The sequence below is a fragment of the Capsicum annuum genome, chromosome 8 (genome assembly GCF_002878395.1).
Source record: "Capsicum annuum cultivar UCD-10X-F1 chromosome 8, UCD10Xv1.1, whole genome shotgun sequence".
Classification (NCBI taxonomy): domain Eukaryota; kingdom Viridiplantae; phylum Streptophyta; class Magnoliopsida; order Solanales; family Solanaceae; genus Capsicum; species Capsicum annuum.
Genome location: NC_061118.1, coordinates 135,897,628 through 135,969,716, shown reverse-complemented (window position 1 = coordinate 135,969,716; position 72,089 = coordinate 135,897,628). Strand labels below are relative to the sequence as shown.

General features: G+C 34.0%; 2 protein-coding genes across 2 annotated transcripts; both read right to left on the bottom strand.

The window, feature by feature from the left end:
• Positions 1-10,757: 10,757 nt before the first annotated feature.
• On the bottom strand, positions 10,758-20,082 carry LOC107839122 (coiled-coil domain-containing protein 25). The gene is made up of 6 exons (XM_016682487.2): positions 19,525-20,082; positions 14,997-15,124; positions 13,049-13,152; positions 12,820-12,907; positions 11,826-11,887; positions 10,758-11,208 (listed from the first exon to the last, which is right to left on the bottom strand). The coding sequence occupies exons 1-6, from the start codon at positions 19,635-19,637 to the stop codon at positions 11,056-11,058; spliced, it is 648 nt and encodes a 215-aa protein (XP_016537973.1). The 5' UTR covers positions 19,638-20,082; the 3' UTR covers positions 10,758-11,055.
• Positions 20,083-42,384: 22,302 nt separating this feature from the next.
• On the bottom strand, positions 42,385-48,392 carry LOC107839121 (sulfite exporter TauE/SafE family protein 3). Its single transcript, XM_016682486.2, has 12 exons — positions 47,846-48,392; positions 46,678-46,837; positions 45,854-46,054; positions 45,704-45,768; positions 45,420-45,453; positions 45,237-45,310; positions 45,075-45,161; positions 44,889-44,939; positions 44,575-44,796; positions 43,264-43,357; positions 43,035-43,175; positions 42,385-42,891 (listed from the first exon to the last, which is right to left on the bottom strand). Exons 1-12 carry the CDS (start codon positions 48,053-48,055, stop codon positions 42,806-42,808), a joined length of 1,425 nt encoding a protein of 474 aa, XP_016537972.1. The 5' UTR covers positions 48,056-48,392; the 3' UTR covers positions 42,385-42,805.
• Positions 48,393-72,089: the final 23,697 nt, after the last annotated feature.

Genomic DNA, 72,089 nt, shown 5'->3' with positions numbered 1-72,089 from the left:
GATTTTCGCAGTGGTCTAATAATATCTAATCCTCAAGCATTGAATGTCCAGGATGTTATAGTTAGGTATAACACTTCAAAAAGTTAATGCATGAAATTCGCATGGAATTGACATGCTTTTCATCTTCTATCATAGTCGAAGCAATCTTTCACCATCATTAGCCAATAATACCCTATTCTTTTAATATGAAAATAAAGCTTGGTCCCAACTGATGAAATCCACAAACTCTCGAGTGTGCTTCTTGCAAAACTTAGACTGCTTCTTCCTCTCCCAAACACCACAAAAGCACTTTTTTAAATGATCTTCTGTACAGTGTGTCTTTGTAGTAAAGAAAGTGAGGTGCACAACGACGGATGCCAGTCCTTCTTCTTGGATCCTTTGAAAGTATTCCATAACATAAGTAGTCAATGATGGGTTATCGCCAATATTCCTTTACAACTTTAGATACGGCACCGAGGTGCTCAAACTTATTTTGGTATGTCTTCATCCTCACTCAGCGGTGGTACTACCTATTCTTGGTGGATAGTAACTCATGTCTGATTCGAAAGAGTTAGGGTTAAGGCAAAAGTAGCTAGCACATCAACTTGTTTATTTTCTTTCCTTGGCACATGCTGGAGGATTACTTCTCCAAGCCATCCTGTCAACTTCTGAGCATAATCATGATATGGGCGTAACTCTAGCTTTCTAACTTCATAGCTTCCCAAAAGTTGCTTGATCACCAATTGGGAGTCACCAAAGACTTATAATTTTAGTTGTTGATGTTGATAGCCATCTCAAGTCCGAGTATTAGCGCTTGACATTCAACAACATTATTGGAGCAACGATTTGTCAAGATAAAAGAATATGGGATGACCACTCCTTATGGAGTGACAAATACTACACCAGCACCAACTCCATGTCATTGTGTGACACCGTCTAAGTACATCTTTCGTGGGGATCTAACTTCAACAACCATTGTATCTTCATCAGGTAGGTCATAGATCAGTTTCCAATCATCGAGTATTGGGTGGTCTCCCAAGAAGTCCGTCAATGCTTGTCTGTTTATGACCTTTTGGGGGATGTACACAATCTCAAACTATTGAAATTGAAGGTACCACCTTGCAAGTCGATCATTAAGGACTGGTTTCGACATTACAAACTTGGTGGGATTTGCCCTAGATATAAGAAGAACGACATGAGCTTGAAAGTAGTGTTTTATTTTTTGGATTGAGAAAGCCAATGTCAAACATAAATTTTCAATTGGAGAATACTTCAGCTCATTTGGTGTCATCTTCTACTTTGCTAGAAAAAAAAATTCCTTTCCTTCACTATTTTCCTGAGATAATAGTGCTCCAACTGATCTTTCTTGTGCTGCGATATAGAGTATCAATAGTTTCCCGAGTATGGGTGCTGCAATAACTGAAGGCTTTATCAAGTATGATTTGATACTCTCAAAGGCCATGCTACAAGCTTGGTCCTATTCGAAAGAGGAATCCTTCTTCATGAGATGGCTAAATGGTTGAAATTTTCCATCCAGTTTTGAGATAAATCTCCTTAAATATGCTAGCCTTTCTTGAAGGATTTTTAACTCGTGAATATTTCAAGGCTCGGGCATCTTCAAAATTGCATCGACCTTAGACTGATCAATTAAAATTCCTCGGTGTCATACAATGAAGCCAAGAAACTTTCCAGGAGTAACTCCAAAGGCACATTTCAATGTATTCATCCTAAGTTGATATCTTCTGAGCAACTCGAATATCATTCTTAGGTCTTTTAAATGGTCATCTCTTTTTCTTGCCATGAGGTCATCCGCATAGCATTCAATATTTTTATGGAGTAGGCTATCAAAGATGTTTTTCATATCCCTTTAATAATTAGCGGCAGCGTTCTTCAAACCAAAAGGCATCACCTTATAGCAATAAATATCTTTGCGCATATGAAAAATAGTGAGCTCTTCATCCTTTTGCGTCATAAGAATTTGGTTGTAGCCAGATAAACCATCCATAAAGGATATTGCCTCACAAATAATCGTGGCATCGCTCATCAACTCTAGTATGGGAATTGGAAAATCATCCTTAGGACAGGCGTTTGTTGAGATCCCAAAAGTCAACACAAACTCAAACTTGGACATTCTTTTTCTATACTGGAATAATACTTGTAAGCCATGTGGGGTATTTGACTTTGCTAATAAAGTCATCTTTAATGAGTTTGTTAACCTAATTTTTGATAAACAGAACCAACTCTAGCCTAAAATGCCTTTGGGCTTGCTTAATAGGAATAGCACCATTCTTGACTGCCAACTGATAAACTGGTACATTTGGATCTACGCTAGGCATTTTCTTATAACTCCAAGTGAAGAAATTCCTATATTCTTTGAGTATGTCCATATAAGCGATTTCATGCTCTATTTTTGGAAACACACTCAGTTAAGTTGGTCTTGGGTCTTTATCGATTCTAAGATTAACTTTCTTCAAGGGATTTATTATAGCCTTCACTTCTTCTTCAAGTTGCGAATGGAGAATTTCCATCATCTTCCTCCTCTTAAGGATCATCGCCGTTGATGGATATGTGGTAACACCAGAAAGTATCTTCCATCTCTTCATCAAACTTCATTTAAGATGAGACATCATTCTTATTCTGGGTTGTAACATGATATGAGGAGCCAACAGTTTGTTCATCTTTCTCACGCTTCTTGGTATAAACAACAGTATGCACCTTTGGTTTCAATACCTTCTTACATGAAACCACTAGTTCTATATATCACCTCATTCTAGAAGGAATCAAACTTTGAAAATCTTTCTGGATCTTAGATGAAAAATGTCTTGTTGTGTTTAGAAAACTTCTCCGGTGCTTGTTGATTTTCTTGGTATTTAGTGGACCCAACCTCTCAAAAATAGAAGCTCTTACAATTGGTTCTCCCAATAGATCAAAAATAGAAAGTCTTTTGTTGGATGCAGTATACTCCTCTTCTATAGTATTGTAGTTACTAACCGCCCTTCTTATGGAGATGCAAATTAGAGGTAATTGCGTGTACCCTAGGCCTTCACGTGCCTGCCTAGTTGTACCTTCTAATGGAAGTTTATCTAACCTCGATGGCTAATTATAATTATATCCAACCTTTACAAATAGTTTATATGCATTTGGATCGAATCCCTCTTTTGTATGCTTCGTAGGGAGTGTAATCTCTTGTAGAGGATTTTGAGCCACAAATTCTCCCAGTATCCTTGAGGATGGTTTTATTGTGTCAATCCACTTGATAGTTAGAGTCAGGCCTCCTATCACATTATCTTGGGCATCAAATGAATGATTCTTTTTATTTTTTACCTTTGGCACGTAGCAGAGAACAGGAGTTCTCTTTTTTTTGTAGATGCGATGCTTTCTTTATTCGAAGTGGGGAGAGGCTTCTTAGTGGCGGTTTTTTTAACAGTCACCACGACCTTCTTAGCTGCAATATCATATTGGTCTTGGTGCCATCATCAACTTTTTTCTCATCCACAACATAATTCTTCAAGTAGAATTTTGCATCGGTAAGGTGTGACTTAGCTTCAGTGAATGGCTTAGCTTCAGTGAATGGCTTATCATCGGCAACTATCTTTGTTTCCACTCTGCCTTTGAGGTACTTTAAGCACTGATAGTAAGAGGATGATATAATTTTGTTGTTGTGTACCTAAGGCCTACCAAGCAATATACTATATAAATTTTTGGTATCGATCACATGCATCAATGCATTTGAATGAAAATCATCCATATGAATCCCTAACTTGAGAGATCTCATTGCCCTCTGCCCTCTTGGTTGAAGCCTTGGATCATCAAACGACTTTTGGCTAGTTCATCAGTAGCGATGCCAAGTTTCTTCACTGTGCGAATAGGCAGGATGTTGACTCTGTATCCCTCATCTATCAAGATTCTATTTATCTTCTTTCCTAGAACTTGACCCATTATATACAAGGGACGATTGTGTAGGGTTTCTCCTAGTAGAAGATCATTATTTGTAAATGTGATTTCTGTATCACATATATGTACTTTTTGGCTAAGAGGTCCAGTAGGCTTTTTAGAAGATGAAGGAACTTCCATGGGTAGATTTTTACCCTTTGCCCCTCTCTGCCAGTAACAAAACAAACTGCCTCAAGGTTAACTTGAGCCATTTTTTCACGAAACCAACTTGTTAAGTACTCTTCTAAAGTCACAGATGTCATGGTTTTTTATTGGTTGGATGACACTTTTTGTAGACTCATTTTTTTATGTCCGCACCCTGTCACTAGAGTCCAACCTCCATCATCACCTTCATCAACTGAAGACTTTTCATGCTCTAATAGTTTCTCTTTATACTCTTTAAAGCATATTTAGACCGGATTAAGTGAGCTAAAAGTGATAGAGATTTGATGAGAATTGGCCTTCTCATCATCGAAGAAGATCTTCTTCTTATTTTCCAATTGCATAACTTTGTCCTTGAAGACAAAACACTTCTCTAGAGGGTGACCCACAAGCCTATGGTACTTGCAATAATTTGGATCATTAGTCCTTCCAGCCTCGTTGGGCTGCTTCATTTCTAGTAGATCAATAAGCTTATGTTTAAGGAGTTCATTGAAAATCTCAGCAATATCAAAATTAAGGAAGGGGTATTCCTTTTCTTGCATCTCGTTTAAAGTTAACTTCTGATTTGGACGTGCTGGAGAAGTCGTCTTTATGCTTTGCTTCTTTCTCACCTTTGTAGTGTAACAAGAGAGATGTTGACATTCATGGATTCCTTATTGTCATTTTTTGGGACAAACTTTCCCCATTTCTTGGGTTCCTACTTATCTTTTCCCCTTCAGGGGTCATGGATAGACATTACTCCCTTTCTAGTAGAAGACATACTTAAATCCATGTCATGAGCAGGAATAGCTAACTCTTTAAAGGATTTTGGCTTAATTCCTTGCAAGATATATAAATGCTCCCAGTGTATTCCTTGGACACACATCTCTATTGCAAAAGTTTCATTGATCCTATCTTTGCAGTTTAGGCTCGCATTTCTCCATCGAGATAAATTCAATGACTGGATCATACTTTATTTGTCGAGTATTTATGAGCTCTACCATGCTCACTGTACACCTTGTGCTATAAAAATAATTCAGGAACTCATGCTTTAATTGCTCCCAACTATCGATGGAGTTAGGCACAAGGTCTGTATACCAATCAAAGGCGTTTCCCTTTAGCAGCCGAATAAATTATTTGACAAGATAGTCACCGTAAGTTACATCATTATTACATATCTCAAAAAAATGTGTGACATATTGTTTTGGGTTTTCTTTGCCCTCAAATTATTAAAATTTGGGGGGATGATAGTCGTCGGGCACTTTGAGGCTATCATTTATTGTGATGTAGGGCTTAGCGTATGTCAATGAAGACTTAGTGACAACATCATACTTGTCTTTAAGGGTCCCTTCAATGAACTCTTTCAACTAATCAGTCGGGATCATTTCCTCAGAAGAAACTTGTACATCTTTAGCTGGTGGTGTTTGTTTTCCAGGATGTTCTATCTCGTGAACTTCTAGAGCCTTCCCAGGTGCACGGCTAGACTCTCCATCTATTAAGTCGTCCATCCTATCAGAGAACTTATCAATTTGAGCGTCTCGAGTTTGCACATATTTAGTAAGACCTTTAATTGCCCTCGTTAGGTTTGCAAGTTGCTCCTCCACAGATGATCATCAGTCACCATTGCTTAAATAATTACTGGAGACGTTCGAGAGTAACATGAATTGTCACATAAGTTGATCTTCAAAGTGATCAACTTATGCGGTGTAAGTGGAGACGATGCATTGGTTGAACAACCATCGTTCTTTGTACCAGAGTGCTCAACTAGAGCTAGAGTCTTCTTAAGTGTTTCTACCATATTGTTTCCTTCTTCCGAAGCACTTGCATGGGACTTCACTCCTTTTGGGATTGAAGATCCAAAAATTAAAGTTGGCACGGATGACACTTGATGTGTTTATTGTCCTAGCATGCTGGCCTTACTCCTCGCGACGGCTCCAAAGCTTCCAAAAGTAACATCAAGGATGTTTTCTACTTCAACAGAGAATTTGGAATCAGAAGCCTTAAAGGTAGTTGATTGAGAATTGACCTTTTTGGAAGTCACTTCGATGCTCTTAAACTTTGATGTTGGAAAAGTTGATATGAGAGGTAGAGATTGTCCCACTGGGCGTGCTAGATTTTGTTGGACAGTAAAATTCTAGACCGAGAAAATAAATAATCTGAGTGAGAAAAATATTGCAACAAACGTTTTATTGATTTCAATATGTGTGTGTTACAATCTCTATGAATCCTCTAATTCGCCTTCAAATATAAATTCAAGGACTTCGAGCTTGATCTTGAATTTGAGCTTGATTTGCGGATTTAATAGATTTGATCTTGAAATGTACCTAAATTCAAGGGCTTTTGGGTTTGTTCTTGAATCTTGTGGTCTTGATCTTGAATATTGATGAACTGGATTTGAATGCTTAAGCTTTGTAGAGAAATTGCGGCATTTGACCAACGAGCTTTCGCTTACTTCTTATTAGAGTTGTTGTCTTTTTTCTGAATTATGATACCCCTATTTATAGTTGTAGGAAGTAAAGAGTCATGTTGAATATGAATTTCTTTTCACCAATCAGATTCAAGTGAGATGTCTCCTTTTATGAGTTTTTAATTTCACTAGGTCTGTTGCATCATTTTGACATATGGCATGGTCCTATTGGCTCCTTCACTTGACTTGGCATGCCATATCATTTGACATGTGGCACTCATACTCATTTGAGCCTCTAGAATATGATAATATCTTGGACTTAGCAAAGTGGGCTCAACATTTGTAGCCCAGATCAATGGGCTAGCCCGATAAAAATTAGACTTTAATTAAAGGAGAAATGATAAAAATAACACCTAAAACTAAAATAATTCCATGAAAATAGCACCTAAAATTTAAAAACCGGTAAATAGCCACTCACATACGCTTAACTACATATAACTAGAAATGCGCCCAAATCAAAATATAACTTTACCTTTGTTTCTTTCCTTTTCATTCACAATTTCCTTTTCATTCAAACTCCTAATTCTCTGTTTCATTACCTTTTCTGATACTCATCTTTACCTTTTTCATTCCACAAACTTTTGTATAAATCTCTAAGAATTTGCATTCAATTAGCTTTGTATAGTTTTTCACCAATAAATGATAAATCATCCTCAATAAATTTATAAACAGATAAAGGATCGTCTTTCACCACTTTCTTGCTTGGTTTTCCATTCGATAGACCCAATTTTTCCCACCATTTTTAACAAAAATCTCAAAATCAAATAGAGGATTTAGAAGCAAGGTAAAGATTTTTAGGTAGGTTATACAGTAGAAAAGTGTAACAAAAGAAGATTTGTTGATATCAAACTACGGAGTAAAATATACTCTCCGTTTCTATCTTTTTTTATAATTGTTATTTGTCTTAGCTGGGCGGTTAATAGAAAATAGCTATTGTATATGCTTGCACATACTGTATCACTGTGGTATAAAAGTGTATCAATCTAGTATAAAAGAGTATCAATTGGATATATGCTACTGTATATGCTTACACATACTATATCTATGTGGTATAAAAGTGTATCAATCTAGTATAAAAGAGTATCAATTGGATATATGAACACTATATATGCATGCATAGACTCCCCTTCTATCTTGTTATAAAAGTGTATCAATGTGGTATAAACTATAACTTGGTTTACCGAGTTGATCAGAAACTTTATGTTTTTTCTTTGACGATACACCATCATCTTCACCATTTTTTTCTCGAATACGCTTCTTTTTTTTCTTCGCAGTAACAACTACACATTCATCGACCTTCTCCTTCCCTTTTGAAAGATTCTTTTCTTGATCTTTACATGCACCAAAAAGTCTCTGACTTTGTAATAGAGTCATCCTCGGAGAAGAACATGGACTTTCCGACATGGCTTTTCTCTTACCTTGAGACCCCATTCTATCACATTTTTTCTTCTTCAAGTTTGAAGGACTAGGACATTGCTTCAAGTGCAACCACATATGTGATGATTCTGTAAAATCATCATCATTAACAATAAATTTGGGGTTAAAATTGACCCCTTTACCAGCTAATTTTAACTTTCCTTTACTTCCTATTTTTTATTTCATGTCCAGAGTTTTGAATGCTACAATGCAAGAAACAGCAAATCAATTTCTGATGTTACTCGCAAAACACAAATTTATCAATGCATAATAGAGGGAAAAAGATGAAGATTTGGGAAAGTGATTTAAGAGTAGTTGCTGAAAGAGCATTTAATACTCTTTATTGTGCAAGGATATTAAGAGCATTTAATACTCTTTATTGTGTAAGGATATTAGTTTTGGGTCAAATGGCAAAAACGGGAAATAAATTGAGCCGACTGGCTCCAATTGTCTAAAGTTTAAAATTGCTGGTCTTTTCTTTTCAAAATAGTCGACCCATATCATTTTCCCTTAATTTAATTAAATTCATACATGTTTTGACTTAAATAATTAATTCAATTATATTAATCCATAATATTAATTTAGGATTAATATATTTTGAATTAATTTAAATTTCGTACGAATTTTAATTTAATAAAACTTTATTGCCCAGTACAACTGCAACTATAAAAACAGCCCTTAAGACGCCATGCAGAGAAGAACATAAAAGTTCTTGGAAGTTGTTAGAATGAATATGTTGTTGTATTCCAAATTCCAATCCCTAAATAATTGGAATTCTCCAACTTCGCACCTTGTTGAATTTTAAAGTTTGTACTTTATAGTTTATACCAGTCCAATTTTCGATTTCCACTTTTTGGATTATTAAAAACTTAGCATGCAGAGACTATAAAAATAACATCCATAGGTATCACTAAATTATAAGACATCTTCAGATATTGTCGTCTTTCTTTCTCCTCATTGGCCTTCTCTTCATATCTCTCCAATAAAAATTAAATATGTCAATCGTGGGTGGTTGTTGTGATGACACATGAAAGAATGGTGCAGTGGGTTTGAAAAAGTATTATAGGAGAGAAAATAATATTTCAAGCACTCAAATATGTTTTCCAAAAGAGGTTTTTCCTACTTCTGTTTGGAAGTCAGTTTCTTGCTTTTAAGAAACTTATTTTCTTAGGAAAATAATTTTTAAAATATCTTAATCAACCAAACATGAAAAAAAATTGGAAAACCTTCGTACAAAACACACCCCTACAGTTTTTTGACCCATTTAGCAACTAAAACGAAGGTTCTCAAAGTGACAAAAGTTACCAGCACGTATTTGCTCAACGCTCATCCCCTTTTTTTTAAACTTGAGAATTTAACCCACCAGCATAATTACATAGTGACAAGTAGCAAGAGCAGGAGCAGTAGTGATAGTCACATTAGTGGTAGTTATATAATTATATTACATGACCAAAACAGGATGTACGCTGACTATTGCAAAAGAGTGATTCCGACAAGTCTTTCAGTCTACACATGCCGGAGGTTGATCAAAAAGTTGGAGGTGGACGCCATTGATACAAGCTAATTCCATTCCTATTGTAGCAAGTTTGTCAGCCATAAAGTTCTGCTCCCGATATATATAAGCTGGCGGATTATGCAGCATTATGATCAAGTGCGATATGAGTCTGAGCTGCATCCAGAGGCAGTTGCATGGTCATCATCTGACTCATTGGCAACACCCACATAATGGATTTATGGGGCTTGACCATGAGGCAGAGTGGGAATGAAAGGGAGACCCTGAGGAACCCTATGACGATGCTGATTGTAAGCTTGCATGCTTAGCCGCACTGCGTCGAGACAATTTGAACCGGCCGGCTCTCGTGGGTTATTCATCCTTATAAGTATTTCTTGGTTGTATATCATCACAGAAAAGCACACAGCATACCCTTGAAGACGCATCTCCAGCCACGAGTGAGGCTGAGACCCTACAGGTAGTGGCTGAGAGGTATAGGTCCTCTCAGATGGAAAGGGTGGTTGCGTGTTATTTGGATTCATTGGAGGGGCTGTGGATCAACAACATGAACAGTTGGTTGTTGACCCATTTGGTAGGGTAGACCGAAGTGGAAGTTGCGGTGGTGTTGAACCATCACATGAGCATTCAGATTGGAGGAGTATATAAGAAAGAGTAATAGATTGGGTGGATTGTCAAGGGAGTCGGTGATAAGGAGAGAGTTGGAGTTGCCGCCTATGTGTGATTGGGTGGATTGCTTGATGCTCATCCTACTTTCGATCCTCTCTTATTACCAGACCTCACTAAACTACTACCCATGGCAATTACCAGACCTCACTACACTACTACCATGAGGCCCAATAAAATCTCACAAGTACAGTCTAAGAAAGGTAACATGTACGGTTTAAGAAAGGTAATATGTACGCAAATCTAACCTTTTTCTTCAAAGAGGTATAACAGCTAATAAATTTTTTGAAAAAAAGAATTCAGACATTATGATAAACCTTTTTCAACAAATTCAGTCTTTAGACACCTCATCACCTATAACTAGGAACTAATAACAATCCCGTAGCACCAATGCAGGTTATGAACTGGGATTGCTCTTCAGAGGTGGAACACATGGAAGGGCAGCACAGAGAGAATGAATGTTGAGAACCTTAATAGTAAAAACTGGAAGCCAAATCTTTTTGACCATTCCAAGAATCAACTCTTGGGTTCCAAAACCCACCTTTTCCAAGATGTACCAAGAAAGAAACCACAACTGCAAGTTCAGTAATAAGAAGCTGAACTCAATATGTAATTCAAAATGAAAAAAGAAAATCAAGTGCTCCCTAATCATAAGAAGTTATCATCATTAAATTTAACACGGTTTTACAAAATAAGCTCCTTCAGATCTCAAACACATTCTCCTATACCGCTTATTAACAAACAGGTTCAGGCCTACAAAGATCAATATGATCATGTTTTAACAAGGACCATAACTGTTTCAAGAAACACAATATAAAAGACCACCTCACCCCCATGCCCCTGCCCCGTTCTTCCTTTTTCTCTGTGTTCTTGAGCAGCTTCTCATTTAGTATCTTCTAAACAAGACAGCAATTGAAACAATTAAATCCAGTTGATTTTGCATTCACATGAAGTCTTCCTCCAGCTCTTGCAGGGACTTGTTAGCTGATGCAACATCTTTGTTAGATGTCATCTTATCAGCAACCATCAAATTTTTGTAGCTCCTCATTTCGGCCTGTCTTTCCTTTTCAAGCCTATCCATATCCTCTCGTCGTTTCTAGTCATTCAAAATGGAAAACATATGAACTAAACATGTACTTCACAATGCATTAAGACATTCAAAGCTGGATAAAGAAGTTTTGACTGTAAGAGTAAGAAACTACAGCAGCAGGGAAAGCTACAACGTAAAGAAAACATGGCATTAAGTAAAGAAGATAGAACCTACCCTAAAGATGGAACAATTTTCTCAGAGTATCATCACTCTAGAAAAACCAGGAGAAGTAATTATAGACTATAAAGATGTGCAAAGATTGGGCATTATCATATCAATCATTGTAGAAAAATTAATCACCAGCAACCTAGTCTCGTCCTTCAATTGGATCCATTTTACATAATCTATATAGAACTAATCACCATCAGTTTTTTTTACCAAATCAAGTCCACACATTTAAAAAGAACCAGGTTACACATGTTCACAATAAGGTGCAGATTCCAGGATTGCAGGTCAGCCAGACTGGGAAAGGCCTTCTATTTCTGTAAATGTTTCCCCACAATACCTTTAATTTTCCCAGGAATATAATAAATACATTGTAACATGCCTTGTGCAGTAAGGACCCCATGATTCAACTTCGACAAGCACAATTGACCCTTTTTCCCGAAAAAAGATTATCTTACTTTTTCTCTAAGCTGCTGCTTCCTTTCTGCCCTTTCAGCTGCATTGACGGCCTCCCGCTCAGCTAAAAATACAAACAAGAGGGGTTTTATTACTCCTGAATTGTTGCACAAGATAAATATCTAGACTCTAATTTTAGAGAGAGGGGTAATTGGAGAAATACTACAGAGAAAATGAATTTCCATTAATAAGAAATAATGTGTTTACTGGTATCAAAAACAGATGATTATGTGCTTCCCCCTACATTCCACTTTAACATATAACTAGCAGGAACCTTAAAAGTTAAAACTTCAATAGATTGGATGGTATATTTGATGAGGACATCAGAAGTTTAACTACTAATACTTAATAAGTTTCAAATCTTAGTATTTGTGAAAATTGGGAAGGGTGATTAGACAAGACATCACTCTTTTCAGTTAACCAGGATATGAGAGCATGGAGGTAGAGAATTAGGGTGTATAATTAGTAGGTAATCGAGCGACCTCTCTCTTCCCAGTGGTAGGGCATGGTTCTAGCCTGGAGCACAATTCTACTCCCTTATCAGTAGTACTATTAATTTGCTTCATTACCGTATTCTTCAGTTTTCTTACTACTGTTGTTACTTTTGCTTTGGATTTCTTTACTAATTTGTTGTCAGTACTTCTCTTTCTACAATATTTTCACCATAGCTTATTTACTCTTGTTTCTATTTCAAACCTGTTCAGAAATACGATTTTCTAGAGAGAGGGGGGGTATTTCAGTTGGCCTTTCTACTCCACAAAGGTAGGGGTAAGGTCGGCATACACCCCACCCTCCCCAAACTCAACTTGCTGGACCACACCAGGTATGTTGTTGTTGTTAATATTAATTGTTGAAGTGCATCAGACATTAGGAAGTCCTCAGAAATGAAGACTTTTCATGCATACAAGTAGAACAAGGTAGTTATTGTTTTTTCCAGAAACAATTAGTAAGCATTTGTAGGCATAATAAAACTAATATTCAGAATGTGCAACTTACCTTTTAAGTCGGGCTTCCTTTCCACCTTTGTACGGTTTAATCTATTGACTATCTCATTTATTCGCTTCTCAACCCTCACAGTACGAACCTATGAAAGAATCATGACGTGTATTACCTTTCACATCCACAATCAAAACAAATAATCCACAACCACAGGAAAAAATCCAAATTTCAAAATCAGCACACAATAGTTAAAGCACAAACATGTTAAATGCATCAAAATGCTCACCATTTTTGGGTTGTGGAAACTAACTTGCCCAACATCCATTGAAGCAGTCTTCTTAAGGTTTTGCCAGGGAGTATAAACAATATCGACATTGTTTACCTTGTTTCCTGAGAAAAATGAAGTCAAATAGACCAAGATGGTGTCATTTAAATAAATTGAGAAAAGATAGAGAATAAAGAATAGTCACCCAACCTCGACAGATTCTTTAAACCTAGAGTATTGACTAAAATGAAATTTGGCATTCCATGTACAATCACGAGCTTATACACTGACAGTATCATCGCAACAGAATAAAAATTAAATAACACATTTGGTAGCTGTTCACCTTGACAGAAAAGCTTGACTAGGGTCTTCAAACCCCACACACTAGAAAAAGTGTCAATTGACCAAGCCAAACATGCCAAACTTTAAAATATACTTCTGATGCACATGAATAACCATGACATGTGACTCTTATTAAGGTAGACCTCCCATTGTGCAACTTTTATTTAAAAAAAAAAAAAAAAAGAGTAAAGAAATAGTATATGAGAAAAACTCCTTTATATAGTACTCCTAGGTTACTTGCAACACGATAAACTGTTATTTTCCGCTCTTTTTTTTATCAAGGTAGTAAATATTTCTCGAGGTAGTGAAACAACAAGAGTTATATATCCAACACTCAAGATGGAGAAACAACTAAAGTTATGTATCTAAATTGGAAAATGACTTGCCACTAAGGTTACAATGTGATGCTGGAGCAGCGTCGATAGGAAAGTAATGTATTGCAAAAAGGACATGAATCTGACAAGGTGCTGACTGAAAATGATAATTGTGTGACATTACCAAGATGCTGACTAGAGAGAACCACTGATTGTGATGCAGTGCTAATAAGACTAATTGTATGTGCCACTAGACAGCTGGATGGTGATTTTGACATTTCAACTGGCTGGTCAACAATACGTCGCTTGACTTGAGGATGACATGTCAGCAAACTAGATGCTGATACTAAATGTGGCATTAAGTTCACTAGACTATGACATGAAAAATGACTGCAAAAGATGGAATAGTAACTTGGAAAAAAAGAGAAAGAGAGGTAAATCCTAAAATGATTAAAAGAAAAAGATACAAGGCTATTGAAAAGAAGAAATGCTGCTGCTGGAACATTTACCAAAAATGGCAATACTAGAAAATTTATGGAAGAACTAGAGAAGTTAAAACATGGGTACGCAACCTTAGGCAAAAACTACTCAAGTCTTTTAACAAAATCATAGAAGTCCTGATATATTGTGAAAATAGAACTTATTGACTTATCACCTCTTTGATAAAGCTTTTGAAATCAGCCTATTTTGGAAAGTGCTTTTCAAAAAGTAGTTTTGGAGAGAAGCAGTTAGTGTTTGACTAATAAATTTAAAAAGCACTTTTGAGCAACAATTAATGACTGGCCAAGCTTTATAAAAGTACTTCTAAGTGCATTTTTTTCAGAAGTCTTTTTGGAGAAAAGATACTTTTATTAGCTTCTAATAAATAACTTCTGCTGCTACTTCCCAGAAGCACTTAGTTTCTCCCAAAAGATTGGCCTAACACCGTATTCTTTAAGATAAGAACTTTTGGCCTCCCAAAATCTTCGGCAAACAGGCTATTAATCTAGTAACAATGTATAAGAACTACTCATGTAAGAGTTTTAGGTCACACGTACAGTATATGTAAATCAATGGCATATACGAACATATGACTTCACTAGTCTTTTTAACATTAAACAAAGAATATAAGCATAAACCGCTTCACATGAAGAATGTCTTCAGTCTCCACCGAAAGAGGATTCTAGTTAGCCAAAAACCATGTCCTAAAAAAGATCTTAAGGCAGGTACAATGACACTTCTTTTCCTTTATATATTTAGTTTTGACGGGAAGGGTGTTGAGAAGTCATCAACCTATGAATAAGGTGCTACATTTTGGGGACATAAATAATTACCTTGGATAGAATTTGCCTTGACAAGTTGAGCACAATCTTCCAATACACCTTCAGGTATATCATCAAATGTTTGACCCTTGTTCAATCTCAAATAAACATGGGCTGATGACATTTTATCCACATGGAACCTACAGCATAGTAGACGTCGTCAAATCAAAATACTACAAATATAATATCATTTTTTTGAGAATAAAATATACACATGTTACTCATTAAGATTGTGCGCATATAGCACCACGTCTCAATAACAATCTATGTCAACGCGTGTTAACCATAAATGTGTCGAGAAGTTGGTCCCTGATGAAACAAAAGGTAGATATAATAGTCGAGGAGTTTGCTAAGTACATCCCGCGACTCGCCGGAACCAAGAACCCGGTACCAGGATGTCCCGTTCCAACGCCCACCCTTAGACTAATGTAAGAATATTTCCTCCCAGCCTTCTAAAAAACTGTGAAAGTACTCCCTCCGTCCCATCATCTTACTAAAAATTGTTGACCCATATTAGTTGTGCGCCTTACTAAATCAAGAAAGCATTAAGGTGCAGCGGAAAACTTATGAATGTTTTGTTATGATGGATAATAGACGGCAAAGAATGAGAAAATGATCATTAATGTTTTGATAAATTCCCCAAAAGGTAGTGTGTTTCTTGAATCTCATGACGCTAGTGACTCTACTACTGATTCAACTAAAATGTTCAACTTGTTTAAGAAGAATATATTGAAAATTGGAAGGGAAAATGCTGTACAAGTTGTTACCATCAAGTGAGGATGTAAAAGCGAGTGGCATGTTGAAGGGAGTGTTCCCGCACATTTTTTTGGACTCCATAGGTTGCACATCGTATCAATTTGATGTACAGAGACATTTTCAAGATAGCCCCATATTCTAAAGGTGAACAAGTGGTTCTAGTTTTTTTAAATCTTCAAGTTAATTTTTTATAAAATAACTATTTTTTTCCGACAATCTTTTCTAAGGTTGTTAAAGATACATTCTTACATTACACAGCAGCCGTTATGTTGAATATGATGAGTTGATACACAAAAAAGAAATTTGGTGAAACCGGCCAAGGCAAGATTCACAGCAGCTTTCTTGACTTGGCAGAGTTTCTATTTACAAAAGAAAAAATTTAGAACCTTGTTCATGTCAACTAAATGGAATGAGAGTAACCAAGGAACGGAAGCTATTGGGAAAGAAGTTGCAAGATCTATTATTCCTCCATACTTTTGGAATAACAGTGTTCAAGAACTAAAGTTGGTGACCCTTTGTACTTCGTTTGGTTGATTGGGAGAAAAACCCACTAATGGACTACATTTATGAAGCAATGGTTAGGGCCAAAGAAAGTTTTGCAAATTTTTTCGATAAAGATGTGGGTAAATATGATAAAGTGTTTGAAATCAGTGATAAAAGGTGCACGGGACATACTTGGAACCCCGGGTTTTTCTATATAAACATGATAAGAGGACTCTAGATAGAAAAGTGTGGGTAGGATACATGCATGTGTTGAGAGATTAGTCCCAGGTGTAGGTTTGCAAAACAAAATAGGGGAGTAGCTTGGTGTGTACATGAAAGGGGATGGCTACTTGGAATGGGTTTAGTCATTAGAGCCAGAACCTTAAGGTCACCATGTGAGTAGCAAGTTGTTTTAATCGTCTTTAAAGCTTTAACTTTTACGTTATTAACTTTTAAAAAAATCTTCTACAGTTGATTAGTGGATGCTCTTAGTTCATGAGTTCCAAACTCGCAACAATTTGCTATTATAGTTCAAAGTTTAGCTTGTCGCTCATCCGGATGCAAAAAAAATTAAATCATGTATGAATATGTGAGAAGCTATATTACATTATTACTAAACAAAATTGTATCTCATTTGTCCTAAGTACTCCTATTGATTACTTTCTACAACTTATGTGCAGATTCATACTAAAAAGGAGGAATAGGGTTGACGTAACGCGTCACAATGATCTAGTGTTCAATATTGGCACTTTGTAATAAAGCTCGCAATAACATTGATCTAATTTGTTTGGATAATATTGATGAAGCAAATGAATGGTTAATTGGCACGCCTCAAAATCATGAAGATGAAGAAGTATATGGAGGAGAAGATTTCACTAATGGTCATGTTGCTAAGATAAGTGTTGTTGAGGAGAATATTTATGGCTCTAGGGGGGAGTACTACAAGGAGCGAGAAAGGTGTGGCTACAAGTTCAAATAGAATGACGAAGCCTCCGATGATGAAGAAGAAGATGGTGGCTCTAGGGGGGAGTACTACAAGGAACGAGAAAGGTGTAGCTACAAGTTCAAATAGAATGATGAAGCCTCCGATGATGAAGAAGAAGATGGCCAATGTAATGACTCCCAAGAGTTTGAAGATCTTGTTGAAGAATAGGATGTTGTTCCCTTAATGACTTGGCATTGCATTTGCTTAAGATGATGTGACTTAAAGAGGATTATTGACTATCTAGTTCCAGTATCTATTAGATTACTTTTTAGTTTCAGCAATGAAAGGTTTACTTAATATGTTAGTTCTATTGAGTTCTTAGTTATTTACCTATGCATATTTATTTATTTTTATTTTTGCATCAAACTCTTGGGATGCGAATTACGGCAGAGGATTAGGGCCAGTTCGGGTCGCTAGTGTAGGGAATAAATTGGTGGGGGTGTATTCCTGTTATGATTCCGTATTCAATGTTCCGTGTTCCGTGTTCCATGTTTATTACGAATATGTGTGTTTTCCTCTGCTGTATATTCCTGCATTCCTGCTTTACTCTGTTTTATATTCCTTATGGGTGCCGTATCTATGTTATGTCATCTGCTTCTGTGCTGTACTATGTGTTTGTGTGATATCTCGTGACTTGAGCCGGGGGTCTTTCGGAAACAGCCTTTCTACTTCATCAGAGGTAGAGGTATGGACTGCGTACATCTTACCCCCCCAGACCCCACTAAGTGGGAATACACTGGGTTTGTTGTTGTTGTTGTTGTTATTTTTGCATCAAACAACGCTTTAGTTGTAAAAAGCATGTGCTTCGTTTCACACTTCTCACTTTGGTAAAGCGAGCCCCTGTCAGTCTTTTTGTGTTTCTCGCTCTCCAAAACACTGTCATAAAGTACAGTAAGCTCAACTAATCCACGATCATACAACTCGATATTTCATTTTGTATTAGTGTGGTTGCTCAGTTCCAACAAGCTTTGTCAGACTTCAAAGGCAATAATTCTCATTAAAAAGATACATTGACATACACCTAAAATATGGTATACTATATGAAGATGGAATAAAAGAAGTTAGTTACTCTAATGTATAAAAAAGAAAGACTGCCTTCTAAAACACAATCCACTTAAGGATTTTTATTTTCTAATTGGTAGACAATACTGCAAGTTAAAAAACAAGATGTGGTCGCAATCAAGTGGGAAAGAAGAACATCAAGCCAAAGCTTTTGTCACACGCAAATTTATGTTTTAAAAGAAAATAATTTAAGAATTGAAAAATCTAAGCAAATTCACAAACAAAATTGATTTATGATAATCAAGACAACTACACATTGATTCAAATCACTGCACAATGCACAAAAAAAACAGATTGTCACGTTATCAAACAAACAATTGAATTAGAATTAAAATAGCAGTTTGTCAAGTCAAAAACTCAACTAGTCAATTTCTATGCAAAATCTCTTTGAGGCTCCAAGATTAGTCATATTTGCGACAAGCTAAAAAGCCTACAATGAGAATTCTCCAGCTATAGAGGACTATTAAGAATATGTAAGATTTGAAACAGAATCAGTTAAATATACAAGAAACTATCAATACCGTAATTAGGAAGAAACTATGCCTCTAGTTGTTTTTTGTTTACCCCTCCCTAGGAGCTCCCACTTTTTTGCTCCTTTAGTAACTCGAACTAGCAACCTCGGGGTTGGAAGTGGAGGATGCTTACCATCCCAGCAACCCCTTTTGTCTACTAAGTCTAGTTTCAAATTTTAAGAGATGTATTTGTAAACAATAAACAATTCACAGAGTTTGAGCTTAAAATAATTACTCCGTATTTTTTTTTTTGGCAATTAAACTAGCACTTAAGAAGGGGAGCCTTGTAGTAAGTAATGTTGATGCCATGTGACCAGGAGGTCACGGGTCATGCCTTGGAAACAACCTCGGGCAGAAATGCAAGGTAAAGATGAGTAGAATACACCATTGTGGTGGGCCCTTCCCCAGACCCTGTGCATAGGGAGAGGTTTAGTGCACTGGGCTGCCGTTGTTTAAATTAAACTAGCAGTTTTATTAATCACCAAGTAAGCAATACAAAACCAGAGCATACGCTCTAAATCTAGCACCTATTACTCCGTACTTTATTAGGTTAAAAGTTAACAATGAAGAACAAAAAGGGGAAATGAAGAACAAGAAGATCAATGTAATGGCCATTCTTAAAAACGTAGTTAATAGAAAAAAACACAAAGTCAAACCAAAATTCCTCAGAGGCAGAAAAAGGTTTGTGCGGAATTATACCCAAAACATAAGAAAATGAGAGAATGGGCGGTTGGGTTGTTACCAGATGTCTTCAGGGAAGCCATATTTGATGAGTTCTTCGTTCTCATACTTATCAAGACCCATAAATATGGTGTAGTCACCCGCTTCTGGCCGAGCCTTGAAGTAGAACACCATTGCTCTTCGACGATGGAAAAGGAAAAACTACCGAGGTCGAGCTCTCTTTTTTAGGGTTTCAAAAGCCCTAATTAGATTCGACTCGGATAGCCCTATTCAAACCGCACTTGTCGCGTGCAAACAAAGCTAATCTTTCTTCCCTTTCTTTACATACATTTTCAAGATTTGGAGTCACATTAAAATATGAAGGAAAAGAAAATCATTGCAACTTATTCTATCATTATTTTTATTTTTATTTTTATTTTTTGAGTGGAGGTGGGGTGTGGGGTGTTAATATTTGTCACTGTAATATCTTTTCAAAGAAAAAGGTGGAATATGATATTTCATATATATTTATACATTTTCAGCTCAAGTCTTGAAGGAAAAAATTATGTATTTTCATGAGTTTATGACGAAAATAAGTTAATTAAATAAAATTTATGAATTTTTAATTATAAATCGACCTAAATTGAATTAAGAGATGTGATATTTTTTAAGTTGTTAGTTATATTATTTTTATAGTCTTTTTCTTGGAAGAGGAGGGGGAGTGTTTATATTTGTCAATCGTAATATTCTTTTAAAGAAAAAGATGAAATATGATATTTCATATTATATTATACACTTTCAGTCCAAGTTTGGAGAAAAATATTATGTGCTTTCATGCGTTTATGACGAAAACAAGTTAATAAATAAAATTTAATATTTTTAATTATAAATCGACCTCAATTAAAATAAGCTTGAAGTTATCGTGACTTAATGAGGCTAATGCTATAAATAGGAGATGTGGTATATTTTAAGTTATTAGCTATATTTATAATACTTTAAGTTATTAGCTATATTTTATAAGTATAACTTAGTATCACGATCTTATATTTCAACCTCATACAATGCGATACTTGACATGGCAATCCTCAAAAATTTACTTGATGATTTTACAAAGGAAAAAGGTTCATGTATGTCCTTTTACTATTGAAAAAGATTTAATATATGTTATGTTATACTATCAGTCCACACACATTCCTAACATTATAAAAGTGACTCTAATCTCTCCATTAACCTCTTTCTTTTTGGGCGACATAACATGTCAACTCACTACACAAACTCTTCCTCTTACACCTCCACCTATAGTCACCAACATTTACACCATATATACTGTTATGAACCAATTGTCTCACATTGGAAAAATAGAGAAATATTAAGGGGATTATAATCCAAATGGGTTCTTCTACCTATTAGATTAGTCTTTTGGATTGGGCTCTCCCGTTTGGTTTATAACATTGGTGCTTTCATTGAGAGTCTCATGCATTGGGTCGTGACTCAAAGTGGTGTCATTGAGAGTCCCATGCATTGGATCGTGACTCAAAGTGGTGGCCTATGCGCAAGAGGGGTGCCAGCCGTGACCGAGGAGGATCGATCCATGTGTGGGGAGCCGCGCATTGGACCGTGACTCATAGTGGTGGCCTGTGTGCCAGTAGTGGTGACTTGGACCCAAGAAGGATGTCAGCCGTGACCAACTGGACGTAGCCGTGACCAACGAGGATCGATCCACCCGTGGAGTCACGACTCGGAGTGGTGGTCTGTGCGCCAGGAGTGGTGGCCTGGACCCAAGAGGAGTGACAGCTGTGACCAACTGGGCTCAGCCGTGACCAACGAGGTCGTTAGTTCTCAAGCGGAGGCGACTGTTATGAACCAATTGTCCCATATTGGAAAAATAGAGAAATGTTAAGGGGATGATAAGTCAAATGGGTTCTCCCACCTATTAGACTAGTCTTTTGGATTAGGCTCTCCCGTTTGATTTATAACATATACAAACCACCAACAAAAATTATTTATAAATTTAATGAATTCACGTACAATTAAGAATCACATTATAATTTTATTTCAGATTCACTTTTTGGGTACAAATTATTTCATTCTACTTTTGAAGCAAAAAATAATTTTATTGATACAACAAATTTCTAATTAATTAATACAACTAAATATAATATAGGGCTATGCTTTTAAACAAGAGACATCAACTATTGCACTACATGGTAAAGCAGTAAACCGAAATTATAAATATTTAACTTCAAAATTTTTCATTTAATTCTCGAAGCAAGTAATATTTCAAACATGTATTAAGTAAGAGACATTAACTTCGAGCATGTGATTGGTTCTCACACTTTTATCATCTTTCGATTCTAACTGCGTGTCTGTTGAAGAATGAGTCGACAATTCATAAACAGTGGCTTGACATGATCTATGATCACACTTTCATGATCTTCTCTCATGACCTTCATATTGTTAAAGTCGTGTTTATACTTTTATATGTGTTTTTTGCATCATTATAAATATACACATAAAAATTCATATTATATATATTTGAAAGGAAAAAGTTATCTTATATTGTTTATCTTGTTTTTATCTTTAATTATTTGAGCTTAATTTTACAATATTATTATAATATTATCACATAAATTATCCCTACTTTATGAATCCCACATAATTAATAAGTGAATCGAACAATTAGGGGCGAAGCTAGCATACAATGAGGGGCATCTTAGAGAGATTCGCTTCCTGAAGTATTAAGTCAAGGAGTTTGCTTTCGAATTTCGTTCAACGAAAAATTATATTATTCATACATAGTTAAAATTATTTTTTATGTACATATAATAGATGTTAAACCTCCCTTGGCTAGTTCGTGTGTGCATTTTTGAACTCCCTCAATGAAAATTTTGACTCCGTCACTGCGAACAACCCCTAATTATGGATGTGTTCGGTAGGAAAAACATTTGCCAAGAAAACAAGTTATTTTTACTTATTTTCTTGTGTTTGTTACGCAAGTAGAAGAATATTTTCTAAAAGCATTTGTATATATTTAACACAAAACAATGAGAACGAATATGATAAGGGGGGTACGGGTAAAATTTGAAATTCTTTTAAAAAATAAATTAACTTTTTTGGGTGGAGGGGTGGTAGGAGAGTAGAAAGGGTGTTAGGATATACTATTAACCATGCAATTTGTGTTATAGTATTATATTTTTATTCCATTTAAGATAATTTATTATATTAATAAAATATTTATTTGAATATGATCATTGCATTAACATGTGTGTCCTTTACTTATATAGTAGAAAATTTTGTGTATGGAGTATTTTAACTCATGCACGGAAGATTAAAATTGTCGATTCTTATAAGTAATAAATTAATGTTCACAATCAAGATGAGGTAGGACAAACACCTTGATGATTGTAGCACAAGACTAAATATAATTTGATCTTAATTATGGGAGTGGTAATATTCCAACTTCTTGTGCTAGTACATTTCGTATGTATTGAACGGACCAATTAGAGATATTCGTTTATGTTCTGAATATTAATAAACGATTTCTCTAGATCATTACATGTACTTATACTCTTAGTCTTGATATAATTATTATGATCTAAGTGATTTAGTTTGTCATTTTAATTTGTTAGAAGATGAGATTCTTTTATGAGTCAATATATTCCTAATAGGTTGGATGATGACAAATTACTTAGTGAAATATTAATTAGTTGATAGAACCATATCTCGGACTTGAGATAAAAGACACTCCTTTAAGGTTGCTTATAAGTCTTCACGTGAAAAACCTACAGGTGAATTTTGTATCCGTCATATAAATAAGTTAAGCATTATAAATAAAGGATTAAATTAATCAATGAGATATATTTTTTAGAGAATTTAATCAAATTGATTGGTATCGGTAATTTTAACATGGGGAGTTAAATAAGATGTAATAGTAGATTTCAAAATTAAATCAAGGACTGCAATTATAGACTTTTAGTGGAATAATTTGTAATTTATTATGATATGATAATTCTTTCATCACCGAATTAATATTATAACTGAAAGTCTCAGTTAATAAATCTGTGGTCCCTACTATGCCTAATTAGCTAATTCAATTTGGAAAAGAAAAGAATTATAGAAGAGGTAATATTATTTACTGATTTTCTATAAAGGAATAATTTTTAAAACCCAATTAAGACATTATGTCAGTTTTCAAGGGCCAAAAACTTTTTTGGCATACAGAGATAATTAAGGCCAAAATATTTTAGCATTAAATCTGTAATAAAGAGCCAAAATACGTTTACCTCTTTCCCTCCCCTTTCTAGTTGAATTAGGAATAAAAAGAGGTTGGGTTTTTTAAAAAAGTACATGCTAATTTCAGAACACTAATTCCTTCTTTGAATTCAATAATCACTTGCTCACACAAGTGTTGTTTAAAGAGGCTAATCAGGATGTAGTAGATAATTCTAATATGGGGAGTTAAATAGGATGAAATGATAGATTTCAAATTAAATCGAGGACTACAATTATAGATTTTTAGTGAAATAATTTGTAATTTATTATGATATGATAATTCTTTCATCACCGAATTAATATCATAATTGAAAGTCTCAGTTAATAAATCTACGGTCCCTACTATGCCTAATTAGCTAATCCAATTTAGAAAAGAAAAGGATTATAGAAGCTGGTAATAATATTTACTGGTCTTTTATAAAAGGAATAATTTTTAAACCCAATTAAGGCATTATGTCAGCTTTAAAGGGTCAAAAATATTTTTGGCATAAAGATACAATTAAAGCCAAAATGTTTTGACATTAAATCTGTAATAAAGAGCCAAAATATGTTTTACCTCTTCCCCTCCCCTTTCCAGATGGATTGGAAATAAAAAGAGTTTGGGTTTTTTAAAAAGGTACATGCTAATTTCAGAATACTAATTCCTTATTTGAATTCAATAATCACTTGCCCACACGAGTGTTGATTAAAGAGGCTAATCAGGATATAGTAGAAGACTGTGGAACTGGAGGCTAAGGCAGTAAACGATTTTTGTGAAAGATTCAAGAGGTAAGTTTTCTGATTTTTGTTTTGGTTATGTTATCTAGATATTATCTAAGTTATTGATCTAGTAGAATTATTGCTTTCGCAGTGCATATTCTAACCATTGGTATCAGTAGTCTTCTTACATATGCTAGATAATGTAAAAAAAAATATACATGATTTGTTGTACATAGTTTAGATAATAGCTGTATAAATCAAGTTGTTGTTGGCTGATTTTTATGTTTTTAATACCATATTTTTGTTGGTTGTTTTCATGTTTTTGATGATGTTATTGATTTCAAGAGAATCTCAGTTTATCATCAAGAAAGAATAAAACAAATTTTGCATAGTTTTGTGAAAATTAGTTTTGTGGATTAAGGGCAAAATTATGATGAGTTTCGACTAAACCCAACCATAGTTGTTACTCACTGTATGAACAGTAGCAGTAAGGTCAAGCAGTGCAAGCAGCCCTGCTGACCCTCGCAACAGCTTGACCAATAATTGTCGATTTAGTCGGTTTTAAAATTTCTCAATTTTTGACAAATTTTGAATGACCTGAAATTTGGTATGTTCATTGGAAATGAGCCACTAAACAATACGCACAGCTAGCTATGACCCAGGCCATTTTTCGGCCATTCGAAGTCGTTTTGATGAGTTTTTGGGTGTTTTTATATTTTCGGAAAAATAAAAAATTCTGAAAAAATTATCTTTTGCAAACTAGTGATGATAGGGATCATTCCTTATGATTTTCAATATTTAATAACAGTAAATAATATGAGTTTACATGTTGACATAGGTCATCTTGCCCATAGGATAAACTTGTATAGTGTAATACTGCTTTATAGTCTCTTGTTTTTGATAACTTATATTAACTTTCCGTCTAAGTGACATGTTGGTTCAATAGTACAGAGACTTATGAAATGTGATATTTATCTAACTAAATCAATAGTTTACTCTCTAACTAAGTTGGTTCTATTTTTATTAAGACATAAAATATCTGACATTATATGTATATTTGCTTAAATAGTTAAGCTCTACTAAGGATTCTAACTGTTTATATGCATGGTTATATATGTGATGTATTTTTTTTATTAAGAATTTTATTATTCTGCAGCATGTCTAATGATCTGTTTTTAATTGGATTATATAACAGATTAATCATGTCTTCGTTCAATTCCTTAACTTCTATCCTGAATCAAAATAAACTAGAAGGCCCTAACTATGTGAATTGGAAACGTAATTTAGATATTGTTCTTACTGTTGAAGGCTTTAAATTTGTGTTGGTTGAGAAATGTCCTGTTAAGTCGGCTGAATCCACTGATGATGAGATTAAAGCCTACGATAAGTGGGTTAAGGCTGAAGAGATGGCAAGATGCTACATTCTTGCCTCCATGGCAAATATATTGCAATATCAACATCAATCCATGACTACTGCTTACGATATGCTTAAAATCTCTCAAAGAAATGTTCGGTGAGCAAAATCGTGTTGCAAAGCAGACGGCCATGAAAGCTCTTTTGACCACGAAAATGGTTGAAGAAACTTTGGTAAGGGAACATGTTCTTAAAATGATAAGTTTATTGAACAAGCTGGAAATTCTTGGTGCGGTTATTGATAAGGAATCTCAGGTTGATATGATCCTACAGACTCTGCTGGATAGTTTTCAACATTTTTGCTTGAATTATAACATTAATAAGATAGATTTATCTCTTATGAAACTGTTGAATGAACTGCAATTGGCATAATCTATCATTAAGCAACAAGCTCCTCCTGCGACGTTGATGGTTGACAAACCTTTGTCTTCGACTTCTAAGTCGAAAAGCGAAAAGAAAAAAAAGTACCATAAGGTTTCAGGTGCTAATGGTGGTGTGGATAAACCTAAGGGCAAGTTCTATCATTGCAAACAACCTGATCATTATAAGAAACAGTGTCCCGACTACATAGCAAAGATGCAGAAACAAGGTACATCTTTTTCATATGTCGTTGAAACATTTTTAGCGGTTGTTTCTATCCATTTTGGGCTATAGATTTGGGAGCCACTAATCATATCTACACATCTTTGTAGGGGTTTCTGAAAACACGACGCCTAAGTGAAAATGAACTGAGCGTATTTCAAGCAAATGGGGAACCAGCACCAGCCTTAGCTATAGGAAATATTTCTATTTCGTTTAGTAGTTCTAGAGTTTTAAGTCTGAATAATGTTCTTTACGTACCTTCTATTCAGTTTCAAGAATAATGGATGTTGGTTATCATGTTTATTTTGCTAATAATTATGCAATTATTAAGTTTAATAAGCATTTTATTATTTCTGCTCCTAGAATACACGATTAGTTTGTATTTGAGGTTTCCCATGATATGCTACAAACAATGGAACTTAATAATGTTGATCAATTACATAAAAGAAAACTTATCTCGGAATTGAGTGAAACATACTTATGGCACTTACGACTAGGTCATATTAACATAAATAGGATTTTACGGTTGGTTTTTGATGGACCTTTGAATTCATTAGAAGTGGAGGCACGTCCAACTTATGAATCCTATTTAGAAGGTAAAATGACCAAAAGACCTTTTCCTTCCAAAAGAAATAAAGTCGAAAATAAGTTAGAATTAATTCATACTGATTTGTGTGGTCCTATGAATATACAAGCAAGAGGTGGTTTTGAGTATTTTATGATTTTCACAGATTATTACTCAAAGTATGGATACATTTATTTGTTGCATCGTAAATCTGAATGCTTTGAAAAATTCAAAGAATTTAAGATGGAAGCAGAAAAACGACATAACAAACATATCCATACATTACAATCTGATCGTGGTGGTGAATACCTTTTCACGAAATTCATTAAATGCTTATCAGAATCAGAAATTACATCTCAATATTCTGCTTCAGGAACACCACAACAAAATGGTGTGGCGGAACGATGAAATAGAACTCTTTTGGAAATGGTTAGATCAATATTAAGTTATTTAGATTTGCCTTTTTCTTTTTGGGGTTATACATTAGAAACTACAAATTATATTCTGAACTTGGTTCCTTCAAAATCAGTACCTTTAACCCCATCTGAATTGTAGAGTGGGCGCAAGACTAGTCTACAACATATTCGAGTTTGGGGTTGTCCGGCACATGTACTAAAAGGAAAAACTGATAAATTAAAATCTAGGACAACAGTGTGCATTTTTATTGGATATCCAAAAGGAATAAAAGGGGGTTTATTTTATTGTCCGAAGGAACAAAAGGTAATTGTTTCTACAAAGGTCATATTTCTTGAAGAGGATTATTTAATGAACCACGTTCCTAGAAGTAAATTATTCTATGGAAATCAAGCAATAGAATAACGAATAATGAAACACAAGAACAAATTTCAAAAACTATTATTGACATACCACTGCATCCACGTAGTGAGGGAAATGTCAATAAGCAAGAGGTTGCACAAGAGCAAACACTTTACATTACACCACCTCAAAGTAGTGAGAGTAACGTCAAACAACCTGCAATTGTGGAGGAAAACGTTTAGGATAATGTCGAGGAACCTGTCATAGTATAGGAAGACATTGAGGGTGTTCAAAATTTAGTTCCAAACATAGCAGATCTTGTAGTGACTAGTCGTCGTAGTGAAAGAATTATTAGAAAACCTTTACGGTTTGCACTCTTGGGAGAATCATATGATAGAATCCCTGAGGAGCCTAATATGGAACCTCTTAAATACGCTGAAGCACTACATGATAAAGATGCTAAAATGTGAATTGCTGCTATGAAATCTGAAATGGAGTCTATGTATTCCAATTAAGTCTGGAAACTTGTAGAACCACCTATGGGAGTTAAACCCATTGAATGTAAATGAATCTATAAGAAAAAGAGAGGTGTGGATGAAAAAGTGCAAACTCTTAAGGCTAGGCTTGTTGTGAAAAAGTTTACTAAAAAGAAGGAATTGATTATGAGGAAATTTTTTTGCCGGTAGCTATGCTTAAATCTATTAGGCTTCTTTTATTCATTGCTGCTCATTATGATTATGAGAATTGACAAATGGATGTCAAGACGACTTTCCTAAATAGAAGTCTTGATGAGTGCATTTATATGGCACAACCAGAAGGTTTCATAAAAAATGGTAATGAACATAAATTTTGTAAACCTAAGAAGTCCATTTATGATTTGAAATAAACATCTAGAGCATGGAATACTTGTTTTGATAATTTGATTAAGACTTTTGATTTTGATCAATGTGAAAATGAGTCATGCGTTTATAAAAAATGGGATGAAGACAGAGTAGCATTCTTGATTCTGTACGTAAATGACATTTTGCTCATAGGAGATAATGTGAGCATGTTGAATTCTGTTAAGGAGTGATTGTCCTCGCATTTTGATATGAAAGATTTGGGAGAAGCGACTCATATCCTTGGGATTAAGCTTATGCGAGATCACAAACAAAGGATATTAGACTTATCTCAAGCACTTTATATTGATACTATTCTTGTTAGATTTAGCATGCAAAATTTTTAAAAGGGATTTCTTCCTTTTAGGCATGGAATTACTTTATCAAAAGATCATTCGCCCAAAACGACCGATGAGATAGAGAGAATGAAGGCGACCCCTTATGCTTCTGCTGTAGGGAGCCCCATGTATGCTATGTTGTGCACTAGACCAGATATTTGCTTTGTTGTTGGCATATTTAGCAGATTTCAGTCTAATCCTGGGCAAGAACATTGGACTGTGGTTAAGCATATAATCAAGTACCTTAAAAGGACTAGGGATTACATGCTTATTTTTCACTCTGGGAATCTTGTACCTATTGGGTATACTGATTCAGATTTTCAGTCGGATAAAGATTCTAGAAAATCTACCTCAGGATATGTGTTTACTTTAGGAGGTGGAGCTATTGTTTGGAGGAGTATCAAGCAATCATGTGTTGCTGATTCCACCATGAAAGCCAAATATGTAGCTGTCTCTGAGGCAGCTAAAAGGATGTTTGGCTCGGTATCTTTCTGAAAGAGATTGGAGTTGTTCCTCCAGTGCAAACACCACTACCACTTTACTGTGACAATAGTGGTGCAGTTGCAAATTCGAAAGAACCACAAAGCCATAAAAGAAGTAAGCATATTGAGAAAAAATATCACTTGATTCAGGATATAACTTAAGGGGTGATGTGAGAGTTTTGAAGATTGAGTCGAAGAACAATTTGGTGGACCCATTTACAAAAGGCTTAACCCAGAAGGTTTTGGATAAGCATAAAAAAGAAATGAGTGTTAAAATTATGCATTCATGGTTATGAGTCTAAGTGGGAGATTGTTAGGATATATTAACCATGTAATTTGTGTTATAGTATTATATTTTTATTCCATTTAAGATAATTTATTATATTAATAAAATATTTATTTGAATATGATCATTGCATTAACATGTGTGTCCTTTACTTATATAGTAGAAAATTTTGTGTATGGAGTATTTTAACTCATGCACGGAAGATTAAAATTGTCGATTCTTATAAGTAATAAATTAATATTCACAATCAAGATGAGGTAGGACAAACACCTTGATGATTGTAGCACAAGACTAAATATAATTTGATCTTAATTATGGGAGTGGTAATATTCCAACTTCTTGTGCTAGTACATTTCGTATGTATTGAACGGACCAATTAGAGATATTCGTTTATGTTCTGAATATTAATAAACGATTTCTCTAGATCATTACATGTACTTATACTCTTAGTCTTGATATAATTATTATGATCTAAGTGATTTGATTTGTCATTTTAATTTATTAAAAGGTGAGATTCTTTTATGAGTCAATATATTCCTAATAGGTTGAATGATGACAAATTACTTAGTGAAATATTAATTAGTTGATAGAATCATGTCTCAAACTTAAGATAAAAGACACCCCTTTAAGGTTGCTTATAAGTTTTCACGTGAAAACCCTGCAGGTGGATTTTGTATCCATCATGTAAAATAAGTTAAGTATTATAAATAAAGGATTAAACTAATCAATGAGATAATTTTTCCAGAAAATTTAATTAAATTGATTGGTTTCGGTAATTCAAACATGGGGAGTTAAATAAGATGAAATGGTAGATTTCAAAATTAAATCGAGGACTGCAATTACAGATTTTTAGTGGAATAGTTTGTAATTTATTATGATATGATAATTCTTTCATCACCGAATTAATATCATAATTGAAAGTCTCAGTTAATAAATTTGCGGTCCCTACTTGCGTGATTAGCTAATCCAATTTGGAAAAGAAAAGTATTATAGAAGAGGTAATATTATTTTCTTGTCTTCTCTAAAAAGAATAATTTTTAAAACCCAGTTGGCATTATGTCAGCTTTAAAGGGCCAAAAACATTTTTGGCATAAAGAGACAATTAAGGCCAAAACTTTTTGACATTAAATCTGTAATAAAGAGCCAAATTACGTTTACCTCTTCCCCTCCCCTTTCCAGTTGAATTGGGAATAAAAAAAGGTTGGGTTTTTGAAAAAGGCACATGCTAATTTCAGAACACTAATTCTTTCTTTGAATCCAATAATCACTTGCCCACACAAGTATTGGTTAAAGAGTCTAATCAGGATATAGTAGACGACTGTGAAACTGGAGGTTAAGACATTAAACTATTTTTATAGAAGCTTCAAGGGGTAAGTTTTTTTATTTTCGTTTTGATTATGTTATCTAGATATTATGTAAGTTATTGAACTGTAGAATTATTGTTTCTACTGTGCATGTTCTAACAGGAGGATGAATAAGAATTTTTTATTTTAAAATGGGAATGAGTGATTTTGAAAGTGATATAAACATTACAACATATTTTACCTACTTTGATTAAAGAAACATTTCTTAAATTTGAAAAAAATTATTTTCCAAAATATTTAGTCAAACGAACATGACAAATAAAAAAACATTTTTGAGAAAACAGCTTCCTTTCATGCAGAACACACCCTATATGCCAATTATTTTAACTTGATTTTAAATTTTGAAAGGAAATTTTTAACTAACTGAATTCTTCTCATGAAACTATGAATCATTAAGCCACCAATCATTCTTGCTCCTTGGCATTTATAGTTGACTTTCAATATTCTAAATTAGAGAAAAGAGGTCAAATCCCTCCTCAACTTGTAATCAAAATTTACTTTAGACCCTAAATTAATTGAGTAATTATTTAATTCCTTTAATAATTTTAAAGTGAATTAATTTCAACTTCAAAATCAAGATTCCACTCTCACAATGGAGAGTGCACTACACATGCACCATGTCATGCCAAATCAGCGCCACATACGTAAAATATTATAATTTTTTTTTAAAAAAAGTAATCCCACACACATACTTTTTATATAAATTTTTTTAAAATATATATATGTACTATATATATATATAGACCCCGCCCCCCACCTTCTTCTTCATCTTTATCAGCCCCCGCACCCCCCTCCCCCCTCCTTTCTCTTCCTTTTTTGGATATACGATTCCACCCCACCCCACCCCCAAAATTCAGCTTCTCCGCCCCTCAAACCCAACCAAACCTGTCCCTTTTTTTTAATTATTGTTGCAAGCTTTTCAATGAGTTTTTTCTTCATTGTTTCAAGTTGTTCGGTGAATTCTTTTTTCTTCATCAAATGAAAAGTTGACTTGAATTAACTTGAGCAAATCGAACAACGGATTAAATACAAATATATGATCTCAAAAATAAATCAATACACAAAATTTCAAATCCAAAACACAAATAAAATTGTACAATTCGATGTGAAAAAATAAAAGCAATAATAGCATTTGAGAAGAAGAAAACTAATCTTCACTTTACTTCCAAGCTCTTCCAAAATTGGGAAGAGAAACTTGCACTAAAATTCTAATTGAAAAAGCTTAATTTCATTTCCATCAAATACTCAAATTCAATCAAAATCACTTCCCCTACAATTAAAAAACCCTCCTCAAATCTATCCAAAACCAGCTTTTCTTTGCCAAAGAATAAAAAAATCAAAGAAACATCAGCATTAAAGACCTCAATGAATTCAAATTCAAAAACCAATCTTCCACAAATAAAAATGCTAAGAAAGAAACACACTAATACACAAAGAAATGGGTGTGGGGGTTCGAAGAACATGAAAAAATGGAGTGTTGGGGGTGGGGTAGGGTAAGGGTGTGTTAGGGAGAAGATGAAGTTGGATTTTCTTGATTTATATATACATATATAATAATAATTAAAGAAAAAGTAGGCCCTTTTTAAAAAAAAATAAAACTCACGCATATTTTTTTGTCACGTCTGTCGTAAGGGTTGAAATTAATTTACTTGAAAGTTGTTAAGGGGATAAATAATTGCCCAATTAATTTAGGATCTAAAGTAAGTTTTGACTACAAGTTGAGGAAAAATTTGATGTATTTTCTCTCCAAATTAACATGTTTCTATATAATAATAGTCAAGTGCAATTTACTCCACTGGCTAGAAATTTTTAATATTTACACTCTATCCATCTCAAGAAAGATCAAGGACCAATATTGAAAACATGTGCACAAATCTAGTTACTGGCTACCGTCTCAATGATTTTCTTTTTAAAGACTAAATTTGATGATGAGTCTGGTTCACAGGTTGAACCTAATGGTGGTAAGTATTCTTTTATTTTTAATTGAGGTTTTGAACTTGAACTATCAAATAAAATTATGAAAAATTTTATTTAATATTAAATCTTTTCAATACAAATTAAAATTAGTTGAGCCTCAAAACATATATTCTATTAAAGACCAAATGCAAACCAAGAAAAAGTATGGCCTCGGATGATCATTACTGTCAGTATCAATCATGAATCAGAGAGCGGTTGATAATTACTTACTTCGTTTCGAAATAAGTGAATTGTTAAGATATTTATTGGTGTTTCAAAATAAGTGAATTATTGAATTTTTTTTTGAATTTGTCCTTATGATTTGACAATCAATTAACTTTTTAAAAGGTATTACAAGGTCAATTTTTTTTTTTTTGGATAAAAATGGAAAGTTGTATTAAATTTATGTCTTTAATATTTTTTCCTTAATGTGTGTTAAAATATAATAATTCATTTGTTATGAAACGGAGGGTGTATATGATTTTGGGACAAATTGTTGATTCAAATTGATTGACACGCATGTGCCAACTCACAAACATATCTTCATAAAGAAAACCAATTTGGATCTGAAGTTGTCAGCTGGAAATGCATGCCCACTTGGAATTGAAGTCCCCTGATCAGTAGCTTTCCTGGCTACCCAACCCATCCTAGACTCATTCTCTCCCCAAAGTATTTGCCTTTTATTTTATTTTTTGGCAGATTATGACCAAACTTTCATGCGTGCAATTGGATTAGGTAGAGATTCATAGAATAAGGTGACAGAAATAGGATATTACTCCACGTGATAAACAAAGACAAAAGTTATAAGCATAAAGCATTGTTCAAACTTCGAGAGGCCTAAGCAAAACTCACAAGCATTCCCACTAATTTAAATTTTAGTGAGGAGAGTCGTTGTTGGGTGTAGGATTTCCGTTCAGAATGTTTGAAAAAAAGTGAGTATATTTATAGTGTTGTAAATTAGTGGATTGGATTTTATATAAATAAATCTGATTATATATGAGCGAGCTAAAATTTAATAATTTTAATTAAAAAGTTTATTAAATTTGAAATCACTTTATTAATTAAATTACTACTATATAATAATTTAATACTTAGGTGATGTCAATATGGGGTAATATTAATAGACAATACAACTTGCAAGTAAACCTGGCAAGATAAATAAATTCATCTACCAAGATTCAATCTAACCCTCCTAGTTAACTGTAGGGCGGACCTACATTAATTTTTGAGGTGTTTCGATACCCATTAAACTTGACGAGTAATAAGTAAAATTACATAAAAAATATACAAAAATAAATACATAATGTATAAAAGCACCCACTGAAACAAAAAGTTGATTGGGTGCATTGACATTGAGGTTACCCCTAAGGTTCTCCACTAAAAGGGATTCCCGGGTTCGAACCTCATTGAGATGAATTTTTATTTTTCAAGTACCCACTATCTTAAATCTTGGGTCCGTCATTTTTATTTTTCAAACACCCACTATCGTAAATCCTGAATCCACCACTTATTAACTGTTGCACTACTCACTATTGTTGTGTTGAGAGAGTTCAATATTTAGTAGTCGTTTGATCATGAAAACTAAAATTTTTCGGAGTTGGAGTTGGAGTTGCGTTTGACCATGTCTTTTTTGAATTTTTTTTTTAAATTTTGAAAAAACTTTTTTAAATATGATTTTATGTCTTAACTTTTACAAACTATCAAAATTACCCAACTAAAATTTACCTACTAATGAAAAAAAAACACAATTAGCCACTATTATAAAAATAATTACATATACATGACCATATTTAATGAATTTCAATTATGACATATATAATATTTACATTAATAGCCATTTCTCATATTTGAAAATTTTAAATATGGATGTTATATTAACAGATCACTGCTTCCTGTTTTTTAAGTAACATATATTATCTATTCAAACAAATTTTTTTTTTTTAGGAATTTATTTAATTTATTTCCTTCATTTTTCGTTCCTAAAAAATAGGAAATGATGAGTTGTTATTAAATTTTAGGGTGCCACTAATTTATTTCTTTAATTTTCTTATACATGAAAGATTTTACTGCGTGTGAATAAATTATTTCTATATAAAACATGCTTTGCATATTTATGGTATATTATATCATATACCATAAATATATAAATATGCTTAGTATGTTTCTTTATACTTTGTATTTTTATTTATGTGTGTATATGGTAGATACATGGTATAAACTTCATATATAACATACTTTGTATATTTATATTATAAATATGCTTAGTATGTTTCTTAATACTTTGTATATTTATATATGTGTGTATATTATATATACATGGTATAAACTTTATATATGTATAAACTTTATATATAACATACTTTGTATATTTCTATTATAAATATAATACTTTATATATTTATGGGTATAAATATAATACTTTATATATTTATGGGTATAAATATAAATTAGCAGTAAAATAATGTCTTAAATAAAGGAGAAAATTAAATAAGGGATAAAAATAATGATGAGAGAGAAAAAGAGATATATATTAATTAGGATAACATTAAGTTTGAAATTATAATTATCTTATTCTTTAAAACTGCTATATACGTAATATTGAAAAAGTAATGTTATAAGGAGAGTTTTATGTAAAAATTTAAAAGATTGGGGTTATATGTAATAATAATAAAAGTTGGTATTGGAGTTGAAAAATTGTGAAAACAATAAAAACCTGTTTTCTCTTTTCAGAATTTTTTTTTGAAATTATTTTTCAAATTTCCATGGCCAAACACCACAATTTCCAACTCCAATTTTTTTTTTCAAAAAAAAGGAAAAAATTTTCATGGCCAAACGGGCCTTAATATCTATAATGTAAATTCAATCTTATATACATAGTATAGTTTTTCGAATGAGGAGTTTCCCCTCGGCTCCATATGAATCCGCCCCTAATTGAGTTATCTGATATCCAACAAAATAGCGATTAGAATCTGAGGTGCAACCGTTCAAGATGAGGGTGTAGTTACACACCTGAGTGTTCAGAACATTGAGTGAGCAGACAATACCTACCAAATATAAAAGATGTTCTAGAAGCAACAATTACTAGTTTCCTTTTCGTATTCATCCTTCATTTATTTAGATGTTGAGGGAAAGACAACTAAATATAATCTCATTTCATATAACATGAAAAATTAGAGAGCAAGTGTAACATAATCATGTTTTTATTTTTTTTTTTCCAAAAAGAAAAGATGATAATTCCTATGTGTCTTGCTTACTCAGATATGGATTCAGAATTTGAAGTTTATACGTTCAATACAATAAATTAACAATAAAGTATTTCTAGACATTTAGCGAATATTTTAAAACAAATATAGGATTTGAATACAAATCACTGCCGTGAACTCAGACCTATTGCTACTATGATATTCTCTCAGTATAGGGAGATGATGTACAGTGGAATTAACTTGAGACTATTTTGTGATTGAAACAGCCTCCTACTTCATATGCATCTCATTTCATTCACACGAGTACATGGCTATTTAGTCTATCTGATCCACATGCATTTGATTGCGTTGATAATTTTACAGTTTTGATTATAAATTTAGCAGCTTCTAGCTGACTTCAGCATGCTCACTTGGTAAGCGAATTCTAGTCTGGTCGCGTGGTAACTGAATATTCATCCTCAATTAAGGGTCTCAATTCGAATCATACTGTTAGACTCTCACAGCTCAAGATCGCCATCAAAATGAGAAAAGAAAACCCTAACTGCCATGGAGAAGAAAGAGAGAGAAAATATCTTCTGTTCTTATTCCAAAAATAAATACTCTAGAAGGTCTGTCCATTCCACTACTCTATATACATATATGCACATATTAAAATTGAACCAAAATAAAAATACAATGTACAGAGAAGAATAATGGGCTCCGATTATGTACACTATTGGGACTAACTAAGTGGGCCTTTATTTTCTGCGTTAACACCCCCTCAAGCCGGAGGGTGTGTGCACTCCCAGCTTGGAAAGAAATTGATGATGAAGAGGACCACTCAGTGGCTTGGTCAGGATATCAGCAAGTTGATCAGCAGATGGAACATGATGCAAAGAGACAAGTTAAGCAGCAAGACAATCACGAACTTAGTGGAAATCAATCTCAATATGTTTAGTACACTTATGAAAAATAGGATTCTTGGCAATGTGCAAAACTGCCTGGCTATCACAAAATATAGGAATAGGAGCAGAAATAGTGAGACCCATGTCGGCAAATAAATGAATCAGCCAAGCAACCTCAGCCACTACTTTGCGTAAGGCTCTACACTCAGCCTCATCAGAAGAGAAGGCAATAGTGGGCTGCTTCTTACTTTTCCAAGAAATAGGACAACCACTAAACAATACATATTAACCAGTAATAGATTTCTGGAAAGAGGACATGCATCCCAATCTAAATCAGAGAAAGCACAGAGCAAGAAGGAAGTGGACGCAGGTAGAAAAATGCCCTGATTTGGAGCATTCTAAGATATCGGAGAACATGGATATCAGCCTTCATATGAGCAACCCAAGGAGATTGTAAAAACTGACTCAGATGTTGCACAACAAAAGAAATGTCAAGCTTGGTGTGCTGTAAAAAATTAAGTTTGCCCACTAAACGCCTGAACACAGAAGGTTCAGGTAAAGGGCTGCCCATATCAGGAACCAATTTCACAGAAGGCTCCAAAGGAGAAATAACAGGGGTGAAATCTGAGCATTGAAACTTAGTCAGTAAATCAGAAGTATACTTATGCTGGTGCATAAGATAACCATCATCATGAGATATAATTTCCAACCCCAGAAAGTAATGAACCAGTCCTAGATCTTTGATCTTGAATTGATGATCAAGAAAAGATTTTAAACTTGTCATTTCATTAATGTTTGACCCAGCCAACAAAATATCATCCACATAACCACTAAAACAACTAAAGAATCACCTGAAGACTTGGTGAAGAGAGTGTAGTCATTTTTACTAGCAATGTAGCCTCTAGAGAACAAAGCCTCAGACAGTTTAGAAAACCACTGTCTAGATACTTGTTTGAGGCCATATAAAGATTTCCTGAGCTTACAGACCAAAGGAGTTGCACAAGGAGAGGAGGCAGAAACCTCAAGACCGGGGGGATTTTCATGCACACATCTTCATGAAGATCACCATGAAGAAAAACATTGTTAACATCCAACTGGAAGACAACCCAGTGAAGTTTAGCAACAAGAGCTAAGAGACACTTAACAGTGGTAAGCTTGACCACAGGAGAAAAGGCCTCATGATAGTCAATACTCTCTTTTTAAGTGTCACCCCGAATGACAAGTCTAGCCTTATACCTCTCAACAGTACCATCAGACTCTTGTTTGATCTTGTAAACTTATTTACATGGAATAGCCTTCTTATGAGAAGGAAGAGGAACAATATCCCAAGTATGATTGTCCTCAAGAGCTTTGAATTTCTGTAGCATGGCCTGCTGCTAGGCAGGACTAGATGCAGCCTGCTGGTAAAACAAATGCTCATGCATATGTATGTCAGCACTAGAAACCTTGGAATTGATCTGGATAGGATCAGAAAAATGAGAGACAGAAGAACAAACAAGGTCTTGAAGATGATTAGGAGGATGAGAGGCCCTGGAACTCCTTCTAAGAGGGGGAGGAAGAGAAACAAAAGAGGAAGGAACAGGAAGAATAGGAGGAGAGACTGTTGAAATAGGAGGAGGATGATCAATAAACTCAGGAGGTGGGGGAAAAGAAAAGGAGGAAATATAAGAATTAGGATAAGGAAATATATGCTCAAAGAACTGAACATCTCTTGAGTAGAAAACAGAAAAAGTGGAGAGATTGAGAAGCTTTAAACCTTTCTTACCAAAGGGATATCCTAAGAAAATCCTGGGAATAGATCTAAGTTTGAGTTTATCTCTAAGTGGAGTAGGAGTAGAAGCATAAGCAAGACATCTAAAACTCCTAAAATGATCATATGATGGAGAGAAACCATGAAATTTTTCAAATGGAGATACATGATGTAAAGGAACAACAGGGAATCTATTAATAAGATAGGTAGCAGTTAAGACATATTTACCCCAGAATTTTAAAGGAAGTTTAGACTGAAATAATAAAGCTCTGGATACTTCCAAAAGATGCTTGTGTTTCCTTTCCACAACTCCATTTTGTTGAGGAGTATGTGGAATGGTGGGTTGATGTAAAATGCCATTATCAGAAAAAATTTTTGTAAATCAGTACTATGACCCAATTCGAAAGCATTATCAGATCTAAAAACCTTAACAGTGTGATTATACTGAATTTGAACCATGGTAACAAAAGCTTTAATGACACAAGAGGCACTGGGTTTAGTAGAAAGTAAGTGAGTCCAGGTAAGTCTGGTAAAGTCATCTACTAAAGTAAGGAAGTATCTGAACCCATTGTACGTTTGGGTATGATAAGGTCCCCAAACATCAATGTGAACAAGTTGAAAAGGTAAAGAGGAATGGGAAGAACTAGGAGTAAAAAGTAATCTATGTTGTCTAGCCCCAAGACATATATCACACATAAAATTCTGAGTGGGAGAAATTTTTCCATGTAAGAAAGCAATAGACTTCATTTTGTGATAAGGAATATGTCCAAGTCTTTGATGCCAAAACGAATCATCGCCATTAACACTATGTGAAGGAGTAGTACAACTTGTATAATTGGGAAAACTACAAGAAACAGAAGGCACTAAGGAATCAGATGCATCAAAGTAGTACAACCCATGTGCTGCTTTACCAATTTCCAATTGCTTCTTCAGAGAAGGGCCCTGTAAAATACAGTTAGATTTGGTGAAGATAGCAGTACACTCAAGATGAAAAAGAAGTTTGTGTATGGAGATAAGGTTGAACTGAAAAGATGGGACTAAGAGTACATTGTGCAAAATCATGTCAGGTCTAAGATTCAAAGACCCGGTTGACACAACTTTGACTTTATACCCATTTGGAAGACTAATTAAAAGAGGAAAATCTAGAGAAACTATGTTATGAAGAAGGTTTTTATGAGGGGTCATGTGATTTGTAGCTCCAGAGTCAAGTATCCAAAGATTTATGCCTAGATTTGACACAACACTAGCATGAAAAGCAGTAAATAGTACAACAGGGTGATTGAACACACCTGCAAAATGAGCAAAATCCTTAGTAGGTTGATGATGAGACCCAAAATGTGTAAAAGAGGATTTGCTATCAGATGTACTGTGAAGTTGTTGAAGATGCTGAAAATGGTGAAATTGAGCCTTGGTCAATTTATAATCACCATCTTCAATCTTGGCATGAGAGACAGAAGGATCAGCTGGGAAACTATCAGATTGTGCAAGAGACACAAACATTCTGCCTTTAGTGAATTTGAAATTAGCAGGATAACCATGAAGTTTATAGCACTTATCAATAAGATGGCCAGATTTCTTGCAATATTTGCACAAAACTGCTGAAGAGGGTGAGGGACAAGAATTAGAAGTGTAAGGTTTTCTTCCATCAGGCTGAGCAGTGGGGAGAAGAAATTCTTTTTAGAATCAAAATTGAATCATTGTATCCTCTACCTACAGAAGTGTTCTGAGACACTGAATTGAAAGCAGCTGAATCATTTAAGAATCCAGGGATGAGAGGGGATGTCTCATGCTGCTTTTCAACATGTTGCAACATAGCATAAGAACAGCTAAGGGAAGGGAGTGTAGGTATCATCAGAAGGTTACTCTTATAGAGTGAATATTTATCATTCAAGCCACTAAGAAATTGGAACAATTTTTGTTGTTCCATAAACTTTCCTAAAGCCCCACAAGTACACACAGGGCCGACATAAGAAGTACTCAATTCATCCCAAAGGGTACGCAGTCTAGTGAAATATGAAGAGATAGTATAAGAACCTTGCACAGTAGAGTTAATCTCTTTCTGGACCTGAATATATTTAGTACCATTAGACTAGCCTAACCATTTATCTATATCAGTCCAAATGTCTTTGACAGAGTCAAAACACATGACACTAGTAGCCAATTCAGTAGACAAGGAATTTGTAATCCATGCTATAACCATGTTGTTGCACCTTTCATAGAACGGAAAATAAGGAGAATTGGGTGCAGGCTTGGATACAAGGCCAGTAACTAACCCTAATTTGTTCTTAGCAGATAAAGGTGTCATCATATTCTTACGCCAGACAACAAACCCATTACCATCAAATAACGGAGTCACTAAATATGTACCAGGATTATTAGAAGGCTGCAGATATAAGGGATGAGTCGGAGAGACAGAAAATTCTTCAAATCCAGAAGGAATAGCCACATTTTCCGTAGACGTAGGTCCAGATGTAGGCATATTGATTGAATTTCAGCACCTCTCAGGTTTAGAGAAACTAATTACAACAACTATAAGCACACAAGCTAGATCACAGTAATGTATATCAAAAATGAAAAAAAAAATACACTGGCTAAGAGTGCACAAGTTAGGGTTTCATCAAATCTCAAAAATACACATCATCAATAGAGGCACAAGCTAGGGTTTCATCAAAACCCCAAATTAGGAGCAAATCATGAATAATCAGTCAACAAGAAAAACACGAAAAGGAAACGATTACCGCCTTTCTTCGCAGCCTGAAGAAGTAAGGCCTTCCATAACTTGGTTTCTTCGCGAAAACCCCAAAAGTGAGACAAAAATCGAACAGTCGCGTGATCAGAAATAGCGACAAGGGTACTATCGGAGGCAAGAGAAAGTCGCAAGGATCACATATCTGTGCTCTGATACCATGTTAGACTCTCACAGCTCAAGATTGCCATCAAAATGAGAAAAGAAAACCCTAACTGCCATGGAGAAGAAAGAGAGAATATCTTGTGTTCTTATTCCAAAAATGAATACTCTAGAAGGTCTGTCCATTCCACTACTCTATATACACACGTGCACATATTAAAATTGAACCAAAATAAAAATACAATGTACAGAGAAGAATAATGGGCTTCGGTTATGTACACTATTGGGCCTAACTAAGTGAGCCTATATTTTCTGTGTTAACACATACTGAATATGGAAGTGCCTTTATTATCGAACACTTTAATTCCAATGCGGGACTTTCTTAAACGAAGCCAAATTTAATCTAATCTCAATGCAAATATCGCATATCAAACGGAAAACCTAAGAGAACCCAATCTGAAGAGTATTTACACGTACACAGGATTGCCAAAGCTATAAAAGTGCATATAAAGGCTCTCCAAAAGCGTTTCATACATCTTAGTAGGTGTTTGGTCATATTAGATGAGAAGCAAGTCATTTTCTTTCTTTAGTGAATCATGTCTTGCACAATGTTCTCAATCATACAAGACATCAAAATTAATTAATTCCCTTTGAAAGAGACATAAATAAAATAAGCTAAAGTACCACTACTTGTTACTAAAAGGGGCAAAGTTACAATAGCGAATCAATAATAATTCAGACCGTAGTGTTTTACACCAACATAACACATAAGTCTTTAAAATTAAATGACTTAAGAATTTCTACCTCTTCTTTCTCCATTATTTCTGGTGTTCAAAACTGAATTCAATTCACACAAACATGACATTAACAGGGCCAAGTCCCACATTATCATGGGAAAATGATGAAAACCATAGCATGAATTATACCACAGCAGATTTCTCCAGAGCAGAATCTTCCACAGCAGATTCATTGCCACTTTAGATCTAATGTAGAACTGAACTAGCTAAATTGAGATGGTGGTTATCTTCCTCCACCAAGCCAAGAATCGGTCTCCAACTTAAGACGCTTCACCTAAACTTGAACTTAATTAAGGATCATATTTGCAAAGGTTCTCGAAGCCCATGTACTCATGGCGCTGGATCTTCCCAATCATATTTGAGATACCAACCCCACCTGTCAAAACCAGAAAAGAAATTGTAAGACCAATTAAATCTGAAACAGAGGATGAAGTCATGATTCATCCATCTGGGAGGCTGTTTAAATGTTGACGCTAATGAGCAGTTCCTTTTAAAGCACAACGGGAAATAGCTGCGTACCTAGTGAAATTGCACTCACAAAAATTGTGAAGGCAAGGATGAAGATGATAAGTGATGCTCTTCCTAGTATCATAATCATCTTCCTCACAACATGTTGCCCAATGAAAGCAGCAACAGTTGCCACGGCAATGAAGTACAGAGCTGCGGCAAGAATACAACTATCAATTTCCTATATAAAGGTGAAAAATCTACCTTACAATTGATTGTTAATTAAAGGATCAACACATACCATAAGGAACTGGGAAACGTTTTAGAAGGTAATACTCTACAACAGACATTGATGAGGAGAACATCATCGCAAAAGTGGCAGTGGCACTTGAAACCTAGTATCAGAAACACGGTAACATGAGACAATCATTATAAAGTATGATAAGACGTTGAATAGATATGAAGACAGATCAAGTAAACCAATTCTTCCGGCATTTCAGTGAAGGGAAATGGTAGCTTAATTTTTTTTTATGTACTATTCAACTACCAACTTAATGTTCGCTTGCGATATATACAGATGCTAAAAACTAGGCATCAAACAACTCAATTTACTGAAGTTCATAATTCCAACAAAAGCAAAAAAAAAAAAAAAAAAAGGCCAACCACATACAAGATAAACAAATATATGAGAAACTTCAAAGATGACAAGATAAGCTCTTATAATTGTAAGATTAACATGAATATCAGGTATGGGTAAAATGAAACACGGAAGGAAAATTGAGAATTGATTCATGCGTGGCCATGAAGCTAGAGGAAGATGGTTTGTGAATGTCATCATAATATACAAATATTAATCCAATTTGTCGAGAAATGATGTATCCAAGAATTTTGCTAACTTCCACATTTGAAAGGAAAAACCTATTAACTTAAATGAACATTCAGCGCAAACTTTTGTAGTAAAAGTCAGTGTTTCTATTGACCATGGCAATTGTTAAAAATCAAGAGGCAAATATAAACATTACTAAACAAGTGATAATTGAATTTGTCTTTATCAAAGATATTTAGGTCACCCTTTTCTAATCAGCATATCTGGGCACCTTCTTATCTTCGACTTCCCATTGTTTGGGTGTCTCTTTCAATCCAGGAAGTTAAGAGTTCATCTCTGGTTCTAACACATCTAAGATCCCTTCAACTTTACATTTGCATCCAATTACATGCTCGCACTCATGATTAAAATTTTTACCGTTAATTGCCACTTTGGGTACCAACAAAACATTTCTGAGGATTTCCAAAAGGTTTCTTGCCCGTATGCAAGTTAGGTCTGGCTTAGATTTCATTGCTCAAGCAACCATACATCTCAGGTAGATCAGCCTGCAGGCCAAAACCTCTCACCAACATTGAGGAACCAGTTATCCAATTTTGTGGCTATTTAAGTTTTTAACAAAACTATATGGAGGTGGTAAAATCATGATCACTAAAGATTATCTGCTGAAATAAAACTCAGCAAAGCATAACCCGCAAAATGAACCAACCATAGATTAGTAGCCCTAATGTACCGAAAAATAAATATTTGTTTTGCTCCACACCACTTAAGCATAACATATAAACGCACCTGCGGAGGAACACCCAGCTCCAAAAACATAGGACCCATGATAAATCCTCCACCCAAACCAAGAAGTCCACCTACCATACCGGCTAATATTCCAAAAAAGCAATAAACAAATAGTTGCAGCACCCGGAAGTTAGTTCCCTCTTCTCCCTTGGATTCAATCCTTCTCCAACCCTTGTACAGGCTAAAAGCTTCATACGATGATACACTAAGGGCAACTGGGACCTGCAAGACATTGAAAGAGTTCATGTTCATTGCTAGAATAATTTTTGGGATTTTAGAGTTTGCATCAATCTTTAACAAAGATAAACACGAACCTGCAACAGATTCACCACCCAATATACCGGCGTACAATTGTCTGTGTAATTCTATTTCCACAAAAGAACAAGGCGAGTTAGTCTACAAAATTCAAAATGACTATAAAAAACAACCCAAACTCAGATCATAAACTGTGAGTACATGTGGATCATAAACAAAAAATACAGATAAGGAGAAACAAAAACCTTGCCAATTTGCAGTCCTAGAAATGCAACCCAAACAAAACACAGGAGCCCAGTTTCCTTCCAGCAAACGTTCTCCATGATAGGCACCTAAAATGTCATAGCTTATTAGACCTACACTATCAGGAGAAGCAGAATATTATTTCAAGATCTAAGACACGTTACCACAGGTTCAGAAGGTTCTACTTCTTCCTTTTCAGCGGCATTGCTATCACCAGGAAGGAGCTTGTACTCAGCGTCTTCACCAGAGATGAGCAGAAAAGACCATATCAGCGGGAAATAAAGGAACATTGAGATTGAAACACCATGAAACTCATATAGAATAAAGAAGTTGTTGGTATAACCTACCATTTGCGCCCAACTTTTTCGCAGCCTCAGACTCCTGACGTAAGAAACACATAATTATCAAAAACCAACACTAAACATATATGACCTTATTTACATAGCCTTGCAAGAATTCAAGAAATCACAATACTAGGAATAAAATCACCTATCAGATATACTACCTACTACCTACTGTACAGAATGGATGCCCCTAGAATGGGTGAAAAGAAAGAGCAAAAGTACAAACAATTCAAACATGCCGTTTCAATGTACAAACAGTATTTGAATAGGAAAAGAAGTTCACTAACCTTTTTCAGGATACTCTCTTTTTTCCACGTATCAACCCCTCGCAAAAAGGCCTTGGTTGATGTAACTGCAACAATAACGTAACTTCAATTGTTTTGGAGCAGTAGGTATTGGCAAACAAAAAGTGTATCATATTTCAAGTGCAGTCTTACCGACGAATAGTATTATTAGCAGAACAGTTACCATCCAATCAGCAAATATCACATTGAAAGTAACTCCAATACTAATGCCAAGCATCAGCATTGGCTGGATGAGAACGGCCAAATCATAATCAATAATAGGAATATCAATTGTTGGATGCTTGAGCTTTAGATTATAGTAAACAGTAGAGACCGAAGCTCCCATGATCATACCTGACAATCAAGAGTAGAATCTGTGAGTCCCTTAACCAAGAGAGAGAAGCTAATAAGAGAGGATGAAAATTTCAGAAATTAAAGACTTCTACTACAGTGCTTTGCTGATATAGCGTGAATTCCAGAGGGAGTTTACACTCATCTTGACTAAAGGGCAAAGACGAGGGAAAAAGCATCAGTCATGGAGTAAATTATCCGATATGCACACCTAGTCTAGCAACTATTTTCTGTTTATAAATTCAAAAGGTGTCTTAAGCTAAAGCTCCTATACACTTCTCATTAAAGGGAAAGAATTTCCATTAATCTGCCAACATAAGATAACAGATTAGCTCAAAGATTGGGGACAAAAGAAGTTCTATTGATAACAAGGAGCATGACGAACGTTTTCCAATGAAACCTTGAGTCAGGAGCAAATCCAGGCAAAAAGTTCAGGATCTATTAAGTCGTTGCTCGATAAGTTCCCCTATTTTTTCTTTCTTTTTACCATTAAGTTCAAAATCATGGGTAAGTCCAGAAGGAACAGAATGAACGAAATATTCGCCACAATTTGTTAAGTCATTGAAGTCATGAAATTAAGAATCAAATTTCTTAAGTTAATCTTATACTAGTGCTCCCTATCTTACACTTAGAAATTGCAGTAGATGATTTTGGATCAAATCCAATGATGAGAGAAAGCATAGGTACGAATATGCCGCCGCCACCAACACCACCTACACTCCCAAATGCTGCTCCCAAAAATCCAATTATCGTACCAACAACAATTTGCCAGTCGAATTTCAATTCCTGCAATGACATTCAAAACTTCCATTGTCAACCATGTCAACAGAGAAAAGAAAACAGGAGGTCAGGAGCCTAATGAAAATATTGGCCAAGCTATAGAAGTAGGATTGAATAAATCAATGTGGCACATGGAAGTGGCGGCCCGATCATACCCGTACTTCCAACAAGCCACCATCTCAGAGGTCAGTAGCATTATGCCAGTATCACTTTTCAAATGGAAAATTAACATACCTATTGCAAACTTCACATTAGCCAACTTATATATATTAGCTATATGCATTGGCGTAGCTACATGCAGTGAAAGAAGGCCAGTTGAACGCCCTTCTTTAAAAAATTATACTGTGTATATGGAAAACTGGATGAATTATTAGGGCCAAAATTACTTTTCAAATATATATACTAAACACCCTTAACAAAAATTTTGGCTTCACCGCTGGTTATATGGATTCCATCTTTGTCTTTTTTTATCAATTTTATTTGAACATCTTCACTACGTCTTCATTCCTTATCTCTTCTTGATCTCAAATAGCAAGTAAATTCACATGTTTACATCCATATTCTCCAACTTCAGAAGAAAAACAGAAAGAAGAAAAGTAACAAGTGCACAAGAATGTGCATAAAGGAAGCTTCTTGGTCTATCGGAAACAGCCTCTCTACCTTTGAGGTAGGGGGTAAGGTCTGTGTAGCTCTACCCTCTCCTCCTTCCCAGACCCCACTTTGTCGAACTATAATTGTGTCGCATAACTTATTGGGGCATTTCATGGATATGGGTTCCATTTGCTCTCCAAGCAACTAACTGATCCAGATTCAATTATAGTCCATTAATGGTCCCACCTAATCAACTAAATTACACTCACTAACAATACCAAACTACCACCATCAATCAATCTTAAAACTAACAAATCACTACTAGTTCTAAAAATTCAAAATACAACACAACTAAAAGTTAAAAAATAGACAGTAACCAACAAATAAAAATCAAATCTTTAATCAAGAAAACTCATTAATTACCGGCCAAACATGTTCGTAACCAGATTCATTGGGCTTCCACAAGAACTGCACAACAGAAGTAAGCAAATCAGCATCTGACTGCTGCTGAGTTGCAACACTTTCCCTCTTCAAACTTCTTTCAGCAGAAACAAATATAGCAGCCAAAAGAAAACTCCAAGAAATTGACAATAATGGCCTAAAAATCTTCCATCTTCCTCCAAAATCCGCCATAACAATAATCAAAATACAATCTTTTCTGCACACCCAAGAAGCCCAAAAGGCCAAAATAGAAAATACTACAAGAATTCAGAGAAATTTCAACACAGTATATAAAGACCCAATTTCTTTGTTTGGTAGTAAAGGAAGGAAATTTCCTTTTTTGTTTACCAAAGAAAAGAAATGGGTATCATGGAAATTAAGAAAAAATTGGGAAGAGATAGAAGAAAATCAAGTGGTACATACAAAGATGAATGAAGTGAATATATAGTAATAAGAAAATTAGACTCACAATTTATAATGAACCAGAACATGTGAGGAGTGACTACACAAAACGACGCTGTTTGAATGGTTAATAAGCACCCTATCCCTGATTCCTCCATTTTTACTTATTCATATTTTGAATTAAAAATTCTTTAAAAAACAATTTTTATTTATTAATAAAAAGACAGTCTTGTTAAATCACCAATTAATTAGAGGTTATTTAAATATTAAAAGATAAATATAATATTTTATAACAGAAGTGAAATAAACACAAAATGAAGGATTATTTTGAATATTGGGACAAGTAAAATAAATGAAGAATTATTTTCAATATTTTTTAAATTTTATTTTTTTTGACGTTTGATATTGATATTGAAGTTAAAATTTGATTAAATTTAAATTTGAGTTCCAACAAAAATACTACTCTCTCTTCCTCATTTTAATCGCCTCAAATTTTCTAATTTAATTTCTCATTTTACTTGTTATTTTTTTGTTCGAAGCCGAGGGTCTTTCAGAGACAGACTCTCTACTTCACCTGAAGTAGTGGTATGATCTGCGTACATTTTATCCCTTAGACCCCACTAGGTGGGAATACACTGGGCATGTTGTTGTATATTACTTGTTATTTTTCATTAATCAAAATAAGATAATTTTTTTCTTCCTTTTTTATTTTTAGTATTAATTATTTTTTTCTCCAAATTAAAATGTAAACATCACTTAATAGGGATACTATAGTAAAGTAATTATGTTATTAAGTATTTTTCTTAATTAATATATAATGTTAAATTGGGACAAATAAAATGGAACGGAGGGAGTACATAGTTTTGTGGGGGTCCCGAAGGCAACAACTATTCAGTGTACATTCTCTTGCTTCCGAATTTCTCTCTCCAATTTTCACCTTTTCTATGAGAAAATGGCCAAAAGTCCCCCTATCCTTTATCCCAAATTTCAACTATACACCTATACTTTGCGGGAGTCATATGACTCCCCTGTACTATTTAAAAATGAAATATATGACTATCTAAAAGCTCATACCCAGATCTGTACAATCGAATGAGCTGCATGAGCCTATCAGCTAACGCCACATAATATTGTTATTTTTTTATATAAAAAAAAAATCATTTTTATCCTATTTTTTTCTTATTTTTTCAAGGTCCATTTAAACGGTCTTCTCAAATGAAAAAAACTTCAATCCATGAACCCCAAAACCTTAATTCACTATCACAAGCAGAATCAAAAGAAGATGATGATTTCATCTACCCTCAATTAACCCTAAATAAAATCCCACCCAAACAACTCACTATCCCTCACAAAATCACCCTCTCCCACCCCCTTCAATACTTCTTCAACATTTGTCTCATCATTGCTGACAAACCCAAAAGACGCCACAACTCAAAATCCATTCTTGATGCTAAAATAGAATTTCAACAAACCCTACAACTCAAAATCCAATCTTGATGCTAAAATAGACAAAATCAAGAAACTCCACAACTCAAAAATCAATCTTGATGCTGAAACAGTGCAAAAAAAAAGCTTAATATATGAAGGAATTTCAGTTGTCAAAGTTATGAAGTTATCCAAGTTAAAGTCTGAGTACAAGTCTTTCGAGGCAAAGAAGGTATTGTATGATTCATATGAACTGTTTTTGGCTGATAAAAGAGTGGTTAGTTTGCTTCCGAGATTATTAGGGAAGCAGTTTTATAAGAAGAAGAGGAAAGTATCTGTGCTTGTGGATTTAAGGGGGAATAGTAGTTGGAAGGGGGAGATAGAAATAGCGTGTTCGACTTTTCTTCGATGAATCGGAGAAAATTGCCGTGGTTAGACGACACCGGGCAAGCATCACTTGAATTCAAAATTCTAAAATTAAAATCTAATTTGAAATTGAAAACGAAGGAATCATATATACACATATTAATTTTATTTTTAATTTTTCATCCTTCTTCACGAAAAGGAGAAATTAATGGGTCTAAAAATAATAATTAAAAAATTAATGGTGAGAAAAGTGTTGAATTTGCTGTATAGATGAAAATGGAGATAAGAAAATGAAGATGGAGATGACAAAGAGGAAGATGAAGATGGTGAAGGAAGATGAAAATAGAGAGAAGGAGAGGAGTAAAGGAATAAAACAAATAAAGAATATATATATATATATATATATATATATATATATATATATATATATATATATATATATATATAAAATTATATATCTATATATAAAATCTATAATCTATATCTATTATCTATATCTATAATCTATAATCTATAATATATTAAAAGTGTGAAAACCTTTAGAAAAGTGATTTTAATTTTTTGCCCTTCATTAAAAGACTCTTCTTTAGATAAAACTGTCTTTTCACTATTTTTTAAATTTATTATTTAATTATTATTTATTATATTAACTAGACTTCCTAAAATATATGGGACTTATAAAATATATGGTATGAGAATTAATTAATATTTTCCTTTTTACTAGACTTCCTAAAATATATGGGACTCCTAAAATATATGGTAGGAGAATTAATTAATATTTTTTTCTACTAGACTTTTCTTTTCTATTATATAGAAGAGGTGATTTCGACCACCTCTCATGCAATTTACCAAAAAAAGCCTCTACTCCCACTTAATTACATACCATGCCCCAATATATAATAATTCCATCATTTCATCATAATAGTTTAAATATTTAATATATTCTATTAATTTATATTAATTAACTATAACTACATGTTGGAAGTAATTTTTTTTTATTTAACTGGCTATCATGTTCAAAATTAATTTGTTACCACGAATCACAATAATTAATAACTTAAAATATTTAAAAGATATTTAGAAATTTTATTGACTCTCATTATTTTAGCAATGCCGCATAAATTGAGATAAAAGAAAAAGTACTGCAAATCATAATAATTAACAACTTAAAATATTTAAAAGATATATAAGAATTTTAGTTAATTCTCAAAATTGTATCGAAGCCACATAAATTGGGACACAAGGAGTAAATATATTATTTGATAATTACGTAAAAATTATTATAAATCACAATAATTAACAAGTTAAAATACTTTTTTAAAAATAGATAAAAGTTCAATTCAACTCTCAAAATTTTATTGGTACACCATAAATCGTGACAAAATAAAATTATCTTAATTAATTGCAACTAAATATTTAAAGTAAATCAATTTTATTATTTTAATTGAATTTTATATAGAAAATTAATATTTTTATTTATTTATTTATTTTAGTAAATTTAAATTTTAAAATTATTTTTTTTATATATAAATACTAATATTTAAACTTAACTTTAAATTTTTAAAGTACAAAATTAATAAATTTAATTTTATAAAATCAATTTCTAATGAATATTTTCTTAGAATTTGTGTTGGGTCAATATGTATCAAGTTAAAAAGAAATAAAGAAAAATATATGGTAAAATTTTATTATTGTGAAAGATAAACATAATGTACTATCCAATAATGTTTAATAGTATAATATTTTGCATATGCAAATATAGCATCCCGTATGTAATTAATATACTATTTCGGTGAATTATCGATGATTACTATTGGATATGATAAAATTATATTAATTTTTATATTAATAACATAATCAATCACTCGTAATTAATTATTATGAGTCATCTAGGTATTAAGAAAATAAATAATATTTAATGAAAAATAAAATAGACATAAAATGCGGAATTAACTCTTAGTGTTTTAAATTAAATTTTTGTCTATCAAATGATGATTTTACTATATCACTCCTTATTATAAGTCATTTATGTATTAGAAAAATAAGAATAACAAAATGATATATCAACATAAAATATTTGATTGACTATCAAAATTATATTAGTGCCACATAAATTGGGACGGGACAGAAGAAGATATAAAGCAACATATTTTATTTGAAAATAAAATAAAAAGTACTGTAAATAACAATAATTAACAAAAAAAATAATTAAAAATTGACTGATTTCTGCTGCTTCAATCGTGATTTTAATGTATCACCCGCAATTAATTATTATAAGTCACTTATGTATTGAAAAATTAATAATATTGAATCCATGATTTTACTATATATATATATATATATATATATATATACTATGAATAAAAATTTTCAAGATATTTTAAAATAAAAATAAAAATTACTACATATACTCAAAGGGCAAAAGAGTAAAAATGCACAAGAGATAAATGTAGAGAAATCAAGAAGCAACAAATAGAGTATTAACATTTGTAACATTCAACACATTTCTAAATGTTTCCAAATTCTTCTTGCATTAACACACACACACAATAAAAATAATAAATAATAAATAATAATAATAATTATATTTTACTAGAAATCACAATAATTAACAACTTAAACAATTTAAAAGATATAAAATATTTGATAAACTCTTGAAATTATATTAGTGTCACTGAAATTGGAATAGAAGAAAAATATTATAAATCACAATAATTAAAAACTTAAATTATTTTTAAAACATAACTGAATATCAATGCCACAAACATTTGGACTAGAAAAGTAACGTATATTAATTTGAAAATCACATAAAAAATATTATAAATTACAATAGTTGACAACTTAAATTAACTAAATACATATTAAAATAACATATGTTGAACTCATGCTAGATTCCGGATGAATCCTAGAAAACATATGCAATCCTTTTATTAAAATATTTTATTTAAATATATCAAGATTGAAAAGATAAATAAATATCTTAATGTTGGGCCCGTGCTGATACGGGTCATGCTCCTCTAGTCTTAAAATATATGGTAGGAAAATTAATTAATATTTTCCTTTCTACTATTCAAATAGAAAAATACTCCTATAACAGGACTCTATTAAGGAAATACTTCTATAAATATTGAGATGTACGTTAAACTAGAGAACAAATCAGTTTGCTTATTGAGAGAATATGATTGATGATCATCTAACCTGATTCAATTGCATGTCTAGATTGGTGGATGCTTGATTTTCTAACCATCAACTTCTTCACTGTTTTTGTCAGTATAATAGATTTCAACATGTGTGCATATATATTTCTCCTTTGTTTTCATTTAAAATTTTTCTTTAGGGTTATTCTTTAGGGTCAAAATCTTCGTCTTGACAAGAATTAGTTGGATCAAAATCAAAGCCTTGTGATATCTATTATATATTTTTATTATAGTTTACAGGTCGTAGATGAACGTCGGTTGGTTTTGAAGAATTTTTTGTGTAAAAGTTAAGTTTAATTGTATTATTTTGATATCTTTATTATCTTATTATTTTATTTTAATTTACAGATGCTAGACGGATGTGAGTCTGTTTTGAAAACTTTTTATAGGTAAAAGTTAGGTTTAATTGTATTATCGTAGTGTCTCTATTAGTTTGTTAATTTGTATTAGTTTACAGTTCGTAGATGAATCTCGATCGACTTTGATAAATTTTTGTGTAAAATTTAAGTTTAATTGTATTGTTTTGATATCACTTTTATTGTATTATTTTGTTGCAGTTTACAGGTGATAGATAAATGTTGGTCGGCTTTGAAATTTTTTTTTATGTAAAGGTTAGGTTTAATTGTATTATTTTGATATTTCTATTATCGTATTATTTTGTTATTATTTACAGGAGGTAGAGGAGTGTCTGACGACTTTGCGAAAATTTTTGTCTATAAAGATTAGATTTAATTGGATTATTTTGATGTCTCTATCATTGTATTGTTTGGTTGCAATTAACAGATGGTAGATGAATGTCGATCGACTTTTAAAAATATTTTTGGTGAAGATTAGGTTTAATAAATAAATTCTCCATCTTTACATACTCAAAAGATATTAAATTTAACTATTATATTCATCTTTATTATTTAAATAAATATCTTATTTAGTGTAATATTTGAACTTATTAAAGTGAGGTTGCGCGTACATCTAAACTAATATAAAAGAAATATGAAAATAAAATTTTTATTTTTATTTTTGGTGCTCACTCTCCTTGAGTGAGATACGTTCGCTTTGCCATATAAGCATTTCGAGAGATAATAATATCATTTTTAAATAGTTCAGGGGGTGATAGAACCCCTGTGAAGTATAAATGTACAGTTGAAATTTGAGATAAAGATTGGGGGATGGGGTGGCCATTTTCACCCTTTTCTATTAAAGTGGAGTAACTTGGGCCAATTTTTCTAATTCTCAGTACGTCAAATTATAATATTTTAAAATATCAACTTTTTGTTAATATGAAAAATCTATTAACTTATCAGATTTTTTTATGATATTTTAATTTTAATTTAAAATATACAATTAATTTTATTTCAAAAATTAGTTTGACTCTCTTTGAAAAATATTATATAAATTGACCAATGGTGTAATGCTAATCATGTACGAAAATAACAAAATCAAAGGTCATGGTCTAAATGTCTAAGGAATAATTTTTTTTTTTTTTACCACTAGCCAAATATCTTAGAAATATATTTCACACATTCTTAAATTCAATATCTTGAATGAATCTTAGGAAATGCATATAAATTAATTTAACATGAGCAGAACGAGGAACAGAAGCAAAACCTGAAGGAATTCATTTAGAAGTGTCACAAAAGGCCTATAAACAATGTAGGAAATTACAATAGAAAGTTATGATAGAATGGTATGTACATTTTCATTCTTGGTTAAAGATTTTGAATTTAATTTTAAGTAAACAGTTATTTTAATTAAGAAAAAGTGATTTATCATCAAGTCAATTGTTTTACGTAAATCAAAATTATTTGGACTGATGAACTAGGGACAAGACTTTATCATGGAAAAGGAAACAAATCTGTAAGCCAATATTCTCACCCAACGTGGAAAAGAAAAGGCAAAAGAAAGAGCAAAAAGGCAAACAATCAAATTAAAGACCTTATTTAATTTACCATTATAATAAGTAATATAATTGCCCTTTACGGTTCTTACCCTAAAAAGCCAAACCCAAAACTGGGATAACTTGACCAGCCAGGTCTTACCTAACACAATGTTGCATACGTTTGATTTATTTTAATGATGAATAATTAATTAAGAAATACTAGTAGTGAAAAGGAAACACAGCGCAAAAGACCACAAAAAGTGGTGGTTCACATTTTGGTCAACAAATATGCAAAAAATTATAGTAAGTTGATTCAGATATGAATCAGATTTTGAAATTGTTTAATTGATTCCTTTCACAAAGTTAAATATTGACAATTACTCCCACCAATCTATTTTACTTGTTGTTTTTGCTAAAAATACATAATTTAAAATAGTAGTTATTTTTAAAATTAAAATATAATTAATTATTAATTTTCGTCTTTATTTTTACTATAGAAATATAAAGAGAAATTAATATGATGAAAAAGGGGGTGCATTATATGGAGATTTAAAATAAATAAAAATAGTTATTTCTAAACTAGTATTTCTCTTAAAAAAATATACAAGAAATATAACAAATAAAATAAATCAAATGAATCGCAGCAGAAGACATCTTTGGTTATTGGTCCAAGTTACATGTTCTTACTTAAACCTCATGTTATGAAATCAGTTCATTCATCGACTAATAAATGACGAGAAGGATGTAACGAGTGATTTTCGTGTCGACAAGCCTCGTCGGATTACTAGAAGTGTATATCCACCCAAGAGATTGTCACAACTTGAACCAGGGCCTGACGTGACGGGCATCTCAAGTCCCTCATGGATCGGAGACACCCCTATTGCACCTAACAAAGAACACGATATCCCTGTTATCGGATGAATTCCGAACATATAACAAGATAAATTTAAAGAAAAAAAAGATATTTCTATGATCCATAATCAACAACCGGCCAAAACAACCGACCAACACCACCCAAGTTCACAGTAATCCAATAAAGCCTTCTAAACAAAGAACCAAAAATCAGTCTTGGTCGGGACATGTCCCCGACTCTGACAGATGACAATGAGAATGAAAATGATAATGTTAATGATAATGAAAGTAACTATCAACACAAATCTAAGAAAGAGAGATCCTTCCGAGGAATGGAAGCTCACCACTTCATCACAACAAAACGAACCAACGAACTGAGCCAACCGACCTAACTCTCCGCAGAAAAAGTAGAAGTAGCTCCGGTGCCTGCATCGCGTGGGAATACAACGTTCGAAGACAATTAGTGGGGTGAACACTAACATGTAACTCAGGAATAAGGATAACATAATGCCATGATCAAAAGTTCAAAATCATTCAAAATCAATGCACATAATCAAATGCATATACATACATATATCACATGCCGGGATAGGAAACAAGGCTTAACATGCGCTTTAAAACTTTAGCCTGAATTGTGTAGCTCAACCGTCATAACATACAAAGGCACCCACGAGCTTATGGGCCCAACTCCCCCCAGCTAGTAGAACCCAGTGTGTGTCGCTGCACGAACCAGAGGATGTACATATGCACTATGGGAGACTCGAACCTCCCTGCATTTCAAGGTGATACGAGCACCAAATCATGTAATATAATGTGGGGGACTCGAACCTCCCAATTATATGATAATAATATTAAGAGGGACTCAAACCACCTGGTCTTATAGACCCCCGCGCCGGCAACTGCAGTTTTTAGTGTTGGTCCTTCGGGACTCCCACTTTCATGACTCAGCTATAACCCTCATTAAAGCTCAATTTAAAGCAAGTATCACACATTCCCATTCATTGAACCATATTTCACATTAAGACATACATTGTTGGTATCGTCATATCAACTACACTTGCAAGGTAACATCAACATGCCACACCAATTTTCTTCATTCGGGGGAAGTCACAACCCCCTTGATTCAATTTTACATTAGCTTTGAGAAGTACACATACACATAAGGTTCAATTCAAAATCATAATGCAATAGTTCAATTCCCACATTTCTCATAATTAAAACCAATTTCACAATATGGGGTGGGGGTCATTACCACTTCAAAAGTCACAAGTTTGGGAAAATCACAATTCCCTAGTTCATTCTCCACACCTATGCACCCACAAGTTCAAAATCATAATTAAAGCATAAATAATCACATGTAAACTATGAGAAAAATATTGTTCAACAACAAGCATTCAAAACCCTCAACCCTTGGTTTAAGCCAACATAAATATTTCATGAAAAATACTTTAAAACATATGCTTTTAATAAATTAACAATGAGGGAAGAGTAACATGCTTGAAATACCAAATTTCACGAAAGGAATTCAACCCTTGAGCCCTTGGATAACCTACTTCTTGAAAACCCTAAGTATGACTGCTTTAGAAAATTTAAAAGAGCTTTGAAAATGTTTGAGTACGCTAAGGATGAAATATAACCCCTTCCCTTAAGTGCATTATGAACGTAGAGTTTTAATTAGGTTAGAAGGGAATTGTTCAAAGTGCCCTCAAATTAAAAGATGAAATTGAGTCGTCAATGACTATGGGTCATCATACGACTCGTATAGACTCATTACGACTCGTCACCTTAAGTCGTAGCCGAGACAGTTCTCTGGACACCCACACACTGATGACCCTGCGACTCAATTAGTACCACTCGTAATTGGACCCTACAACTCATAGGGTCTAGTCGTAGTCAATGTAGAGCCCATTTGGGTAAACACTGGACATCCTACGATTTGCATCCAATGACTCATAACAAGTCCTTATGACTCATAGTGAGTCACTTGTACTCAAAATATAACTTTGCTATACACTTTCTGATTTGGTTACGATTTGAGCCCAACGACTCGTCAAGACTCCCTACGACTCATGTCTCTAAGTCGTACTCAGGATAGCAACTCAAGTATTATTCACTGGACACCTTACGACTAGGGGTCACATGACCCGTCAAAATAGCCTACGACTCATAGGGGTAAGTCGTAGTCAAGACAGTGAGGATAAAATTTCAAAAATTTTTAAGGACTAAAAACTCGGGGCGTTACAAAGATTGGAAAGCTACTTTTTGGGAGGAGGAAAATCACGCGAGAAAGGCCAAAGTTAGTTATGTAATTAGTATAAAAGTTTGAGAACGTGGGTAGGAAAAGTAAAAAAGTTATTTTCTGATTTTAAGTATTCTCATCTCCTTCTTCTATCTACTTAACCACATTCTAGACTTCTAGTTTCAGATTTCTATATTGAATTTCCCTATTCGTAATTCCCTGTTGTTTTCTTGTTATTATGTTCTATTGAATTGTAATTATATTCAACAAACTATATTAGTAATATATGTATTGTATTGTGAAATTGTGAGTTGTTACATTGGTGTTTTCATACAGAGGTTTCTAATGGTAGAGGACCCAAAACTCAGGTCCCTTGAAGAATTCATACGGATAGAGGAAGATTCATTCTCAATTGATATCTTTGAGATTCAATTTATGCTGAAAAAAGTGATGGGTTATGTGATGGCACTAGGTTCACAGAATGGTGCTCCTACAATGGAAACACCTCGACAATATTAACCTATTGAAGTTTATGGAGGTCAGGTACCGACATCTCCTACTTTATGCCATAAATCGGCTTTGGTTGAATTAAGATATTTCCATAGAGTGAATCTGAAGTATGGGTATTTCAAGCAGAACATTATTTTGAATTTTATGGAATCATAGAGGATCATAAGTTAATGCTAGTATTGTTCTACTTGGGTGGTGACACCTTGGAATGCTATCGATGGTTTTTTTGCAATAAATAATTAGTGAATTGAGAGCATTTTGCTGAGAAATTGTTGGTCCATTTTGGAAATGAGATCTTGAGGCACCAGAGGCGACTTGCTAAGCTTTGGCAGACCACTACGGTGGCTTAGTATCAGAGTCGCTTCAAAGTAGTGTCTAATAAGATGATGCATTTTTCAGATCCAGTGTTAACCCATTTTCTTACTTCTAGACTAAGGCCTGATATTAAAATGACTATTTTAATTCATGAACCAACAAATTAAATGAAGCTATACGTCAAGCCCGTTAAATACGAGCAAAAGATTCAACTTGAGCGGGGCTTGATTAAACCTGCATTCAGTAAAACTCCACCACTTTTTCCAACTCCCACTTATCCTTATGCAGTCTTAAAGCCTTCAAGTTCGAACAAGATAGTTTCAGCCGCCCAAACTATATCAAATTTTCCCCATGAAATGAGTTTCCTCCGTCGATTTAAAAAGTCAAAGAAAACGTGGTCTTTGTTATTTTTGTGATAAAAAATACTCTCCAGGTCACAAGCGTAAGTCATTTCACCAACTTCTACTATTATCTGAAGAATTAGATGTGGTGTCTTTCCCAGATTAATTTGTATCAGATGATGTTTTAGAAGAGTAGTTGCAGTACTTAGAGGTTCAAGAGCACTCAACTATTTCATATCATGCTCTATTCGGAGGAAAATCTGTCACTACTCTCCAATTTACTAGTTAGGTTAATAGGCCACCAATATAGGTTCTCGTTGACAATATTGGCATACATAATTTTGTGCAAGCAAGGATGGCTAATTTTCTTCAATTTAAAATTAAATCAATGCCATGATTTTTAGTGGTGGTAGGAAGTGGACAACGATTGGGATGTGAGGGTGAATAATATAGTTGAAGATTTATATATTTTATCCCTTCATGGTGTTGATATAGTACTCGATGTTTTGTGACTCACAACTTTGGGACCGATCCTCACTGATTATGCAAAGAGGCTATTTGATTAACTTTGAATGATACCAAGGTCTCCTGGCAAGAGGATGCACCTACTGATATGCAACTGGCGTAATTGTATTTTTTAGAAGGATGGTTGTTAAATGATGTAATTTTCTTTTATTTCCATATTGAATTGGTATGTAATATGGAACCTTCTTGTACTACTTTCTCTGAGTTAGTGGTAGTGCTCGAAAAATTTGAAGATGTATATCAGAAACCTTTAGGTTTACCTCCTACGTGAAGTTAGGGCCACCCAATTCACTTAGCTCCAGGAGCAAGACCAATTAATGTAAAGTCGTATCGATACCTTTATTTCTAAAAGCATGTTAGTGCCTGAAATGCATAAAGATGGGGTAATCAGAGCTATCACTAGTCCATTTTTCTCATCGTCATTGTTGGTTCGAAAAAAAATGGCACCTGGTGATTTTGTGTTGACTATCGTGCATTATATGCAACCACAGTTTATGATAGATTTCCAATTCCTACCATTGGAGAGCTTTTTGATGAATTGAATGACGTCCATTTATTTTATAAGTTGGATCTATTGTCAGTTTATTATCAAATTAGGATCTGTCCAGAGGATGTTCCTAAGATGACATTTCACACCCATGATGTACATTATAAATGTCTCATCATTCCATTCGGCCTGACGAATGCTCCATCTACATTTCAAGCAACTATGAATGAGATTTTCAAACCTTAAATATGCCGTTATGTCCTGGTCTTCTTTGATGATATTCTGATATAAAGTCTTAGTTGGAGTGATCACTTAAAACACTTGGTCTCGGTTCTTCAATTATTGTGTCAACATCAATTAGTGGCTAAGAAATCCAAAGGCTTATTTGGATAGGAATCTATAGGATATGTATTGTACCAAGGTCTATATGTTGACCGAAGAAACGTAAAATCTATCCAGCAATAGGTGCCACCTCATACAGTAAAGGAAAATTAGATTTTTTTGGTCTTACAGGGTACTGTGGACGGTTTATCGACCATTATGTTTCCATAGAAAGTTCCCTCACTGATTTTCTAAAGAAGGAGGTTTTTTGCTGGACACCAGAAGCTCAAATAACTTTTGAAGCTTTTAAGGCTAAGTTGACTTCAACTCCTATATTGGCTTTGCCAAATTTTAATCAGGAAGTTCAAGTAGAGACTGACGTTTTGGGGAAAGGAATTGGTGTCATTCTATCTAAAAAAGGACACCCCATCATTTATTTTAGCTAGTAGTTTAATACAAGGAGGCAACAGGCATTGACATATCATCCTGAAATGTTTTCCTTACTTAAGTTGTGAGTAAATGGAGGCAATACCTCTTTGGTAGGATATTTACATACCAATAGATCAACAATCCTTGAATAACCCCACTAATCAAACCATCCAAACTCCTGAGAAACAAAAATGGCTCACTAAACTAGTGGGTTATGATTTTTGTATCATATATAGGCCTGGGAAACAAAATTCAGTCACGATGCCCTCTATCATTTTTTAGATGCTACTTTTATGGCTATCTTTACCAGGACTTCTAATCTTGAACAAAAGTTGGACAATTCTTAAATCAATCACATCTAGAACTATTGGCCATTCAACAAGCACTATAAAAAGATGTCGAGACTTACAAAGATTTCCAATTCAAGGACGGGTTGTTATTTTTCAAAGACAGGCTTGTGATTCCATTAGATGCATAACTATGTCATAAGTTAATGTTTGAATTCCATTTCACAAACACAAGAGGATATGTTGGTGTAGCATGCACATACCATAGATTGGCCTCAATTTTTTATTGGTGATAAATGTGCAAGGATGTGAAATCATTTGTTACAATCTGTCAGATATACCAACTGGTGAAAGATACACGCATGCACTCTGTAGGTTTATTGCAGTCTCTTCCTATATCAGATCAAGTCTGTAAGGATATTACAATGGATTTTATTACCTACTTTCCTAGTTCCAAAGGCAAGACTACTATCCCTACAATGTGGATTGTTTGACCAAATATGGCCATCTTATGCCTTACTTTCCACTTTTTCTACTCAAGTGGTAGCTGAAGCATTTGTCGTGGGTATAATTTGCCTTCACAGCCCTTTTCCCCCTATTGTCACTAATCCTGACCCACAAATCCTTCATTCTTTTTGGTAGGAAATAAAATGTTTGGTACTGCACATCATCCCCAAGCCGATGGACAATTCAAAGTTTTAAATAAGTGTCTTGAATAATATCTTTGCTGCTATGTTGTTGATGCTCCATCCAAGTGGGTCACAATGTTGCCTTGGGCTGAATTTTGGTCTAATACTTCCTACCAAACATCGACTGGAATGACACCTTTTCAAGCATTAAATAGAAGAAAACCACTACTGTAGCTTCGATATATATTGGGAAATGCTGTCAGTGAATTGGTGAAGGCTTACTTAATTCAGTGTGATAAAGTTATCAAGTTGTTAAAAACTAATTTAAACCAAAGCTCAAATAAGAATAAAGAAGTTAACAGATAAACATCATACAGAGCTAGTGTTTGCAGTAAGTGACTGGGTTTTTATGAAGTTGAAACCACACAGACAACTTTCTATACAACTACAAAAGGGTCATAAGATTGCGTGACATAACTTTTGTCCTTTTAAGGTCATCAAAAACATCGGAAAGGTAGCCTATAAGTTGGTGTTGCCTTCCAAGGCTAGGATACATCCTATATTTCACATTTTAATGCTTAAGTGTTGCTTGGGTGAACCTGTCCAACAAGTAACACCACTACAACTCTAAGATTATCCTGTCCAGACCGAGATAAATGACTTTAACCTTGTGGACAAGGTTGATTTTTAAGAGGGGAGTAATGTTGTGAAATCAGTTGATTCACTAGCTAACATCAATAATGAGAAGGATGCAATGAGTGATTTCTGCATCTACAAGTCGTGTCAGAGTACTAAAAACATAATTCTACCAAAAAGATCGGACAGTTACTTCTGGGGAGAAGGAAAATCATGTGAGAAAGGCCAAAATTAGTTATGTACTTAGGATCCATTTGTTTTTATAAGATTCAGATGTCTGAATATGAATGCACATCTGAATGATTAAGATGTTGTCTCTAGATATGAAAATTGAATGATTAAGATTATTTTTTTTTCAACATCTGAGTGTGTAAAAAAAATTATTTGTATACATAATAAAATAAAAAATACAATTCAAATAAAAAATTAATTATATATTAAAAAAGTATGTAATTTAATAAAATAAAATTATTAGTATTTGATTGAGAAAAAATATTTATGTTTGTCAGTGATAGTGAAGATGACTTATAATGGTGATTGCGGTGACAATGATTGATGTTAGTGATTAATAATGTTGGTGGTGATAATTTTAATGGTTGGTATTGTAGTGACTGTTATGATGGTGGTGATTGATGGTGGTGATGGTGGTGGTTGTGATGTAACGTTTCTTGGTCTTAGTAGTTTAAGGTGTTGATTGTGTTGGCTGAAACATGAATGCATGATGATTGACGATGTGTTGGTGCTAGTTGGAGATGTTATTTGTTGTGATGGTAGAGATGGTTTTCAGTAGAGATAAATTATAGCGATGGTACTAGTTGAAGTGGTGGTAGAGGTGGCGTTACTAGCGACAATGGTGGTGGCGGCCAAAGAATGAGTAGAGATTGTGATGTATTAGTGGTAGTTAGTGGTAGTGCTAGTTGTGATAGATGAGTTGATTGATAGTAGAGATTGACCAGTAGTGGTTGCTGATTGTGGTGCTGTTGACGACAGTGGTGGCAGTAAATATAATTAGAATAAAAAAGATAGTAGGTGTAGTAGCGGTTGAAAATTATGGTTGGCAGCGATATTTTTTATCGCTGGTGGTCGTGATGGTGGAGGTGGTTGATGGTGGTGGGTGGTGGTTGACAATGGTGACGGTGACAGAGGTGGTTAGTAGTGGTGATTGCTGATTATGAATAGAGTGGTGAATATTATCCAACACCAGAATATCCCTTCAGACCTATTAAGTCTTGGTTCTAGATCTGAATGATTAAAACTTATTAAGAGTTAAAACCTTAATAAAAAATAAATGCACTTAATGGTCTGAAGTCTGACCCATTCAAATTCAGACCTCCATTAAGTGCAAACAAATGATGCCTTAGTATAAAAGTATGAAAATGTGGCTAGGAAATGATAAGAAAGTTATTTTCTTATTTTGAATATTCTCATCTCCTTCCGATCTCCTCTACTCTCTTCTAGACTTCTAGTTCCGGATTTTCTATACTAAATTTTTCAGTTTGTTGTTCCCCTACACTTTTCTGTTGTTGTCTAGTTGTTATGTTCTATTGTATTGTAATTGTATTCAACAAATTTTATTAGTAATATATATGTGTTGTATTGTGAAATTGTGAGTTGTTACGTCTTCACTTTTTTCATTTTTTAATTAAAGTCAAATTTTCCCCTCTACTTTGAAAAATTAATTAAATATACCCTTTGTCATACTTTGTGGTCAAATTTATCCCCGCTGTTATACTTTGGGATCAAATTTACTCTCGATTTGATACTTTGGGGCCATATTTACCCCCATCATCAAGAAACTTTCCATTTATACCCTTTTTTAATAGAAGAGTCTAAATTAACGTTAAGTTCCCAACTTTTTAAAATAAATCACACCCTATTTTAGTTCGCTCGATCCGACCTACAAAAAATATACAAACAAATATACCTCTTCCTCAGTTCTGTTGGTCGAATTTTTTCAACGATTAAAAATGCTTCTTTGTCAATGTGCAATGATGGTAGGTTATGTACAAACGAACAAAACATAAAATGGAATGAGATAATGGAGAAACATAAGACTAGAAAAAATGTTTATTCAAACTTTGCTCTTGTTCGATTATGTTCAAATTTTAAAATTTGTTATGTAATTCTATATGCTTCTAGATTCTAGAACTAGTGAATAAATTTTCTGAGCAAATGACATGATGAAAAATTTGTATAGATCTAAATTACATATAAAGATATATGAATGAAGAGATGTCACGATCGGCACATATGGAGACTTCTTAACTCAACCATCTAGAGAAATATCTGATGAGCCTAATCTATTGCATTTGACCGTAAGTACCATTTTTCATGAACTCTGCACTGATGCAGATCCATGAACCGAGAGAGAAATATATTACTTTGTGTTTACACTGATGCAGATCAATTTTCATAAGCTATGCACTGATAAATATCCAGTAGCTTAATCCAGTTGGCAAAATCTGACCAACAGAACTAAAGAGGTATATTTATTTGTGTCTTCTTGGTGGCTCAAGTCGGATAAGCCAGTTAGATTAAGGTGTATTTTATTTTTAAAAAATGGGACATCTAATGTTGATTTGAGTTTTTCTATTAAGAAAGGGTATAAATGAAAGTTTTTTAACAACGAGGGTAAATTTGACTCCAAAGTATGACATTAAGGGTAAATTTGACCCCAAAGTGAAGTGTATGTTTAGCCAATTTTTCAAAATAGAGGGGTAAGTTTATCCTCAAAGTACGACGAATGGTATATTTAGCCTATTTTTTTAAAGTAGAGAAGTAAATTTGACCTTTTCTCTTTTCTTGATTGGTAAAATTTTAAATATTTAATATAATAATAATTTTTGTCCCACACAAGTTAGCTAGCTCGCAAAAGATTAAATCTTTAATTCTTAATGCAAGCAAAAACAGAATAATCAAATTTTAATTATAAATTATTGCGCATTTGTATTGATATTATTGACGAAATTAGTTCATAAATTTATATTTTAAAATGGTATTGATTAAATAATTTTATATTTTTGATAGAAAATAATTGTTTGTGTGTTAGTAAATTATTTCATTGAGTGTAAAGTGAATACTAGAAAAATATTACTAACATTGATAAATTTTAACTGACGTTGATAAAATAATTTTACAATTTTTATCTTGTTGTTGTTGTTGTTATCTAAAATAAGTTATATAAATTTGTACGATAAATCATCTCATTTCTTTTTTCAAAAATTTGATGTGCCAAGGCCCACTGGGATATTCATATTAAAGCATTTTTCTTCATCAACTATCAAAATTTTACTCAAAGTAATTACAAAATCTACTCAAATACCCGTGACATTCAAAGTAAGAAATTTAAGTAGTCCCACTGTGGGTGATACAATTTTATTAAATTTAAATCCATACAAAATTCGAATTATATTTAATTTAAAATATATTAGTCCCTAATAAATATTGCGGATTAATATAGTTGGATTAATTATTTAAGTCCAAACATATATGGATTTAATTAAAGTCCAATTTTTATTGGGCTAGCCCATTGATTTGAGCTACAAAATGAGGAGCCCACTTTGCTAAGCCCAAGATACTGTCATATTCAAGAGGCCCAAATAAGCGCCATGTGTCAAATGACGTGGCATGCCAAGTCAAGTGAAGAAGTCAATAGGACCATGCCACATATCAAAATGATGCAGCAAGCCCAATGAAATCAAAACCCATAAAATGCGCCACGTCATTTGAATTTGATTGGTCAAAGGAAGTCCATCTTCATCATGATTCTCCTCTTTCCACAACTATAAATAGAGATCTCATAATTCAGAAAAAGACCCAGAACTCTAACAAAAAGCAAGAGAAAGCTCGTGGATCAAACACCATAATTTTTCTAAAAAGCTCAAGCATTCAAATCAAATTCATCAAAATTCAAGATCAAGATCACAATATTCAAGAACAAACTCAAAATCCCTTGAATTCAAGCACAAGTCAAGATGAAGTCCCTCAAATCAACAAATCAAGTTTAAATTCAAGATCAAACTTTAAGCCCTTGAATTTATATTTGAAAAGGTGAATCAGAGGATTCATAGAGATTGTAATACTCATATATTGAAATCAATAAATCAATTGTTACAGTATTTTCGTGTCTCGATTACTTATTTTCGGTCTAAAAATTTTACTGTCCAATAATTCTGGCACGCCCAGTGGGACAATCTCTACCTCTGATCTCAACTTTTCCAACTGCAAAGTTCAACAATACTGAAATGACTTCCAAGAAGGTTAACTTTCAATCAACTACTTCCAAGGCTGCTGACTCAAAATTCTCTACTGAAGTAGAAAGAATCTTTGGTATTACTTTTGGAAGCTTAGGAGCTGTCACAAAGAGCAAGGCAGGCTTGCTAGAACAACAAACACATCCAGTGTCGTCCGAACCAACTCTAATTTTTAGATATTCAACCCCAAAAGAAAAAAAGTCCAATGCAAGTGCTTCGAAAGGAGGAAACGGTGTGGTGGAATCGCTTAAGAAGACTCTTGCTCTACTTGAGCATTTCGATTTCAAATACTCTGGCATAAAGAGCGATGGTCGTTCAAGTAATTCATCATCTCCGACTACACTGATAAGTTTAGCACTTCAAAGATCAACTTGTGCAATAATCTGTTGTACTCTCCAACATCTCCAGTGATTATGCAAGCGATGGTAACTGATGCCTCGTCTATGAAAGAGCAGCTTGTGAATCTGGCAAAGATAATTGAGGGCCTGACCAAATATATTTACAATCAAGATGCTCTAATTGATAAGATAGTGGATAGAGTGGAAGGTATGATAGACGGAGATTCTAGCCATGCACCTTAAAAATCTCTAGAGGTTTATGAGACAGAAAATCCTGTGAACAAACACCACCGACTAAAAAGATGCAAGTTTCTTCTGAGGGAATGATCCCGATTGGGCAATTGAGGGAATTCATTGAAGGGACCCTCAAAGACAAGTACACCAAATCTTCCCTTGCGTATACCAAGCCCTACACTGCGAGGATAGATAACCTCAAAATGCCTGCCGACTATCAACCCCCTAAAATTTCAAAAATTTGAGGGCAAAGGTAATCCAAAACAGCATGTCGCACACTTTGTTAAGAGATGTAACAATGCTGGAACTTACTGTGACTATCTTGTAACAGTTTGTTCGTTCCCTAAAGAGAAATGCCTTTGATTGGTATACAAACCTTGAGCCTAATTTTATCGACAGCTGAGAGCAATTGAAGCATGAGTTCCTAAACCATTTTTATAGAACGAGGCCTACAGTGAGCATGGTAGAGCTCACAAATACTCGATAAAGAAAGGATGAACCAGTCATTAACTTCATCAATCGATAGAGAAATGCTAGCCTAAACTACAAAGATAGGCTCAACAAAACTTCTATGATAGAGATATGCATCCGAGGAATGCACTGGGAGCTTCTCTATATCTCGAAAGGCATTAAGCCAAAATCCTTTGAAGAGTTAGCTACCCGTTCTCACGACATGGAATTGAGCATGTCTTCTGCTGGAAAGGAAGCAGCACCTATCCATGACCCTCGAAGGGGAAAGGATAAGCAGGGACCTAAAAGATAGGGCAAGTTTGTCCCCAAAAATGACAACAAGGAGTCCATGAATATTGATGTGTCTCCTGTGAAGGTCACCACAAAGGTAATCAAGAACCAAAGTGTGAAGACAACTTCTGGAACACGTCCAAATCAGAAAACTTTGAAGGAGATGCAAGAAAAGAAATATCCCTTCCTTAATTCTTATGTTGCTGAGATTTTTAATAAGCTCCTTGCACATAAGCTCATTGAACTCCCAGAGATAAAGCGACCCAATGAAGCGAAAGGACCAATGATCCTAATTATTGCAAATATCACAGGCTTGTGAATCACCTTCTAAAAAAGTGCTTTGTTTTTTAAAGACAAAGTCATGCAACTGGTAAATGAGAAGAAGATCTTCTTTGACGATGAGACAACCAATTCTCATCAAATCTCTATCACTTTTGGCTCGCTCGATCCAATCCAAATATGTGTCGAAGAGTATAATGAGAAAATATTAGAGCCTGATCGGTCTTCAGTTAACAAAGGCAATGATGAAGGTTAGACTCTGGTGACCAGACGCAGACTCAGGAGGATAAGTCTGCGAAAAGAGTCGTCTGAGCAGCCTACCATAAGGAGAATGGTAAAGAAATCAATAAAACAAAGACTAGTCGAGCTTTCGAAAAATATGAGGGTAATGGAGCTCCACCACCAGAAACCTCGGCGTCCAGTGACTTTAGAGGGATTCTTACTAAGTTGGTTTCGAGTAAAGACTGCTTAAGTCAACCTTGAGGCATCTTGTTTTAATACTGTCAAAAAGGGGGCAAAGGGTGAAAATATACCCATAGAAGTTCCTTCATCCTCTGAACCTCTTATTAAACCTCTTGACCAAAAGGCACATGTATGTGATAAAAAAAATCACATTCATAAATAATGATCTTCTTCTTGGTGAGGCCCTACACAACCGTCCCTTATACATAGTGGGTTAAATTTTGGGAAAGAAGATCAATAGAATCTTAATAGATGAGGGATCCGGAGTTAAAATTCTGCCTATCCGCACAATGAAGGAACTTGGCATCACTACTTACGAACTGGACAAAAATCGTATAATGATCCAAAGCTTCAACCAAGGGGGATAAAGGGACATGAGATCTATCAAGTTAGGGATTCATATGGATGATTTTCGATCAAATACATTGATACATATGATTAATGTCAGAACTTCATACAATATATTGCTTAGTAGGCCTTGGGTGCATGGGAACAAAATTATCTCATTCTCTTAGTATCAATGCTTGAAGTACCTTGAGGGTAGAGTGGAAACAAAGATAGTAGCTGATGATAAGCTATTCACTGGAGCTGAATTATACTTTGTTGATGTGAAATTCTACTTGAAGAACTATGTCGTAAATAAGAAAAGGGTTGATGGTGTCACCAAGACCAAGTGTGATGATATTGCAGCTAAGAAGGTCATGGTGACAGTTGAAAAAGTCACCACCAAGAATCTCTCTACTTCGAATAAAGAAAGCATCGCACCAGCGAAAAAAATGGAAACTCCTATTCTTCGCTACGTATCAAAGGTAAAAAAAGAGAAAGATCATCCATCTGATGCCCAAGATAATGTGATAAAAGGGATAACTATACCTATCAGGAAGATTGACATAATAAACCCATCCGTAAGGCTACTTGGAGAGTTGTGGCTAAAAATCTGCCATAATATGTGACGCTCCCTACGAAGCGTACAAAAGAGGGTTTCGATCCTAATGCATACAAGTTATTTGTAAAGGCTGGATATAATCCTAATGATCTATTAAGGTTGGATAAACTTTCGTCGAAAGGTACAAGAAGACAGACGCGTGAAGGCTTAGGATACACAACCACTTCCAATTTGCATCTCCATAAGAAGGGTGGTTAGTAACTACATCACTGTAGAAGAGGAGCCTTTTGTATTTGACCGACTTGGAGAATTAACCACAAGAACTTCTGTGTTCGAGAGGTTGGGTCCTCTAAATAGGATGAGAAGTAAAAAGTGTTGGAGAAGTCATCAAAGTATGACGATGCACTCCTCTCTTAAGATCCAAAAGGATTTTCAAAGTTTGATTCCTTCTAGAATGAGGCGGCAGACGAAACTGCTGGTTTCATACAACAAGGTATTAAAAGCAAAGGTCATACTATAGTTTATACCAAGGAACGTAAGAAATATAAAGAAAGTGTTGGCTCATCATATCATATCACAACCCAAAATGAGAATGAGGCCTCATCTCAAATGAAGGTTGATGAAGAGATGAAAGATACTTTCTGGTGTCACTATATATCCATCAATGGTGATAATCCTTAATAGGGGGAAGATGCTGGAGATGCTCCATCTCAACTTGAAGAAGGAGTGAAGGCCATGATAGTTCCCTTGAAAGAAGTTAATCTTGGAACTGACGAAGACCCAAGGCCAACTTACCTAAGTGCTTTTCTAGAGATGGAGGAAAAAATCACGTGTATGGACATACTTAAAGAATATATAGATGTTTTTGCTTGGAGTTATAAGGAAATGTCTGGCTTAGATTCGAAAGTAGTAGTCCATCAGTTGGCGGTCAAGAATGGTGCTCGTCCTCTTAAGCATGTCCAAAGGCACTTTAGGCTAGAGTTGGTTCCATTGATAAAAAATAAAGTTAACAAACTCATTGAAGTTGTTTTTATTCATGAATTCAAATATCCCATGTGGATTTCAAGTATTATTACAGTACAGAAGAAGAATGGCCAAATTCGAGTTTGTGTTGACTTTAGAGATCTCAATAACGTATACCTTAAGAATGATTTTCCAATCCCATACAAGAGTTGATGATTGATGCCACCACTGGTTATGGGGCAATGTCCTTCATGGATGGTTTATTTGGCTACAGTCAAATCCGCATGGAGCTAAATGATGAAGAACTTACTTCATTTTGCATGCCCAAAGGTATTTATTGCTACAAGGTAATGCCTTTTGCTTTGAAGAACGCTGGAGTCACTTATCAAAGGGCTATGAAGAATATATTTAGTGGTATGCTCCATAAAAATGTTGAATGCTATGTGGATGATATATTGGTAAAGTCAAGAAAGAGATACGACCACTTAAAAGACCTAAGAATGGTGTTTGAGTTACTTCGAAGACATCAACTTAGGATGAATTCATTAAAGTGTGCCTTTGGAGTTACTTTCAGAAAATTTCTTTGCTTTATTGTACGACACCAAGGAATTAAAATTGACCAAGCCAAGATCGATGCAATTTTGAAGATGCCCGAACCTCAAAACATCCATGAGTTAAATAGCCTTCAAGGAAGGCTAGCATATTTAAAGAGGCTCATCTCAAACCTGGCTGGAAAATGTCAACCATTTAGTCGTCTCATGAAGAAGGACACTCCCTTCGAATGAGACCAAGCTTATAGTAATGTATTTGAGAGTATCAAATCATACTTAATGAATCCACCAGTTCTTGCGGTACCCATACCTGGGAAACCATTGATACTCTAAATCGCGGCACTAGAGAGGTCAGTTGGAGCACTACTAGCTCAAGAAAATAGTGAAGACAAAGAAAACTCCTTTTACTACCTGAGCAGAATGATGACGCCGAATGAGCTAAAGTATTCTCCAATTAAAAAGTTGTGTTTGGCATTGTCCTTCTCAATTCAAAAGATGAAATTCTACTTTCAAGCTCATGTTGTCCGTCTTGTGTCTAGGGAAAATCCCATTAAGTTTGTAATGTTGAAACCAGTCCTTAGTGACTGACTTGCAAGATGGTACCTTCAATTTCAACAGTTTGAGATTATGTATGTTACTCAAAAGGTTGTAAAGGGACAAACATTGGCTGACTTCTTGGCAG

Coding starts and splice junctions, on each gene's coding strand:
- LOC107839121 (XM_016682486.2), bottom strand. CDS start 48,055: ATGGCGGATTTTGGAGGAAGATGGAAGATTTTTAGGCCATTATTGTCA. Junction 45,162..45,236: donor TAGAACCTTCTGAACCTGTG/GTAACGTGTCTT, acceptor ATGACATTTTAG/GTGCCTATCATGGAGAACGT. Junction 43,358..44,574: donor AGCTGGGTGTTCCTCCGCAG/GTGCGTTTATAT, acceptor TTCTGATACTAG/GTTTCAAGTGCCACTGCCAC.
- LOC107839122 (XM_016682487.2), bottom strand. CDS start 19,637: ATGGTGTTCTACTTCAAGGCTCGGCCAGAAGCGGGTGACTACACCATA. Junction 13,153..14,996: donor CAAGGCAAATTCTATCCAAG/GTAATTATTTAT, acceptor CATTTTTCTCAG/GAAACAAGGTAAACAATGTC. Junction 12,908..13,048: donor GTTTCCACAACCCAAAAATG/GTGAGCATTTTG, acceptor ATTCTTTCATAG/GTTCGTACTGTGAGGGTTGA.